Source organism: Pelecanus crispus, chromosome 2 (genome assembly GCF_030463565.1).
Source record: "Pelecanus crispus isolate bPelCri1 chromosome 2, bPelCri1.pri, whole genome shotgun sequence".
Lineage (NCBI taxonomy): Eukaryota > Metazoa > Chordata > Aves > Pelecaniformes > Pelecanidae > Pelecanus > Pelecanus crispus.
Genome location: NC_134644.1, coordinates 49,951,450 through 50,022,775, shown reverse-complemented (window position 1 = coordinate 50,022,775; position 71,326 = coordinate 49,951,450). Strand labels below are relative to the sequence as shown.

At 44.1% G+C, this 71,326-nt stretch overlaps 3 protein-coding genes across 6 annotated transcripts; 2 read left to right on the top strand and 1 right to left on the bottom strand.

Annotated features, from left to right (window-relative positions):
* Positions 1-18,637: 18,637 nt before the first annotated feature.
* On the top strand, positions 18,638-20,333 carry CCR9 (C-C motif chemokine receptor 9). Its single transcript, XM_009487679.2, has 2 exons — positions 18,638-18,655; positions 19,152-20,333. The coding sequence occupies exons 1-2, from the start codon at positions 18,638-18,640 to the stop codon at positions 20,313-20,315; spliced, it is 1,182 nt and encodes a 393-aa protein (XP_009485954.2). The 3' UTR covers positions 20,316-20,333.
* An 8,221-nt stretch (positions 20,334-28,554) lies between these two features.
* Positions 28,555-69,358, bottom strand: FYCO1 (FYVE and coiled-coil domain autophagy adaptor 1). Of its 2 annotated transcripts, none has more exons than XM_009487677.2 (17): positions 69,287-69,358; positions 67,669-67,775; positions 66,409-66,534; positions 62,645-62,751; positions 61,628-61,771; positions 60,754-60,847; positions 57,708-60,338; positions 56,569-56,661; positions 55,442-55,560; positions 53,861-54,028; positions 53,282-53,431; positions 51,588-51,793; positions 50,557-50,701; positions 32,864-32,959; positions 30,739-30,949; positions 29,351-29,460; positions 28,555-28,913 (listed from the first exon to the last, which is right to left on the bottom strand). In XM_009487677.2, exons 1-17 carry the CDS (start codon positions 69,339-69,341, stop codon positions 28,838-28,840), a joined length of 4,638 nt encoding a protein of 1,545 aa, XP_009485952.2. In that variant the 5' UTR covers positions 69,342-69,358; the 3' UTR covers positions 28,555-28,837. The 2 variants fall into 2 exon arrangements, with proteins under 2 accessions (XP_009485952.2, XP_075562652.1); XM_075706537.1 differs by having other exon boundaries at positions 59,445-60,338.
* Positions 39,119-45,100, top strand: CXCR6 (C-X-C motif chemokine receptor 6). 3 transcript variants are annotated; one of them, XM_075706542.1, is made up of 4 exons: positions 39,119-39,424; positions 40,662-40,783; positions 42,220-42,287; positions 43,558-45,100. In XM_075706542.1, exon 4 carries the CDS (start codon positions 43,581-43,583, stop codon positions 44,616-44,618), a length of 1,038 nt encoding a protein of 345 aa, XP_075562657.1. In that variant the 5' UTR covers positions 39,119-39,424; positions 40,662-40,783; positions 42,220-42,287; positions 43,558-43,580; the 3' UTR covers positions 44,619-45,100. The 3 variants fall into 3 exon arrangements, with proteins under 3 accessions (XP_075562657.1, XP_075562658.1, XP_009485953.1); XM_075706543.1 differs by lacking the exon at positions 40,662-40,783; XM_009487678.2 differs by lacking the exon at positions 39,119-39,424 and having other exon boundaries at positions 40,318-40,783.
* Positions 69,359-71,326: the final 1,968 nt, after the last annotated feature.

Genomic DNA, 71,326 nt, shown 5'->3' with positions numbered 1-71,326 from the left:
CTAGCGGATTGCTTGTCATGGGTTCTTTTAGTGCTTTGAAAGAAAAAGCAAGAAGGTCCTTTGCACCTGAATAGCCTGCTCAGTAACTTTGTCCCACGGCCATTGCCAGGGGGTTTCAGGTGTGGCCAGTGCACGGCCAGCAAGGGCAGGGACAGCCCCCTGCGCCCGCTGGGCACGGGGACTGCCTCGAGGCCAGCAGCCCAAAGGCCTTCCTCTGAAGAGCAGACCTTCCTTCAGAAGAGCGACGCAGCTGGTGAAGGCTGGAGAGCACAAGTGCTATGAGGAGCAGCTGAGGGAAGTGGGGTTGCTTAGCCTGCAGAAGAGCAGGCTCAGGGGAGACCTTATCGCTCTCTACGACTACCGGGAAGGAGGTTGTAGCGAGACGGGGGTGGGCCTCTTCTCGCAAGTAACAAGCGCTAGCGCTGGAGGAAATGGCCTCAAGTTGCGCCAGGGGAGGTTTAGATTGGATCCTCGGGAAAATCATAGACCCATAGAATCGTTTAGGTTGGAAAAGACCTTGAAGATCATCCAGTCCAACCATGGACCTCACACTACCAAGGCCACCACTAAACCAATTAAGGGTAGAGTAGTAATTTCACGTTTCCTGGCTTGGTGGCTGGCTTATTCTTTAATGCAAGTGAAAGCTAGGAATCCTGAAGGTTGGAAAGGATCTCTAAGATCATCAGTCCAAGAGCAGCATGCCCACTAAGGCATGTCCCAAGTGTACCCGCTTTTTGAACACTTCCAGGGATGGTGACTCCACCATCTCTCTGGGCAGCCTGTCCCAATGCTTGACCACTACTCTTTCCGTGAAGCAATGTCTCCTAATAGGCAATGTGAACCTGGCCTGAGGCAGCCTGAGGCCATTTCCTCTCGTCCTATCCCCAGAAGGGTTGTCAAGCATTGGAAGAGGCTGCCCAGGGAAGTGGTTGGAGTCCCCATCCCTGGAGGTATTTCAAAGCCCTGTAGGTGTGGTGCTTGGGGACATGCTTTAGCGGTGGCCTTGTCAGTGTTAGGTTCACGGTTGGACTCGCAGGTCTTCAAGGACTTTTGCAGGCTAAACGATTCTATGCTTCTGTAGAAGGCTGCTGGGCGGAGGGGGCCCTGTCAGCCGCGTGCCACAGCGCCAGCACCCGGCAACGCAGCAGTCACAATGGGCCGGGGCAGGATAAAGGGGGCATCCTCCCGTGTGCCGCGGCCAGTCTGCCCGGCAGGCAGCCCGAGCACATCGGAGAGGAAGTCCTCGAGGAGTTGTTTCAATGACTTGGAGGGAGGAAGGCGTGAGGCTGGACGAGGCTGCTGGAGGTTCTTCAGTGCAAGGCCAGCTGTTGGCGGGGCCCCGTTCAAAGCCCGTGTGAGGGACGGAAATCCTGCTTGAGCCCTCAGGGCAGAGGCGCCAGCTCGTCGGGAGATGAGAAGCCCCAGCCAGCGCAGTGGCAAGCCCGAGGCAATGGCTTGTGGAGGGGCACTTGAGGAGCAGTGCAGAGCTCTCTGTCCTCATGCCCTGCAGAGCCAGGGGCAGCAGCCGTAAGAAATGGGATGCAGGGCTATGTTGCAAGGGAGTGCAGAGGGAGTGCTTTGGAGCAGCCAGCGGTGTCGTGCCAGGCGCGGGAAGGAGCGTTGCCCGCGAGGTCGATGAGGCCGTGGGCACGTGGCCGCTCTCCGAAGGCCCTGAGATGGATGTGTGCAGGTTGAGGGAGACTAGGGCTTGGGCATCTCCTGGGAGGCGTGAGGAGGCTGTGGGCCGAGGAGGCAGGTCTTGCTGACGTGCTCAGGGAATAGCCGATCGCCAGCTCTGGGGTCAGGAAGGAATTTTCCCCCGGGGCAGATTGGCCCTGGTCCCCGGGGGTTTTTTGCCTTCCTCTGCAGCACTGAGCATGACCCCCTGTCAGGGCTCCTGCGGTCCCTTTTGGCTAGGTTACTGCCTGCTGCTGCTCGTGCTCCACGCAGATGGCCTGTCGTGCCCTGCAGCTGGGGGGAGGAAGGCTTTTTTTCCCCCACGGTGGGCTAGCAAGTGTCTCCGGGGGTTTTTTGCCTTCCTCTGCAGCACCGAGCACACGGCCCCTTGCCAGGGCTCCTTTGGGCCATTTGGGCTAGGTGCCTGGTGCTCCTGCTCCACGACGGTGGCCCTCGTGCCCTGCATCCGGGGGGAGGAAGCTTTCTCGAGTGCCGCGGGGGCCCCAAGGGTGGCCCCCGGGCCTTGCTTCTTGTCCTCTGTAGCATCGAGCGCAGCCCCTTGTCAGGGCTCCTCTGGGCCCTTTCGGCTCCGTTCTTGCCTGCTGCTCTTGCCCCTCCAAGGCACCCCTTGTGCCCTGCCTCTCTTGCCCGTCGCTGGCCAAGAAGCACAGCGCAGCAAGTTTTGGAAGGCAGAAAGGTAGGGTTGGCATCGCTAAGGGTCACACTTTGGAAAACACCTCGCACCTCCTCCTCCAGCGCCTCCTGCGCTTTTGCGTGCCATCGCTCCTGCTCCTCCTTCATCCAGGTGTCGCTCTGCAGGCAACAGGGGCTGCTCGGCCTCTATTCCTGCTGCCGTATTCTTGGAGTGCTTCATCCGAAGTGATCCGTGACACTGGTGCTCGTCCTTTCTTCTCCAAGGCTGAAACAAAACAAGAAGGAAGAATTCTAACCTCGGGGTGGGAATGTTGGGGAGGGGAAGGGGGGCGTTTTTTGGATGCCAAGATAAAAAGTCATGTGAGAAAAATTGGTCACCGAAAGAAGAGAGAAGAACCACATTCCTGAAGCTTTTGTGTTTGTTCTTGAGAGTGCCTTTGTGGTGCATCAGCCAGCTACCTGCTTTCCTGTTCCTGGCCAAGGTGGATATTTCTTAACCACCATAATCATGCATGCGGCTCCGCACAAGGCGCAGGGGCTCTGCGCCTTTGTGTGGCTTTGCTTTCCTTTGCCAGGCTTCATGTGATGTTTTCTCAAGCTAAAGCAAGGCTTGCATCCACCTGCTCCTGGCTCCACGTGCGCACGGTGTTCATGCTGGTGGGCATCTGCTCTGAAAGTGGTTGAGAAAACCCCAATAAATTCCTGTTAGCACTTGTAACCTTTGTGATCTGTGTCCTTGAAAGTGGTTTTGGAGCTGAAGCCCCCCTGGCATTTCAGGCAAATAAGAGTCTCATCATTACCTGAGTCATTGGGAAGGGGAGGGTAAGGGGAGGGGAAGGGAAGGTGAAGGGGAATGCAGTACTTCTAATAAGTATCCTACAGTGATGATCTTGTCCACCTGTGTGACCTATTGAGTACTGATTAAAAGTCAATGCTTGGTATTTATGGCATTGTTCACATGCCTCTTGAACAGTGGCATGCTTGGGCATCAACTACCTCTCCACGATGCTTGTTCCAATATGTCACCACACACTCGGTAAAGAAATGCTTCCTAATGTCCGGTATAAACCTTCCCTGACACGGCTTTGAACATTCCTATGTATGCTATTACTGCATACCAGGGCAAAGCGATCAGCACCTCTCTCTCCAGTTCCCCTCCTCAGGAATATGCAGAAAACAATGAGGTCACCCCTGATCTTCCTTCTTTCCAATGTAGACAAACCCAAAGTCCTCAGCCACTCCTCATAGGACATTCCTCCCAGCCTGTTCACCAGATTTGCAGCTTTGTTGCCCTCTGGATGCCTTTGAGTACCTTAAAATCTTTTCTAAATTGTGGGGCCCAGAACTGCATACAGTACTCTAGGTGAGGCTGCACCAATGCTGAATACAGCTGGATAATCACCTCTTTTGACTGGCTGGTTACACTGTTTGATGTGCTGCAGGATGCGGTTTGGCCTCTTTTCTGCCAGGGCACACTGCTGACTCATATTGAACCTGCTGTTGACCTGCAAGCACCCCCAGATCCCTTTCTGCAGGGCTGCCCTCCAGCCACTGCTCTCCCAATTTATATTTGTGCCCACTGTTACTCCGTCCTAGGTGCAGAATCTGGCATTTTGACTTTAAATTTCATGCTACTAATGATTGCCCAATGTTCCAATCTATCTAGATCCCTCTGCAAGGCATCTTGTCCCTCAAAAGAGCCATCAGAACCTCCCAGTTTGGTATCATCATCAAGCTTGCTAACGGTGCCTTCACTTCTGCATCCAGATGATTGATAAAAGTATTGAACAGAGCTGGCCCTAGGATTGAGCCCTGAGGAACACCGCTGGTGGTTTGTCTCCAGCCAGATGTAGCCCCATTCACTGCAACCCTCTGAGCCCTGCCCTTCAGCCAGTTCTTCACCCAGCACACTGCGTATCTGCTCATCTCACAGTTGGACAACTTGTCCACAAGAATGCTGTGAGGGACAGTATCAAAAGCTTTACTAAAATCCAGGCATGTGCAGGTCAGCCGGGGGATCAGGCCCAGCCAGCATGGGTTCATGAAAGGCAGGTCCTGCTTGACCAACCTGATCTCCTTCTATGACCTGGTGACCCACCTGGTGGATTGTCGTGGTTTAGCCCCAGCCAGCAACTAAGCACCACGCAGCTGCTCGCTCACTCCCCCTACCCCGATGGGATGGGGGAGAGAATCGGAGGAGTAAGAGTGAGAAACACTCCTGGGTTGAGATAAGAACAGTTTAATAATTGAAATAAAGTAAAATAGTAATGCTAATAGTAACAGTATAATAATGATAATAATAATAATGATACACGAAGCAAGTGATGCACAATGCAATTGCTCACCACCCGCCGACCGATACCCAGACAGTTCCCGAGCAGCGGTTGCTGCTCCCTGGCCACCCCCCCCCCCCCCAGTTTATATACTGAGCATGACGTCATATGGTATGGAATAGCCCTTTGGTCAGTTTGGATCAACTATTCTGGCTGTGCCCCCTCCCAGTTTCTTGTGCGCCTGGCAGAGCATGGGAAGCTGAAAAAGTCCTTGACTAGCATAAGCAGTACTCAGCAACAACTAAAAACATCAGCATGTTATCAACATTCTTCTCCTACTAAATCCAAAACACAGCACTATGCCTGCTGCTAGGAAGAAAATTAACTCTACCCCAGCCGAAACCAGGACAGTATCCACCCCTTATTCTATACCATCTACGTCATGCACAGGCCCTCCCCTTTCCAATGTGTTCTAATTCATCACCACCGCTTTCCCTATCTTGATATACACACAGATATCATTCCCTTCGTCTAGGGCCCATCCCTCTAAAATGTCCATTGAGTTCATTTAGCCCATGACTTTGGGTTCCATCTGTTATCACAGTCTTTCAGAGCAGGAGAGGTGGTGTGCAGTGTTGGACTGTTGCATGCTGAAGTCAGTTCTCATTCCAACATGGTTTCATCAAAGTTCATTTTCATTAAGCTGGGCAATTCTTACTGCAATACCATTGATGTGGCATATAGCAATCATAATATATAGTATTATATACTTAATATTAACCTACTATATTATTATATTAACATGCAGTTAAGAGATAACATATAGTTAAGAGATAACATACAGTATTATAAAGCAATTAATATTATACAATTCAGTTCATTGGCTATTTTCACCCAAAATCAAATTCCCTTGAGGTACACATTGGGCTTCCCCATCCTTTCGCATCACCCACCAAGTGCACCCAGGTCCTTGAGCAAAAGCAATCCCACGAATGGGTTTGCCTTTGCCAGAGGGGGAAGTAACCCATACTGTCTTCCCCAGCATATTTTTCATGTGCACTACAGGAACTTTATCTCCTTCTAGAGTACGTAAAAGTTTTGATTGGGCAGGGCCAGCTCGATTGGCAGATCCCCTGGTGTTGACTAACCAGGTGGCTTTTGCTAAATGCGTATCCCAATGTTTAAACGTCCCACCACCCATTGCTCTCAGGGTAGTCTTTAACAATCCATTGTATCACTCAATTTTCCCGGAGGCTGGTGCATGGTAAGGGATGTGATACACCCACTCAATGCCGTGCTCTTTGGCCCAGGTGTCTATGAGGTTGTTTCGGAAATGAGTCCCGTTGTCTGACTCAATTCTTTCTGGGGTGCCATGTCGCCACAGGACTTGCTTTTCAAGGCCCAGGATGGTGTTCCGGGCGGTGGCATGGGGCACGGGATATGTTTCCAACCACCCAGTGGTTGCTTCCACCATGGTGAGCACATAGCGCTTGCCTTGGCGGGTCTGTGGGAGCGTGATGTAATCAATCTGCCAGGCCTCCCCATATTTATATTTCAGCCATCGTTCACTATACCCAAGGGGCTTGAACTGCTTGGCTTGCTTGATTGCAGCGCATGTTTCACACTCATGAATAACCTGTGCAATACTGTCCATAGTTAAGTCCACCCCTCGATCACGAGCCCATTTATACGTTGCATCCCTTCCTTGATGGCCTGAGGCGTCATGGGCCCACCGAGCTATAAATAATTCACCCTTATGTTGCCAGTCCAAATCCACCTGAGCCACTTCAATCTTAGCAGCCTGATCTACTTGCTGGTTGTTTTGATGTTCTTCAGTGGCCCGACTCTTAGGTACATGAGCATCTACATGATGAACTTTTACAACCAGCTTCTCTACCCGGGCAGCAATATCTTGCCACAATGCGGCAGCCCAGATTGGTTTGCCTCTGCGCTGCCAGTTGCTCTGCTTCCATTGCTGCAGCCACCCCCACAGGGCATTTGCCACCATCCATGAGTCAGTAGAGAGATAAAGGACTGGCCACTTTTCTCTTTCAGCAATATCTAAAGCCAGCTGAATGGCTTTCACCTCTGCAAACTGACTCGACTCCCCTTCTCCTTCAGCAGTTTCTGCGACTTGTCGTATAGGACTCCATACAGCAGCTTTCCACCTCCAATGCTTTCCCACAAGACGACAGGACCCATCAGTGAACAGGGCATATTGCTTTTCATTTTCTGGCAATTTATTATACAGTGGGGCCTCTTCAGCACGTGTCACCTCCTCCTCTGGTGATATTCTAAGGTTTTTTCCTTCTGGCCAGTCCATGATCACTTCCAAGATTCCTGGGCGACTGGGGTTTCCTATTCGAGCCCGTTGTGTGATCAGTGCAACCCACTTACTCCATGTAGCATCAGTTGCATGATGTGTAGAGGGGACCCTCCCTTTGAACATCCAGCCCAACACCGGCAGTCGGGGTGCCAGCAGGAGCTGTGCTTCAGTACCAACCACTTCTGAAGCAGCTCGAACCCCTTCATATGCTGCCAGTATCTCCTTCTCAGTTGGAGTATAGCGGGCTTCAGATCCTCTGTATCCCCGACTCCAAAACCCTAGGGGTCAACCTCGAGTCTCCCCTGGTGCTTTCTGCCAGAGGCTCCAGGTAGGGCCATTCTCCCCGGCTGCAGTGTAGAGCACATTTTTAATATCCTGCCCTGCCCGGACTGGCCCAAGGGCTACTGCATGAACTATCTCACGTTTAATTTGTTCAAAGGCTTGTTGTTGCTCAGGGCCCCATTTGAATTCATTCTTCTTCCGGGTCACTTGATAGAGAGGGCTTACGATCTGGCTGTAATTTGGAATATGCATTCTCCAAAAACCCACAACGCCTAAGAAAGCTTGTGTTTCCTTTTTGCTAGTTGGTGGGGACATAGCTGTTATTTTGTTGATCACATCCATTGGGATCTGACGACGTCCATCTTGCCATTTTATTCCTAAAAACTGGATCTCCTGTGCAGGTCCCTTGACCTTACTCTGTTTTATGGCAAAACCAGCCTTCAGAAGGATTTGGACTATTTTCTTTCCCTTCTCAAAAACGTCTTCTGCTGTGTTGCCCCACACAATGATGTCATCAATGTACTGCAGATGTTCTGGAGCTTCACCCTGTTCCAGTGCTGTCTGGATCAGTCCATGGCAAATGGTGGGGCTGTGCTTCCACCCCTGGGGCAGTCGGTTCCAGGTGTACTGAACACCCCTCCAGGTAAAAGCAAACTGGGGTCTGCACTCTGCGGCCAAAGGGATGGAGAAAAATGCATTAGCAATATCAATTGTGGCATACCACTTAGCTGCCTTTGACTCCAGTTCATATTGAAGTTCTAGCATGTCTGGCACGGCAGCACTCAGCGGCGGTGTAACTTCGTTCAGGCCACGATAGTCCACTGTTAGTCTCCACTCCCCATTAGACTTTCGCACTGGCCATATGGGACTGTTAAAGGGTGAGCGAGTCTTGCTGATCACTCCCTGGCTCTCCAGTCGACGAATCAGGTTATGGATGGGAATCAGGGAGTCTCGGTTGGTGCGATATTGCCGCCTGTGCACAGTTGTGGTAGCAATCGGCACCTGTTGTTCCTCAACCTTCAGCAACCCTACAATCGAAGGGTCCTCTGAGAGACCGGGCAAGGTGGACAACTGTTTAATTTCCTCTGTCTCCAAAGCAGCTATACCAAAAGCCCACCGGTACCCTTTTGGGTCCTTGAAATACCCTCTCCTGAGGTAGTCTATGCCAAGGATGCACGGAGCATCTGGGCCAGTCACAATGGGGTGCTTTTGCCACTCATTCCCAGTTAGGCTCACTTCAGCTTCCAGTACAGTTAGCTGTTGGGATCCCCCTGTCACTCCAGAAATACAAATGGGTTCTGCCCCTCTATAGTTTGATGGCATTAGCATGCACTGTGCACCAGTGTCCACTAGAGCCTTATACTCCTGTGGGTCTGACGTTCCAGGCCATCGAATCCACACAGTCCAGTAAACCCGGTTGTCTCTTTCCTCCACCTGGCTGGAGGCAGGGCCCCTCTAACACTGGTCACAGTATTCGCTGTTCACTTCCTGTAAATGTGAATCAAAAGTCCCCTGATCAAGGTCGGAAGTAAAATTAGCCCTCTTACTCTGTCTCAGGAACTGCTCACTGGAAACTGGAGCTGCAATTTTCCTGGGAGAACCGCCTTTTCTAATAGTTTTTCCTTGCAACTCACGCACCCGTGCCTCTAAGGTTGAGGTGGGTTTTCCATCCCACTTTCTCATGTCCTCTCCATAATCACGCAGGTAAAACCACAGGGTGCCCCGTGGTGTGTATCCTCTATATCCTCTCTCTTGAGCATAGGGACGTTGACTCCTAATGGCTGAGACACTGGTCCGTGCAGGTGGGGAGTAGGACAGATCCTCTCTGAGTTGTTGGAACTCTTGGCACAGTTTTTCCACAGCTGAGACACAGGCCTGTAGGGAGGAAGAGAGCTTTTCTTCGTAGTCCCGGAGTTGTCTAGCCACTTCATCCACCGTTGGTGCCTCGTCGTCTTTCCAGGCTAGTATTGCCAACGAGTTGGAATACGATGCTGGTGCGCTCCGTACCACCTTCCGCCACATGGATTGTGTGCACCTGACTTCATCTGGGTCTTTGGTTAACCGCTCATCATTCAGGTCACTGTAAATCACCTCCAGCACGCCTAATTCCCTCAGGTACTGGATACCTTTCTCTACGGTGGTCCATTTGCTTGGGCAGTATAAAACATCCTCCTTGAAGGGATACCTTTCCTTCACGCTTGACAGAAGTCACCTCCAGAGGCTGAGCGGTTTTGCCCCTTTTCCAATTGCTTTGTCAATGCCCCCTTCCCTGGAAAGGGATCCCAGCTGCTTGGCTTCCCTACCCTCTAAATCCAGGCTACTGGCCCCATTATCCCAGCATCGGAGCAGCCAGGTGATGATGTGCTCGCCTGGATGACGACCGAAATCTTTTCGCATATCTCGCAGCTCACTCAGGGATAGGGATCGGGTGGTCACCATCTCATTTATGGGTTCTTCCTCCTCTGGTTCTCGTGATGGCCCTGGTTCATCTTCATCCCTTACTAAACGAACTGATTTCCTCGTGTATTTTTTCTTCTGTATAGGGGCAACTGATACCGGCGCAGGTTGGTTCTCTGGTTTAGCCACAGTGTCTGTCACTGGGGTTTGAGTAGCCGCAGTGCTCATGGCTGTGGCTGGAGTAGCCACAGTGCCTGGGGCAGGGGTTTGAGTAGCTGCAAGGCCTGTAGTGGGGTTTGGAGTAGCCGCAGGGCCTGTAGTGGGGGTTTGAGTAGCCACAGTGCTTGTTTTGTCATCAGATCCAGAGACCTTCTCTTTCTTTTGAGGGTACTGATTAGCGTTGACCACGGCTCGATAGGCATGGGCCAGTCCCCAGCATGTTGCAATGATTTGTGTCTCTCTGGAGCTACCAGGGTGACAACATACTTCTTCCAAATACTTTACTAATTCTTCAGGATTCTGCACTTGTTCAGGGGTGAAGTTCCAAAACACTGGAGGTCCCCACTGCCCTAGGTACTTGCGCATACGTTCCCACACACCCTGCCACTCATAACTATCCAGCCTTGGGGTGGATCTCTGGATGGTATTTTTGAACTGCTTACTGACCTTTATCAAAACGGAAACAACATTCCCAAGAATTATCAACAGAAGTATCTTAACTGCCCAGGGGTGTTCAAGATACAGGAAAGTTGTTGTAATGAAGGAGGAAACATCATAGAAGAAAGCAGCAAAGGTGCCATTCTGTATTTCCTCCACAACAAGCCTCTCAGAGTAAGAAGTATAATTGCTAACTCTCTCTATGAGGTAGTACCCGAAGTACAGTAGTGACTTCTGTATGAAACCCAAATACCAAAGAATGCTCAAGGTCAGGGTTTTGATAAGGAGCCTCCCAAGCAAAAGATCATGAATCACTGCAGAGCATAGCACACTACACAAACTGACAACAAGCTTTAACGCGTGCTGCAAAAAAAAAGAACATGGTGCAGATCAGAAGAACTAATATCGTGACCGGCAACTGTTAACAGACTCCTTAATACACTCTGGTTAATCTGTTGTTATCTCAAACCCTTCGAGCCCCACGTTGGGCGCCAAAAAGGACTGTCGTGGTTTAGCCCCAGCCAGCAACTAAGCACCACGCAGCCGCTCGCTCACTCCCCCTACCCCGATGGGATGGGGGAGAGAATCGGAGGAGTAAGAGTGAGAAACACTCCTGGGTTGAGATAAGAACAGTTTAATAATTGAAATAAAGTAAAATAGTAATGCTAATAGTAACAGTATAATAATGATAATAATAATAATGATACACGAAGCAAGTGATGCACAATGCAATTGCTCACCACCCGCCGACCGATACCCAGACAGTTCCCGAGCAGCGATCGCTGCTCCCCGGCCACCCCCCCCCCAGTTTCTATACTGAGCATGACGTCATATGGTATGGAATAGCCCTTTGGTCAGTTTGGATCAACTATTCTGGCTGTGCCCCCTCCCAGTTTCTTGTGCGCCTGGCAGAGCATGGGAAGCTGAAAAAGTCCTTGACTAGCATAAGCAGTACTCAGCAACAACTAAACACATCAGCATGTTATCAACATTCTTCTCCTACTAAATCCAAACCACAGCACTATGCCTGCTGCTAGGAAGAAAATTAACTCTATCCCAGCCGAAACCAGGACATGGATGAAGGAAAGGCTGTGGACATCATCTAACTGGACTTCAGTAAAGCCTTTGACACCATCCCCCACAGCATTCTCCTGGAGAAACTGGCTACTCATGTCTTCGACGGGCGTACTCTTTGCTGGGTAAAAAACTGGTTGGGTAGCTGAGCCCAGAGAGTAGTGGTGAATGGAGCTAAGTCCAGTTGGCAGCCAGTCACGAGCGGTGCTTGCCAGGGCTCCGTTTTGGGGCTGGCCTTGTTTAACATCTTTATCAATGATCTGGATGAGGGGATTGAGAGCACCCTCAGTAAGTTTGCAGATGACACCAAGTTGGGTGGGAGTGTCGATCTGCTGGAGGGTAGGATGGCCCTGCAGAGGGACCTGGACAGGCTGGACTGATGGGCCAAGGCCAACTGTATGAGGTTTAACAAGGCCAAGTGCCGGGTCCTGCACTTGGGTCACAACAACCCCATGCAACGCTACAGGCTTGGGGAGGAGTGGCTGGAAAGCTGCCCGGCAGAAAAGGACCTGGGGGTGCTGGTTGACAGCTGGCTGAACAAGAGCCAGCAGTGTGCCCAGGTGGCCAAAGCGGCCAACAGCATCCTGGCTTGTATCAGGAATAGTGTGGCCAGCAGGAGCAGGGAGGTGATTGTGCCCCTGTACTTGGCGCTGGTGAGGCTGCACCTGGAATACTGTGTCCAGTTTTGGGCCCCTCAATACAAGAAAGACATTGAGGTGCTGGAGCGTGTTCAGAGAAGGGCAACAAAGCTGGTGAAGGGTCTGGAGCACAGGTCTTATGAGGAGCGGCTGAGGGAAGTGGGGTTGTTTAGTCTGGAGAAGAGGAGGCTGAGGGGAGACCTTATCACTCCCTATAACTACCTGAAAGGAGGTTGTAGTGAGGTGGGTGTTGGTCTCTTCTCCCAAGTAGCTAGCAATAGGACAAGAGGAAATGGGCTCAAGCTGCCTCAGGGCAGGTTCACATTGCCTATTAGGAAATATTTCTTCATGGAAAGAGTAGTAGTCAAGCATTGGGACAGGCTGCCCAGAGAGCTGGTGGAGTCACCATCCCTGGAAGTGTTCAAAAAGCGGGTACACTTGGGACATGCCTTAGTGGGCATGCTGCTCTTGGACTGATGATCTTAGAGATCCTTTCCAACCTTCAGGATTCCTAGTTTTCACTTGCATTAAAGAATAAGCCAGCCACCAAGCCAGGAAACATGAAATTGCTGCCCTACTCTTAATTGGTTTAGTGATGGACTTGGTAATGTTAGGTTCATGGTTGGACTGGATGATCTTCAAGGTCTTTTCCAACCTAAATGATTCTATGATTCTATGAGTGTATGATCTGATGGAAATGGGAATAAGAATGCCTTTTTCTTTGCTCCATATGGAAAGCCCCAGGAAACCCTGTGTGTAGTCTGCATAAGCAAGTAACCTGGCTGAAATTGCGTTACCGGTAGAATAAGAAATGCTGAAAAGACCTACAGAACCATGCTTTTGATTTGTAAAGTGTTTGTGAGTGTCTAGGATGGGAATGATATCATGCAGGGTCATCCTTTCTTTGATTGAAGGTATAAGAGACTACTTAATGGAGAGCAACTCTTGCTCGTCAGGAACAGCCCAGGTGCTTTGTTTTGCCTCACTTTGGGGAAACAAGGAACAGCTGAGTTGACTTGTCATGTCCAGTCTTATGTTCCTAGGACTCACCTCAAGTGTTTTGATCTATAGAAAGTTCCTAGATAATATGATTTGCTTGCCTATGAGAGGCACTGGTCTCACCAAGTGCAAATATCCTCCTCATAGAGGATGGCAAATTGTGGCCACAGCCTCTCCTAAACAGACCATCTGAGGGGCTGTTGAACCTGTAAAACAGCCTGCTTGGAGAGAAGCAGCTTAATGTCCTCCTTTTGCCTGTGGAGGGGAAAATATGTATATTAAAAGACAGATTTAGTGCAAGCACAGTGCAGTTTGTGAAAAAAAGGAAACTTCTCAGTCAGCCTCAACAGAGGGTGTAACCCCAAGTTTTGTTCTATTTCTGCAAAATCTTTCCAGCACCTGACTAGCACATCAAGCTGAGTACATCTCTGCCATTAGTACATGCACTAAATGAGGAGCTGAAAAAATCATCCCAAAGTTGTGCTTAAAATTAGACACTCTGAACTTAAAAAGAAGACATATAAGAAATGCTGGTGGTTGTTTTCCCACTTACTTTAAACAAACAAAAAAAAGGTGTTACACTTGCAAGTTCTCTTGGTGAGCATGAAAGCAATATATTTGTAAGGAAAAGAGAGATGCTTAGTTTTGTAATGATATGAGGTGGAGGGAAATCACAAGTTATCTCACAATGCATGCTGCTATCGCAAGAAGTGACTGCACCATCTCCATGTTGGTTCAAAATGAATTAACTGTGGACAGCACTGAGCAAGGATGCAAATAGGGAACAGGTTTGGCAGAAATTTGGCAAGAGGATTTGTAATGTTCATACTGTTCTCTTGCTTCTGTTCCCACCATCGCAGGCAAAAATGCCGTTGTTGTCAGTGACACTCAATAAGCGGCACGTAGCAGAAAAATAACAAACAGGATGAGCAGCTACCCATTTTCTGGTCTGGAGATTTATCTGCCTGGGGACTTTGAGGACAGTGGAACTGGCTCTGTGAAGTGGGTCAGTTAAGTTATACTTATTACTTTGCTTCTAGGGGAATTAAGCTAAGTCTAACTTAAGTCACTTAAATCCAGAACGTGAGGGCTGAGATTTGTGGAGACACCAAAGGATGTGAAGACCCTTTGCATCAGAGGCTTTGCCTACAGGCATGTCTTTACCCTACTGCAGTTAATGTAGCTCTCCCAATGCTGAATCACCTTGCATTACACCAAGGGCCAAACAAGCTTGAATTAGGGGTAATTACCATGGCTCATCTGGCAGGCAGCCATTTGCCAGCCCAGAGTAACTCGTGCCTGAGCTCAGAGGCTACCCCATGCTTTCACACCTATGTTTCCTGTAGCAGGTGCCCTGGGGCTTAGCTGAGAGACCTTCTCCACAACCTCTGTTTTCCTGCCTGGGGGTCCAGGAGGCGAGAGAGGCCACGCGCCCTATAGAAGTATCGTCGTGTACAAACCTACGCCTGTTTCAGGAAGAGTTTCAGGATGACAACTAATTATTTAAGTTATGCAGACACCTTGTCAGGGATTTTGCAGTTGAGTGTGGAGCACCCTGGGCTCCTTCCCTTTGGAAGGGAATGCAACACTGCCGACGCTGGAGTGTGGTGCCAAGTGACAGCTGAGACCAATTCAAAACCTGGCCCGAATCATTGTTTTCTCCATAATTGGAACTAAGCCTGAACTGCGATTTGGAAATTTTCTTGAAGTGTGAGTCAAACAAGCATCGGTCACAGCTGAACACCATCCAGCATTTAAGCGAAACGCCATGGTGCTCGGACTTCCTGCAGAGAGGGGAATTTAAATCACTGTAATTTGCATGCCAGCTTGCCAGGAAGAAGACATAAGATGTGCGAGTTCATATATTTATTAACCACTTCTCATTGCTTTCCTCTTCAAAATCTTTCCTGCCATACTCTTCTGGATGGTTATCACATAAGATGTGCCACCAGCAAGGACTTTATGTGACTGCCTGCAGCCCTGCCCTGGGTCTCCCCAGTTCCTGTGGCAGGAATAGCCTGGCTGTTCCTCTTGAAGGTGGCTTAATTTCATTTTGCTCCATTTTGCTTTTGCTTGCAAAGAACCTGGTGTTGTGGGGCATCACACAGACCCTGCGATCCTGGCCCCTGCTTGCTTGCAGCCTTGGTGGGCAGCCGTGGGGAGCTGTGCCTGTGGGCCAGCTTGGAGCGTGCAGGACTAGACCTGGCTCCTCATTCCTGTCCCAGCCTCCCCAGGGGACACTGGTGGCTCCCCAGAGGAACCCAGTTCTTGTTCGGGGATTTTTTTTTCCCGTGAAAGTATTTTCCAGCAGGACATGGTCATGCTGGGAGCAGCCTCTGATTTGCCCTGTGCTAGATGATGCACGTGAGCGGAATGGTATGAGAGGTTTTCCCTTTGCTATCGAGAGACCTTACCAGGAAAAAAGACAAAGAAAAAAGAAAAAAAAGAGAAGATTGCCATCTGTGTTTGAGCCACCTAAACCATGCAAACCACAAACAGCCTGTGACAGGTCTAACTACGCTGGGGTCCAGGGAGCACACACCCACCTCAGCCTACAAAAAGCTCAAAGCTCAATCGTGGGTGCAAAGAGCAAACACCGCGTGCAGCAGCGCGACTGCTGGGTGCGACGGCCGGGCTCACCCCTCCCCGCAGCGACTGTCCAGGTGAGTCCCCTCCTCCACTACTGCTATTCATGTCTGTCTTTCCCACATGCAGCCTCCATGGAAAGGAAAACAAATGAGAAATTGCCTGGTTTTTTTTAAAAAAAAAAAAAAAAGAAAAGCTCATTTGCCGTTGAACTCACCCAATTACAATGATCTTTTCAACTGCAATTTAAGGTAGGTCTGATGGCTGAAAGAAAATAACACAAAAAGGCCCCCTGAGCATGCACAGCTCTGCACCCTTCAGCAGATGCTGCAATGACATTTTGGAAACAGGTACCGGGGAGAAATCAGTAGCTCGCTGAGTGCCTGCTGCTGGCCACAGTCACCTCTGTCTGTGCGTGGCAGGTCTCAGCCTGTACAGCCAAATTTTGCGCTGTTGTGATGGGACAGGGCTCTGCTGCTTCGAGATTTCAACTCCATGAGGAATTTCTGAAGCGAGGAGTCGCAGCAGGTGGAGTGCGGCAGGACTGACGTTGCCTTTTAGCTGGAAAGGATGAGTCACACGCTTAGCGCAGCGGTTCCTGAAACCGTGTTTTCCTCCCAAAAATAAGCAAAAAGGGATCAAATTAATTTCAATTAATAAGCAGGCCCTCCTCATCTCAGAGCATGATATGTTGCTTGTCAACTTTTAGTGTGCTGTGAAGTTCACCGTAGCAAAAAATCAGGTGCTGGCTAGAACATCTGAAAGCTCATTGTATCTGCTGTGGTTAACACGCTGCCTCCTCTGCATGGCGGGTGAGATCATGAGGCTTTGTTCCTTGGATGGCAGGAATCCAGCTCGGCTTTCGGCTGTCCCTGTATTTACCATGATGTGCAAGAGCCTGCTGGTGACGAGGGGGCCGGGGTGGGTGCACCCTTGCTGCCTGCACCCAACGGGGTCGGTCGACCTTCCCACACTGCTGCCTGGGCTGGAGCCAGATGGGGATGAGGATGGGGACAGGGATGGGGACAAGGAAAACCCCTTGTGGGGCTGTTGCTGCCAGAGACTTGCTGTATTGAAGGTAGTGTTAGGTTAATGGTTGGACTGGATGATCTTCAAGGTCTTTTCCAACCTAAACAATTCTATGATTCTATAAGGCTGGGAGAGAAGCATTTTCCACTTGTTTCAGCAGACCTGTCCAACATCATTTGTATATGCATGGCTATGACTGGTCTTAATTTCTACATCTTAGTATTTACATGTGGTATATCTGATTTATAGGTATTATACAGGTGTTTTCTTTCCATCTGCTTGCATTTTTTTTCTGGAGTAAATTCTGCGCCACGCTGTACCATTAGTACGCTTTGGCCCTTTCCTTGGTTGTCTGCTTTGAAAAGAAGTCAAATAAAAATATATTTTGAGTTTTGTGCATCAGAAATTCAACTACTATGCACAGGGTACAGGTGGCATCATTAAAAGCCAGGCACTAAATTTATATGTTTACTTGAAACTCCAGAGACGAGCACAATTCTGCGTGTAGTTCTGTATCTTGACAGAAAATTTAAAAACTAAGAGCACATATTTATGTCTGGTTTTATTTCTTCTATTTTTAAGCAAACACTCTGTGCCTAGACTCACATTCTTTTATTGCAAAGATCTCATGCTGCCAAACTTGCTCCTAAATAATTCATATTCATTAAAGTTGCTTCATGAAGATAAAAAAGGATTAGCCCCTAATCCATGCTTTCTGAATACAATAATTTCTAAATGGATGAAAGCAACTGCATTAATTTTTTTTGGACAGATTCCAAAGCCCTGCAAATATTTGCTGCAAGCATTCACTTCAGCACTGAGAGCAAGCGAAGGGATCAAAGGCAATTCGGGCCAGAGGGTTCCACAAACACAGAGATGTGGCTGCAAACACATTTGCCATCCCTAAAAGTAGCTGCTTACAGTAAACTGGTTTTGCTGACAAACTCGCTAACTCAGCTGACCCTAATGCAGGCTGGGGAGGTGAACTGCACACTGCATCAGTTCATGCCCCAAATAATACTGGGGAAGGTGCTTTTAGTCAGCGCGCAGCGAGCGACCAGAGGGAAACCAGCACGTGAACGTGGGCCGTTTCCCTCTGGAGAAGGTTCGGCTCCATCCAGTTGCTGCTGCGGTGAGAGGTTTGGCTCTGCAACGTGACCTCTCAGTTGCGTGACCTGCTTTTGAAGGCACCGATGTCTGGAGGAAAGGTCTGTGCTAGCTGGAGGTCCCCGGTGGCGCCAACGGGACCCACCTCACATTGTCCCTAAGCTTCACCCCCAGGCACTAGCACAGGCAGGCTGCTGCAGAACATGCAAAATACTTAGGAGTGCACGAGTCGCGTCAAGCCCACCAGGCTCGGCTACCTTTTGTGATGGTTGACTGAGTTGAAAAGCAATCTGCAGCAGGAAAAAACCAGTATTTTCTTGTTTACCAGGGAATAATGCTCTGCTTTGCAGGCCAACAGCAGTGAGCATCATGCTTAAACTCGCAGATAAGAAAGAGATGTTGCAGGCAGAGATTATCAGTCGCTGCAGAGGATGCAAATCTTTTAACACTGCAAACTACTATTAAAGGCAGGTACTTTTCCTTGCTAGTTGCTAGACAATTTAAGAGACACCTTTCATTTATTCTCACGAATCTTTTGGAAGATATGGTGCTTTCAGATTACTTTCTTTTTTAATGTGCATACTGGGGAGTCTACATCTTATTAAGAATGAGATCGCAGTGACTCTAGTATGTCAAAGGACTTAGCATAGTGCCATAGAGAAGCTGAAGACCTAATGTAAGCTAAAGGTAAATTTGTGAAATGGAAACAGCTAAATAATTCAAACCAGCAACATCAATTGCTGTGCGGTTTGTTCATCTCCCAGAAAGACTCATTTCAAGGGGCTGTGGTTTTTATTAAAAGAAGAAGAAGAAGAAAAATAAGAAAAGAAAGAGTCACAGTTCTACTTCAAAGATGTTTCAAATCAGTTGTTTTCCCCCCATCTTTCCTCTCCAGGTTACAGAACCTCCTTCAAGACTGAGTAAAGATCTGACTGAAGATGGCAGTTGCAAACATTGTGAGTATACAACTACGCTGCTGTGTAATCTCTGTTTTTCTTCACCCGCTCTTTGCCTCCATCAGTTTTCTGTCGCTCTTGAGCTGACAGTGTCGTCCCACTGTAGCAGTAACACAAAGCCTTCTTCCCCACCTCTTTCCAAGTTGGGGATTTTGCATTTTGTTATGTATTTGAAGCTGCCAAGCCAACAGCATTTTGAATGATCTGACAGAGAGAATGCTCTCACCACCTGCCCTTATAGTAATTGAAGTTGGCTGGAGGTGGTGAACTGCTCTTTTGTAAAGTTTGTTATTCAACGGGTCATTTTTATAAGTCTCTGCTGTGCCACACACTTCAAGCAGTCTGACATGCGCTGTGTTTTGCTGGCAGCCTTTGCACTTTCCCATCTAAAATGGAATATATTGGGGATCTTCAATCTTCTCTCTGGTGCAGAGGGGCAAATTTATGCTTTACTGAGCCACCTCTCAAGACAAATTTACCTGATGTCCTGTTGCAGGTCACCCACCCTGGCAAGACCAGCCTGGATTACTACAGGAATGACAGCACGGTGCTGCCTGTGTATGGAAACCCATTGAACGACACAGACTTCGTGTGCGACAAGAGGCAGATCAGACAGTTTGCTCGAGCCTTCCTGCCAGTGTTTTTCTGGCTCATCTTCTCTGTGGGCATCGTGGGAAACACCTTGGTCATGCTTGTCTATTGCAAATACCGCTTCAGGAGGAGCATGATGGATCAGTACCTGCTGCACCTGGCCATTGCGGATCTGCTCCTCCTCTTCACCCTCCCGTTCTGGGCCAAGGCTGCCTCTGATGGCTGGATCTTCAAGAACTTCATGTGCAAAGTCGTCAACAGTATGTATAAGATAAACTTCTACGGCTGCAGCTTGTTTCTAACCTGCATCAGCTTTGACAGGTACATCACTATTGTCCAGGCGATGAAAGCTAAAACTTCTAAGCGAAGGTGGCTCAAGCGCAGCAAACTCATGTGCTTGGCTGTCTGGCTGATGGCCGTGAGCCTGTGCATCCCAGAAATCATGTACAGCCAAAGCACGCAGATGGGCGACGTAACAGTTTGCAAAATTACGTACCCACCAAACGTCAGCATGATCTTCAGAGTTACTGTCCTTGCCTTGAAAGTCACGATCGGATTCTTCCTCCCACTCCTTGTCATGGTTATTTGTTATGCCCTTATCATCAACACCCTCCTGCAAGCCAAAAGATCCCAAAAGCAGAAGTCACTGAAGATCATCACCATGATCATCACCGCTTTCCTCCTCTCTCAGTTCCCATACAATATTGTTTTGCTGGTCAAAACTATCAACATGTATGCCAGGGTGGTGTACAGCTGTCAGGCTGCTGACCGGCTGGACATCGGGCTACAGGTCACCCAGAGCATCGCCTTTTTCCACAGCTGCCTCAACCCCTTCCTCTATGTCTTTGCTGGGGAACGGTTCAGGATGGCACTGTGCAGGATGATGCAGAGCGGCGGCTGCTGCCGTAGCGGGAGCCAAGAACAGTGCTCCTCTGCCTGCAACAGCCAGGAGCACAGCTCCAACTGGTCCTTTGCCATGCTGGGCAAGCGGCAGGTGAGAAGCTCCCTGACCCTCAGCACCCACTTAAACTCCTCTGCTATGTCCCCACCTTGCCAAGTCCTCTTGTAAGTTAGTCCCCCGTCTTTCCCCTCTGAAGAAGCACCCAACTCTTTGGAAACCATCCGGATACCCCAAAGACTGTTTCAGAGGAGCGGGGAGGGCTGGGGGCTCCTCGCGCTCCCTGTCCTTGCTGTGCAGGACCCAGCATGGCCTTGCTGGCTGAAAGGAAGAGAAACCTTCGGCATCAGGCAGCAAAATGGAGCCGTACTTGTTGTAAGCAGAACTGATAGTGGATAAAAGCTATCTTTGTGACAGCTGTAAATACCCAGCCCATCTGCAGCTCTGACCACAGCCTGAAATAACAAGCCTTGCAGGGAGGCGATAAGCCCAGCTACGGCAGCAACAGAGGCAGATGAAGCGGGACGAACCGCCCATCCCATCCATAGGAAGCAGCAGGAGGGAGTTCAGCATTCGCTTGCTGTCCAGCTGGGGTCTGCTACAGAGGTGGCCGGACTTGGGACCCCTGCCTGCACCTACACCAGGTCCCCTCTGCTGTAAAGGAGAACAGCCTTTAGCCCCTACACCGGTTTAATGCAGCAGGCAAACGCTGCTCTGTGCCTGTGCAGACGTAAGTCTGTTTTGCTGCATGCGTGGTTCTTCTTGCAAAGGAAAGCTGATGGTTCATGTTCATAAAGTAGTCGTTACAAAATTAGACCTATCTTTCTCCTATCTTTTAGCTGTGTGGTGTAAGTTGAAATTGGGTACAACTTATGTGCTACGACTCCCGTTTCGATACTAGCATTTTGTGCGGTTCCCTGCATTGACAAATCACACCTTACAGTAAAAATTCAAGGGCATCAGAGACGCTGAGTTGTCTGTCCTGGAGATATTTGCCACATGGTGCAAAGCCATAGCAAACCAGAATGCAAAAAACAACCCATGGTTCAACAGACCACCAGTTATGCGCTAATATCTTTGCTAACGGCGAGAAAATATATTTAGCCTGCAGCCAGTAAGACAGAGAGTAATTAAGTGTCAAACCTAACGTTAATGAAATTTGGATTGAGACTTCAGGTTGGTGGAGGCAGAGGTTCCCAAAAGCGGTGTGCCGTAATGCACCCCACAACTTCTACAGAGCTTTCGGCGTGCTGGTGTTGGTGCTGTAATGGTGCCCGATGTCACAGAGCACTGCGTGGCCGTTCCCCCTCACTCGTCCCCTCCTGGAGACCTGGCATCGCCTGTCGTGCCCAGCCACAGCCTGCACCTCCCAGTCTTCAACTGCAAGTTGTAGTGCTCAGGAGGCTTTGTTTTAAATAATCACATTTAACCTGTTTTGCCTCCTGGTAATTATTTCTTGGAGGAACAAAGTGTTTGCGTTGTGCATTAATAGTTAAAGCGTGTCGATAAACACGAGCTTTCTGCAAGGTTTGGCACTGCTTTTTTAGCTAACAGGGTATATCTGAGCAGATGGGCTTCTAGTTTCATATAAGTTTATTAGGATTTTTTAAATCTTTTTACCTTTTCCTTAGGGGAAAAAATGGTAAAAGATGTATGTATTTTTTACTATATGTGTAAGAAGGGTTTGGGGTTTTTTTGTGATTTGTGTCAAGCTCAATGCGAACGGAAGCTGAAATTCTGGTAAATAAAAGCACTGACACATACACGGAGGGGATGAACTGGTTGTTTCTTGCCCACACGTCCTTCCCAGGTTTGGATCCGTATGCATTAACCTGTTTCCAACAACAGGATTTACCCCTCCCAAAAAAGACCAGAGGAAAACCTTGCTAACAGGGTTTACTATGCCTTTCTAAGCCCAGCTGAGGACCCCGCAGGCACCTGAGCGGGTTTCGGCTCCTGAGGCGATGGGTGGGGTGCAGTTTTGGGAGGGTGAGCGGGTTTCTGACAGCATGGGAGGAGGGAGCATGCTGGGGCCAGATGCTTCCCTGCCACAGCTGAGCCCCACCGCCCCTTCCCAGGGATGGGAGCGAGGGTGCTCCTACCCAGGGGGTCCTCCCAGCCCCAAAATAGCCCTCGAGCCATGCAAACAAACAAAAGTGCAAACCTTAGCTGCTGATGACCAGCTGCATCAAGCTCCTCTTCCTTGCACGGTGTCCTGCCGGCCCCGGGAACTTGAATTTCGGGGCCTTCTCAACAAAGGTAAAAACTTCTTTGTGCTGCGAAATGTGGTGGGAAATTTTCATGCTGGGTTGGTGAGTGAAACTGTTGAGGGTGGTGAAACGGCAATGAACTTTCAGCAGTTTGGGGTGATGGGGTCATCCCCAGGTCACGCACGTCTTGCTCTGAGTCAGGCTGCTCCCCGCCGCTCTGCTGGGGAGAGCCGGGGGGACCAGCCTCCCCGGGGTGGGTTTTCCCTCGTGGGGTCTGTCCCGTCAGGGCTGCCTGTGTTCCAGCAGCTGCTGGTGGCTTCCCAGGCTGCCGGCGCTCCCCAAACTCGCTGCCTCCCTGAAGCCCCTCCAGCTGCAGCCTCATCCCCAGCGGGGTCCCTTGTTGCTGGCCACCACGCAGCAGGGACCCAGTCATGGGGGTGTTTGCTGCCATTGCCCCCTCTTCCATCTGCCGGCGGCCTCTGCCTGCCAGCAGCCCAGCTCCTTGTGGCCAATCCCTCCCAGGGCTCCTCTGCCCATCTGCCTTGAGGTTTTAGTCGGATTTATCCCACCAAAATCCCTCTTGTGCCTCCCTAGGTTGTCCCCAGCCTTCAGCTGATGCTCCCTGCTGGGAGGGGAGGTTCCCCTGAAGGCGAGGAGTATTGCCTCCCCTGCCTCATGCCTCCCGTAGGACGCTGCCTACGCCTTACCCACAGCTCCAGCAGGACGGTCACCAAGCAGTTGTTGGAAGCCCTGGGAGAGACCTGAGATCTTACATGGCTCCCATCCCCTCTCTTTAAGGCCATTTTTTTCCCAGATGTTCCCAGTTTTGGGTTGCAGTCTCCTCTGCTGTCCCTTCTCTTTGAAGGAGCAGCTCAGCTTGTCTCTGCCCTGGGCGTTGCATCGTCACCCCGAGACCCTTCAACTCCTAGTCCCCACCTGAGACTTCTGAGAGCCAGAAGTGTGCCAGCAGCCCAGATTTCACCCAGGCGAGAACTGGGACAGACCTGCCTGCTGGCCTAACACCCCCAAACTATGCAAAGGCTGGGAGCTGTGCCGTAGCGGGGACGGCCACAGCAGTAGCTTCAGTTGTCGTCGATTCGCGATGGTGAAGGTCTCGGTGGTAGCTGCGACCGCGGTGCAGGCAGTCACGTAGCGTGGCACCAGCCTGCTTGTGGTACAAGGAGAGGAAGTTGAAAGAGCCGATGAAAACTTTCACTCTCTGCATGGAAACCCACCTAACTGGTGCCTGCTCCTGCCTAAAACAGATGTGCTTTATAGAAGCATCTCTTCCAGAGAGCGGAAAAACAACAGAAAGGTGTGAGAAAATGGTGACTAACACTGCAAGCATCACTGAAGTGACGGTAGATAAAGCAGCCCAGGTGTAGTCATTCCCAAACCAGAACCATTGATCTGAGTTCGGTCTGTGCAAACCCACCATTTCCAAGTATGATCTGGATCATTTAACCAACCAGACACCACAGTCCCAGCACCCCCAAGTGCTGCCTGTTTTTTCCAAGCCTCGTGGGCCCTATGTGTTTTGAAACCTTATATTTGGACTTCAGAGTGTCCCTGTGACATTTCAAGGACTAACGGAGAGGATACCGCTGTCTCGTGGCAACTTCACGTGGTCCCCACAGCAGAACGTCCTACTGGGTGTGCCAAAGCCAATATTTGCGGCACAGGACAAGAAAGAGGTAGGTTAAGACCCTACGTAAGGCAGCACGAGGGCTGGGAGAGCCTTGCTTCTGGCACCGAAGAAGGGAGGAGGTATTGACCAGTACGGCTAAACATGGATTACTGGAGATGTACACAAAGGCTTTCAACAGCTACAGCCTCCCCTGCAGAGCTGTTGTCCTGCAAGGGACGGTCACTGTGTATGGGGTATATGTAAAACTCAGTCTTTGCACGTCCCTTGTACTCCAGTTTAGGCTTCGCTGGAGACTCTGTCCCGGCAAGAAGCCTCTGAGCGCGGTGCTGCTGCTGCTGGGGTGCGGGGACAGGAAGCGTCGCAGCCTCCACCCCAGCAGGAAACTCCTGTGAGGAAACAGAAAAAAAAAATAAAAGAAGCGATGACTGGCTGTGATGGGGCCTGTTGTCCTCATGACCCCATTCAGATGGCCCCAGCAGCTCAGACAAGCCTATGCATTTACCATGTGCCCCGGGGCTGGGAACAGAGGTGCAAAGGCAGAGGCAACACGTGAAGAGTGCCTGCGACTCACACGGCGCTTCTTTCCCCGCCACAGCCACGCAGCGAAACCCCGGGCGTACAGACAGGGCCGGGACCTGGAGAAAACCAGATGGGAGCCCCAAGCTGAAGGACAGCGCTGCTCGGTGTCGTGGACGACAGTGAGTGCAATCGCTGTCCTTGGGGCGGCTTTGGTTTTACCTCCGAGGGGAAGCAAAGGCGGATGAAGGTGTTTCTCAGCCACGGGCTTGTGCCCTTGCTGGGGGAGGTCTGGCTGCTCCGAGCCACCGGGACACAGTGATATTTCCTCTAGCTTGGCTCACTTAGTACTTATTTAAGGATCTCCGCTGTTGCTCTGTTGTACTGTGCAGATGTGGCCTTCGTTCACCAGCATGACAAACTATTTTCTATTTTCCTTCTTTTCTAGTATTTTTTGCTGCTTAGAAGTAGATCATACAATCATCTGATTTATCTTCCAGACAAAGCTGTCTCTACGAGGCAGAAAAGGGACACACATTCTCAATGATACAGAATTTTATTTTTTTAATTCCTGAGGTTAAAAAAGGGAAAAAAAAAAAGCATCAAGAAACATTCCAGTACACAACCATCTACATCTCTGTAACTGTACAGATGCTGGTATACATAAATCTCTTTTTCCCCTATCTGGAGCATGAAGTTTGATGTGAATGGGGTTTGCAATTCTTTGGCAGTTAAGACCAAAAGATGCTTCTGAGCAAGTTACAATCTCAGTGATTGAGCATAATTAAAACTATAGTGCAATTTCAATTTTAAAAAAGAAGTAAAGTCAGGCTTTTGTAGCTTTGCTGTTTTGTAACATGGTACACTCTTGCACAACACATCTCAGTGACTTTTCATATGCAACACTGAGTAACGTTGAGTAAAGGAACACTGTCATTTTCTTAAAGCAACTAAATTCTTTCCTTTGCATAACCTTCTGCATAACAAAAAATATTACCCTCCGTTTTTCCAGCACCCAGGAGAAACACCCAATTGTTTATACTGACCACAGTGTATATATATTCTCTTTGTCCCATGAGTGTGACATCCTCTTAAATTAATTTCATGATTTTAAAAATTTGTTTTCTCTTAATCACATTCCTGCGGATAATAAAAGGCCCAATTCAACAAATCACCTGAGCACCTGTAAATAAACAGATTTATCAGCATCCTTGGCACAGCTCACATGAACAAGTGCTTTATGAATGGAGGTATGAGGTGCTTGTATGAAATAATCTCTCGCACAAACCTACACTTGTGCTAAGTCCTTTATTGGGTTTCCGTGGCTCCACTAATAAACCATCTGGGACATTAAAACAGAAGGTTGGTACTAATGACAGGTTCTTTACTGTCTTCTCTGCACAGCCTCTGAGGTGTAAAAGACTCCCTCTTCTAGGTGACATGATGGGATTCCTGTTCTTGAACAGTTGATTTGAACAGTTGCACTCCTGTCCACTGTACAACTTTGAGCATTTCCTCTTTTGAAACTCTTTCTCCTTCGTAAAAATTCTCCTTGGTTAGAAGCAAACCTTTTCTACAGGTCCTGGCTCCCACTCTTAGTCCTCTTTCAGAGGGCAAAAAAGCCATAAAACTACTCTAATGGGGCAGGAAAACCTGAAGAAAAGGTACCATAAAGACTCAAATGCTAAATAAAAACAATCCAGTGGTTTTATTTCCCTCCTCCCAAACATATGCTTCAGCCAGCCTCAGGACTGTCTACATGGAAGACTGGCAGGGAACCATCTGGCTTACTATATGGAGCCAATTACTTCAGGAGTTACATAAACAGTGGCTTAAAACTGTTTGCCATGGGATGAAAAAACGTTAAGAACTGGGATGCAGAGAGGAAATACAGATGCAAGCTTGTCAAATAATTTTGAATGGAGATATTTCAAATACTTCTGAGGAGAGATGTCATATTTTGGCCTAAGATACTTGACAGTGTCTCTTTACCTTACATTTGGCATTTTCAGAAAGATACCCTAGTAAGGTTAGTATTCTAACTAAAACAACAGCAAAATGCTTTTAAAAACCACACCTAAAAGTGTAAAGGAAAAATGCAGCAGACTTCAGTAACAGCTCAGTGAAATTGCATAGCATATGGTACACAGTGCTCCATTTTTAAGCAATAAATAATCTCTGCTTGCCTAATTAAATATAAAACTTCAACACTGAAATATGCCATAATTCATGAACCGATCCGTGTGCCGTTTATTGCCTGTTTATTGCCAACTGCAGTCTCTTGTCCATCTCATTTTCATGCACACAGCCAGGCCAGGGTTTAACTGTATTGCAGCCTGTTCCCTCAGGAGGAGGAGTAAATCAGCTTGCACCTTCCACTGTGCCCTCTGCCTGGCAGAGGCTGGGGAGCACACCACCAATACAGGGAAGAGGCATCTGAAGGGAAGGGAAAGCTATCGATGAGCCAGATGCCCAAAATCTAGGTGCTCCATGAAAGGCAGTCATTCTCTCACGATCTTTTTCAAGATCACTGTATTTATACAGTGTTAACAACTGGAATGAAAGATTAGCAGCCTTCAGCTTTATCTGCAGTAGTCTTTTCTTTCCTATAATCAGAAATTTCCCTCCACCTCAGCTGCTACTATGTAAATGTCCAACACTTGTCTCGTGATCTCCATCTTTTAAACAACCAGCCGTTTGCAGTAGAAGGAGATCCCCTACGAGTAATGGATTGGACCAGCAACACATAAATGCCAGCTGGACTCTCCCAGCTTCCTTCCCTAGTCGAGCTGATCACCCCAATTCCCTGCCCTTGTTTTTACACTTACAAGTTTGCCCCTGTGCCTTCTTTTCCCTCCCCTAAATCATTGCTTCAGCTGTGCTTGCCCTTTTTCCTTCTTCCCCTCATGTTTTATTTTCTGTCTCCCACCATGACCCCTGTATACCAGCAACAGCTGCCACCAAGAGTCTACAGGGTTCCTGGCAGGCTGAGCTGGCCATCAACCAACTGCTGCACTAAAACCTTCCAGGTCTGAGGTTTCCTTGGGAGAACAATAACATGAGAAATCAGACACATCTAAAATGATGAGGAGGGCTGGTTGGGAGAAAGAGCTTTTCTCCTTTCTTCTGCTAAATGTTTTGTCTTTCCATCAGAAGACAGGATTTTTAAACAGAAAAATGTTTTCGGGTATTTCGACAATAAGTTGAAATTCTATATAGAAAGCAGACAGTTTGCATGGAAATTTTGTATAAATGAGAACCCAGCCTTCCCTTAAAAGGCAGTGTTTACAGCCAGCTCTGTCCCCAAATCCGAGATGGAAAGTTAGCAGTTGGCTAGGGCAACTGCAAGGGTTCGGAAAGGGGTGGAATACAGTAACACTAGGTGGAGAGCTCATCAGGGCTGGATATGCATTTGGTTTTGGATGGACTTTTTGAGACCGATTCAAACATTATTGCTACCTTTCACGTGGTCTAGAGAGAGAGAGACTGCTGACCTCCTCAGAAACTGCTTTCCTGTGAATGTGGAGGACTAAGGTGCTAATGCAGGAAAAAGGAATGCTCCCCTTCCTAATATCACACAGTGAGCAGTAGTTTATTCCACAAATGATACTCCTGATTCTGCCACTGGTACTCACCATAAGAGCTGATTTCAGTGGACCAACTTACGGAGTACATTGAGCAAAAGTGAAAGGAGTTGCTGCTTTGTGTTGTATTGTTTTGTAACTGGTATTCAGTACCAAAGCATTTGTAAAAGCAAGGCTTACCAAATGTTAGCCCAAAATGTAAAAAAAACCCTATGTTTGCTGTTTATAAAACTTGGAAAAGATAAAAAATTCTAGATGCATTACAGTATATGCCTGTGAAGTACTGCATAGTTGTTGTTCTGACTGTAAGAGCAATAGAGCAAAACAGAAATGGTTATGTTTACTCCACAGTGAAGAGGTCAACAAAAATACACATTTTTCTTTACATTTCCTTTTGAAGGATATTTTTGGAAGAAAAGTAATTCCATTTTCAGTAGAGAATTTCAGTTTGCATTTAGATAACCCCCCAATTATTTTTCTCCCCACTGGAAAAAATTTGGTTATTATTGACCTGTTAAATCAAACAACATGGCTTTTCAACAACCTGTACACAGTACAGAACCATTAGTGTTACTAAAAAGGCTTCTGTTTTTTAGTGTATACATGTTCTCTAAGTGCATTATAACTATTGCATAGTTTCAAAGTCTTCAAACAGTGGTAATCATAATGCTTACATGTACATAAATAATAGCATTTCTTAAAAATTTAATTAAAAATAACACAGTATATTCAAGGCTATGGAAAATCACTTCCGTCATAGATGACAGGTCGCTCGACAGCCAAGTGATAAAACACTCTTTTTGAGATAAACCTGTCAAGGAAAGAAAGAGAGAAAGATGATCACATTAGCTAAAGTCAACTAGACAGGAAGCCTTAAAAGTGTATTCAGTCTTTCAGTTTATACTCGGCAAAAAACTGAGTGTTGTTAAAAAGAAGTATGCGTGCGCAAGGGCTCTCAGGTCTGTTGTTAATAAGATGACAATCCTGACTAAACTGTCTTGGAAAGAGTCACAAATGACTTGCTTACTTCTGTTTACCTTCCCAAAGGTTGAGACAGAAGAGTGGAATTCTGCTACGGGGGGAGAAAAAAACCCAAACAAGAACCAAAACTTGGGCTGAAGATCTTTTGGCAAGCTGGGACCAATTCCTCATACTTACTTCTGAAAGGCAGAATAATGGCACATCTGATCAGTTCCACAGTCTGTAAAACCAAGCTTATTTCTCCTTTTACACCCAGCTAGGACCTACCTAGAGAATGTGTTGTCAAATATCAGCGTGTAGATTCCAGAGTTTCTGACTTTCACCTGTCCTCTGATGGTTTCCTTATGAGAGTTGCAGCGGGTCATAGGAATAAGAACCTGGAATTCAATACAAATCAAAATGAAACTTGCTATTTGCCCTATAAATTGACATTTGCCTTCAGAAAAATATTTAGACTTGAGCCATCTTGAAACTCCCAAAATGCATATGTGCCTGCAAAACTATTTATTTTCACTGATTATCATTAAAAATACACCCAAACTAAAATCTCACATTGAGACATCTGTTTTCCTTAGATAACCTCTCTACAGCATTAAGCTATGGCTATAAATCTCTGCTTTAGAGATAGAATCAAATCCTGATCTTTTTAATGTTAATCTGAGCAAGTTTACTAACATCAGCAGTGCTATATTAAATCTATACAAATATATCCAAGAGCAGGATTTAGCTAAATACGTCTTTTAATATATGCTTCTATACTTCCTGTATTATAAAATAAGCTTTCTCAGCAAATCTTAATTGTTTATCTAAACTTACAGCAAAAGTGTGTGTAACCATCTATCTTGCTGTAAAGCCCTAGCAGAGACAGTTGTCAGAACAGCAGCGGATGTAGATCAAGGACGACCCTATAAACCCCAAAGTTATATCAAATAGATATATCAAGGCAGAAGCAACATTCACTCTTCATTCGGCTTTCAGATTAAGAAAAGAAGAGATTTTACATGGAGTTAGTAACCATGGAGTGAATTAATGAATGCCATATAAATGTCTTATTCCCCCAGTGAAATCGCAGCCTTAGAGATGGTGGGTTAAACCAACAGCTGCCTTGTCTTCATTAAAACTTTGTAATTAGCTGAGTAACACATATTCACTGAATCCATAATCCTCATGAAATATGGACAGCACATATAAAAACTGGTACCTTGGGCACTGGCAAAGCAATTTTGCACACTATCAACACTTAAATATATGCTTCACTGTAAGAAATGCAGGTAACCCAATCAATTTATCTGTCTCCTTGTGTCCTCTGCTTAAGAGCCTGGCAAGATCAGCCCTAAGCAGGTTACAAATTAAGTAATATCGAGGAGGGCAAAAAGAATTTTGCAGGCTTGGACTTTTATTTTTGCTTAATAATAGTGGGTGAATTTCAGATGCCACCAATAGAAGCTACAGCGCTCTTCAACTCAGCTTTCACAGTCAACATTAAATAATTAAAGATGTAGCTCTGCCTTCAGCAGAACTGTAGCTTAATTGGAGAAACATGTCCTTAATGCAATAACAACTGGCACTCTTGTGGAGACCTCCTAGCTATACTTGCTGATTCCTCCAGGCAGCTGATTACAATCTCTAAGGTAGCAAGGAAACGAAGGCCTTACTTTGCACTGGTCCAGTGGTGTGTCTTCTGATTCTTGGTAGACAACACTGAAGGATATGCTTTTAGGGTCTGATGAAAAGATCCAGCTAATTGTCAGCCCCATCTCTGTAACGGTGATGGGAATGATACTGTAGGTGCTGGATTTAATGAACAGCTCTCTGTTGCTTTCCCCAAAATTTAAGATCTCTTCCACTGTAAGGGGTAATGTGATCCTGTGAGGGAGAAAAATACAATTACTTGAAGAGATCCAATCTAATTACTCAGACAGAAACAATAATCATTACTTTTTATTTTCCATCTATTTGAGGCAGACTCCACAGCAACTTTAAACAGGTCCACGAGATGCAGGAAAACTCAGCCTTGGATCAAGGCAAGAACTACAGAAAACATGACTGATATCAAGCACTTTCACTGCTCTGGCAAATGTGGATATTATTCACTTATTTCATTTCGACTAGAAAAATTTAGAGCTTGAATAAAGTTTTTAGGGTTACTATGATAAAAAAAAGAATCTGCTGCCCTCTACTGTTCTTTTTAAACAAAAATTTAAACAAAAAATAGTCACCTAATTTATTCAACGTTTCTAGATATCATTTGTACAGGAAATAGGGGCCAGGAGCACAGAGGGACAGATGGATGGAATGTGAACAGCAGCTCTGTCTAGATCCTCTGAAGCACCTAATGCTACAGCTTGGTCTGTTTTACCCAAGCAAGCTGCATAAAAGCTGACTCGAAGTACTTCCAGTTAAAAAGGAAGTTCTTAGCACCCATATGATCCTGAGTCCTGAAGCATTATATCAGCCTACCTCATTCTGATATCTATGTCAGACTGCAAACAGTGAGGCCCTGAGGAGAATGCTGCTTGCTTTCTTCAGGGGAAATCTGTGATTTCTAAGAGCTGTGGATCCCACCTACATTACCCTAACTAAAACTAATCTAACGTATCACTCTTTAGGCCAAATAAATTGTTTCCAAATCAATGAGCTCACAGTAAATGTGATTTGTTTGTCAGCAGCTATCAAAAATCAACACATTTACCAGAAGATATCACACAGTCACCAAGATGATTTGCTGTTCTAGAGTAAGGAGGAATTCAGTTCCAGCCATGACTATAGAGTGGTTAGGGATCACAGCTGATTTATTATGATAACTATTGTACTCTGGCCAGAGAGGAAGCCTTATATTAAGTTTTGCTTACCTTGTTACTTTTTCCTCTTAGCTGAAGTAACTGCTGGGGTGTCTCAGGTGATCTCTGATTTCAATAAACTAACGATCACTCTTGCTTTTGCCCTACAGCCCAGGTATGTTTTAGTTACTGCTTCATTTACCTAGTTCTCTGAATAGCAGCAACAAGGTTGAAACATGGCCTATCTCCCTGCAGTCAAAAGTTTAAAACCTTCCCCATAACTAAGCCAAAATTTCAAAGCTAGGCTTAAGGGGAGTGAGCAAAGGGGAATTTTTCCAAGTCATGGGCATTTTCATATGTTAGATTCCCTTCTTGGCTGTGCAAGTGACATGCTGGATCACTACTGCACATCACTATTCATTTCAGAGCAGGATACATGCAGAGAATTGTGCGCACACAGTTCAGAGAGGTTGAGCAGAGGCTCAGCTGAACATTTTATGCTATGGCATAGAACAACCAGAGCAGGCAAGACAGTTTCTGTGAGGCCACCAATAAATAACAGATACATGCTCCAAAAGGCCATGAATGCCTTCCCTGTGACAAAGGTCTGACTAGCACAGCACTCCCTGACTTTCCCCTGCCATTTCTTCCAGAGACTACTAGAACTACACAGCCTTGTATCTAAGTCTCCTCCCCGTTCACAGGACCTCCTGCAATAAGAATAGGAAGGAAGGTTTTCTGATGTGATGTGGAGCCAAATCTTTCCTTCTTATTCCCCACCTGCATTAAAGTTTTGCAGGGCTGAAGAGAGAAGACCTGGCTCATTGCTGCTGCTCTGTGTAGTTGAGCTATACTCTCTGCTCTTCCTCAGACCAAATTCTGCTGTGGGACACAAGTGATCAGCTCTTTCAGGAGTCTGCAATACTTGTGTTCACATAGCTGACATCTGAGCTCAGCCTTTATTCTTTCAGCCTGGTAGTAATAAAACTGTTCTGCTTACATGAGTTCTCCTGACTTCAACAAGCATATCTCAGCATCTTGAGCAACTTGCCACTCTTCCGATTCATCAAAGGTTGAAGAATTACACGTGCTGTTTCTAGGACAAGGAAAAAAAGGAAAGCCATGATTCTCTGAGTAGTATGTGGTCAAATACCATCTGCATGCTGATGCCTTCCTAAAATAGAAATAGTCATGATGATAGTCATGATGCCAATTTCTAGAATGCTTATTTTGCGCATTCTAGTGACAAAACTGGGCAAAACTGCAGCCCCATTCTGCTAACCACTGTGCGCAAATGTAAAACTGTTCCTATCCTGGTTTCATGAGCTAAGAGGAATACATACATCCAGAACATCTCTTCAACAGTCTTAAGATAAACTCCCTATTGAGATGTTGCCCAGTTTTAAAGACTCCCTGGCAGGTGGCAATCTTGATGGAGGGCAGACACAAGCAAAAGAGTCTGAACTTGTCCCTTAAACAAAGCTTGCACAGGGATATGACATTTGCCCTGGATTTAATCTGTGAGGTGTTTTACAAACATATCCAGTTCCTTGTGTACAATGGTACACAAAACATACTTTATCACTGTACAATCACTACCATGTATCTTCTTTTCATAGAAGAAATACTGGATGATTCAAACACAAATACACCGAAGAAGCTGTTACAGGATGACAAAAGAGGATGGCTCCTCCCCACCACGATATGTCCTGGAGACCAGAGGAAGTAGAAGGAAGAAGCCACCATCCACTCCTACGTCAAAAAGGGTGCATGCTCTGGGTGAACACTAGAATAACACCAGCTATGAATTACAGGGCTGGGACACAGAGAGAAGAATGAGTCTGAGAGTCAGTAAACAAGTGCTGACAGTTTCCAAGTAAGTTAGAGCTTCTCTGTCACCCACTTTGCTTCTCTGCATCTCAGCAGGTTGATAACTGAGACAGTTAGGGTGTCATTCCAGAAAAATGCCAAGGATTCTTATATACAGGGAACCAACTGGTTGGTTCCTCCCAAAAACCTGGGGAATCTAATAAAATGTAATATCTCTTATATGTGCTTCTGAACCATCAAGTGTAATCATGTAGCAAGGGCGTAATTGCCACACATTCTGTAGACCAATTCTCAAAACCAAGGCACAGTTTAGCGTTTTCTTTTAAATCCTATGGGACCTTGCTCTACAAGCAGCACTGCTAAGTAGAAGAGCAGGAGAAAACATCTCCAGAAAACAGCACCTTCAGCTGGTCATTAGCAGCATCTGAATATACTGTGCCAGCGGGGTGACGTTATTGGTTGGAAACAGGAAGAATTTATTGTTATACTGCAAATGAAACTGCACTCACTGTCTACATGTTTCCTGAACTCATAAAGCACTGTTAGCTGCGGAATTCATGTTCTCTTATTCCTGTAGCCTCTTGGGTAGCTTTTGACTTCTTCAGTCATACCACTACTGTTAATACCCTAAGGAGACAGCTGTGACCTGCAGTGAAGACTCAAACCTGTGACTAAGTAACAAAAGCTGAGCTATACCCAAACACTACCTGCCGACTGGTAGGAATGGCATAGCGTGTGTTGGTCCATAAAGGTTGATACAGCATCTATGCAAATACTTAGCAAGTGACAAAAATAATTTCATTGTTAACTATCTTTATACAACTGGATAAGAAAACTGATTCTGAAAACAACCCTAGAAAACTAAACTATAGCTTGTAAACCTAAACATATATTTAGCTTGCACAGTGGGAACAGCAACAGACTTCATGCTGTGATCCACAGAACTCTCCCTTCGCACCGTTGTAAGTACACAGCTTTAATTTCACAGCCTTGAATGCATACAGACCAAGAGAACTACAGGGCTACAGGCTTCCCAGAAGTGTCAAATTCCATGATTTATTATACAATGCCATTAGAGTTCCTTATTTAATCCATTAATTTCACCTTTCTTTTAGGACCCTGAAATGTAAATTAAATTCCAGGACCAATACATTTTCCATGTTCTCCTCTAACATGTGATTTTCCTCATTCCTGCTGCTGCAACCTAGCACATGGTTAGGTGGTTAGCTTGCCACTTGGCTGCTCTAACCAATAAATTCACTGCCCCTACTCACTATAGGCTAAGGGAACGCTAAGTCTCCTACTTTGTCTCTTAAACCCAAGTGCATTACAATCACAAAGCAAATCCTCCTTCTCTTTATGATATCCCACTGAGTCCAATGGTCTACACTGACGTCTGGTAGCCTATGTGGAAAATACAAGAAACACAGTCTCACGATTTAGCTGGAGCTCTTGTCCCCCTGAAAGGAGAATTTCTTCTTGCATGACCTATTCACACTAGGTGGCAGCATTAGGGATGTTTCTGCAGCTTGCCAGGTCCCCAGCTTATGAATATGCACCCTCTGATGTATCTATTAAAATCCAGACTGTTTCTCTTCTTTTTCTTTTAAAAGTGAAAAGAAGAGGGGCTGAAAAGCAGGAAGAACTGAAGCACGGCAAAGACGTTACAGCTCTGGTTCAGCAAATCCTTGAGACACAGGTTGTCGGAGGCTGGTGGAGCATTTTGAAGTATTACTTCACGCTTGTCCTGTTCTTATGCTCTTCCTCAGGCATCTGCTGTTGGTCACTGTCCCTCAGCTGGATGGTCTGGTCCAGTGTGCCCGTTCTTATATATCGAAAGCATTTCTTATAAAAAATACTAAAAATACTGTGACCAACATCATGAATGGCTTGGGAGTTAGAAATAAGAAGTCCCTTTCAGAATTACAACCTGAAGAAAGCTGGTTCAACTTGGCCCTCAGCAATTTTCTGTTTTAATAAACACCTGAGCTCTGGAAGCTGCAGTTATGCGTCTGAGGTGTCAGCTTCACATGGCTGAGGAGTGAAAGCCCATAAGCCATCTGCCTGTCAGCAGTGCTTCACTCATCCAGGGCCAGAACCTTACCGAACTGTGTGAAAGCCAGAAACCTGAAATGGAGGATGGAGGCTGTACAGAGCCCCTAACAGCTGCTTACCCCAGCAAGCACCTCTGCGAATGTCTCTAATGCCAAGAAACAATTGAAGGTGTGATGCTGAAGACCACCAATGATTCCCTGGGCCTGCTGTTACCTAGCAGGTCAGATCCATCCCAAGCACCCTAACTAAGTTAGCAGCTTTCCCCTCCAGCCCAACAAAGAGAAAGAAAAAAAGAAAGAGGATGGTGAAGGATCAGAAGAAAGGATGCACAGACAGCCCTTGGCATGGGCAGGAAGAGAGGTATGATTTGGGATGGAGCATGGGGGATACAGAGCTCACTGAGTTTTTGACAGGGTGCAAGACGGTATCTTGCATGAAGGAGTGTGTATGGGTGGGAAGGGGATAGAAGGGTCATGGGAAAACCCTGACATATGTAGGGATGGGAAAGCATCACACAGACAGCTGATGAAAAAAAATGGATGGACATGAAGATCCACCACTATGTGCTGTGGGTGACCTGCATATTGGTAGATAGGAAATCCCAGCCATTTCTCAAAAAAAAATGTACGATTTAACTATGCTACATCCTGTATGAAAAAAACCCAACAAAACCCAAAAGGACTCCCCTGCCTTAAAATTGGTTACACTCTTATCTGTAAGACCAGAGGCAACTGGTGCATAAAGAGAAAGCAAGCTGGGGAAACAATCATGACAAAGGGATATTTCTGTGCTCCAAGGGACAACATGGAAAATCTTTTGAGATTTTTTTAGTTTTGTGATACGGAAGAGGTTTGGCAAAGGCTCTAAGATGAAGACAGCTTTCAGGTGTGAGTCAAATGCTGCATTTGCAAGAGGTGCAGATAACAGGTTTCAAAATAAGTAATTTGGGATTCCCAGGGTGCTTTCAAGTCCCCTCCCCAGCAGAAGGCAGCAAACAGATGGCTACCAGAATCAGCAGTAGAAATACCAGCAAGCTGCTGCCCCAAATATCCTAAATACTGCGCAGTCTGTAGGTCACCAAGGTTACAGCCAGCTCTGTGGGTAACCCTAGCTTTTTTCAGTTGTGAGGTATTTGCTCCCAAAACGAACTCTTTTTTTCTTAGATACCTTTGAATTTTCTCCTTGCACAGTTCTTTACAGGCTATTACAGGGAAACTGAGGCAGAATTATAGGAGAGGTAGAGCAGAGGCAGTTTCTGGCTTGGTTTGCACCACTATCCACCAGGAACCGCAGGCCCTTTCAGCAGAGCTGCTGCCCAGCCCTCCACACCCAGCCTGTGCCTCTGCTGAGGCTGCTCCATCCCAGACCCTGCAGGTTCCCTGCAGCTGGTGCAGTTTCTGCACACAGGGGCCGCACAACTATACAATGAAACATCCTTCAGACTGACTCGTCCAGGAGTAACAGCTAGTCTCTCAGCCCTCTCCCCGACATAAACTCACACAGCCCACCTCTATTTTTACCATAATTCTTAGGTTACAGTGATAATTCAGTCATGCTACAGTGTGTCTCCTGCAGGCAAACGGAGGAAGGCCATCCAGTCTTATAGAGCTACATATATGCAGACACACACAGCAGAAGCCCTCACCATTCCTATGCCAGAGAGGGCTTCTTTGAGCAGGCCATCCAAAAATATTTTATGGAAATACAGTATATAAAACAATGGAGGAAACAGGTCAAATTACAGTTAGGCTAGCAAGCTGAAATAAAGTATCTCTGAGTTTCTTTTGATCCCGACTGCATGATAAAGGGTTGAATACTGCTGATACTGCAGTCTTCTTTGATAAAGAGTTTATTAGAAGTTACACAGAAGTGATCCCAGGGTTCCTCAGGTATGATAAGGGCAAATGGATGTTGGGAGGGTACTAGTCTCCATGGGAAAGTGACTCTGAACACTTTCTGGTTTTAAGGAATTTAAATGGGCCTCACTGGCAGAAAGGGCCAATTAGTGGCCCTCTGCAACATGGGGGGAACTTTATCTTTTCTCAAGGCAGACATTCACACCGGTTTAGGGCACACATGCTACCACATAGCTTAGCCACTGCTTTACCATCCTCATACCCTATTCTGCACCTGATAACAACTGCTAAAAGCAGGTGGCTGTTGCATCCTATTGTTCGCCCATTTGACAGGAACAGTTTGTGAATATTTAGCACCTTGCTGCAGGTTTGTTTCTCAGAGACATAGGAATTGCTACCACATGTGATGAAGGACAAGGGAGAACTCAATTTTAAAGAGCATTACAGGGTCTTGCATTTCTTGTGCAAGTAGTCTTCTTTCAGTAAATGATGCTGTAGGATTAAGTCAAATTTGGTGGGTTTTTTGATACACATTTGCAGGTACCCAATTCAAGAACTCAGAGGTACAAGCATACTGCTCTACAGGACAGAGTCCCAGAGAAGCACTCCAGCTACTGTACCACAGGCTGCTGCAAAGATCTAACTGCATGGGCTAGTTTCTCCGAATATTGCCTTCCTCTCTCAGAGAATCCATCCATGAGTAAGGCTACTACTTTTCTACACTAATCACCACTCTTGAAGATGACTCTCCAGAGGCTATCAAGAGCAGCGAGTCTCACTAGGGAAATAAGCACAGCTAGGAAACACACCTAGGAATCCACCTGAAATGTTATGTACACTGCACGTAGCACATTGCTTTATAGGATGTGCAGGTACTGGGCTCCTCCTATGAAGGTATACCACAGGAAAGGTTAAATGAAAGCTACGGCTCACACTGAGTTGCAGTGATGGCCAGGCATGTAGTTTAGTTATAAGGAGTGCACAAAAGGTGTCCCTAATTACAGTACCAACAAACAACAGCAGAGTATCACTTCATTGAGCAGTGTCACCCAGGCATCTCTGCTTCCCTGCACCCTCTCAAGAGCCTCCTCACAACTATTTCTCTCCCAGATCTTGTACCCATAGGTTGTAAGTCAATTCCCACCCCTGCCTTTGCTGCAAGTGAAAAGTCACCCCTACATAGGGTAGGCCCCCTCTGGCTCCCTTGTAAATGTATGGAGGCCCTCCCAGACTCTTTTATTGACTCTGAAAGAAAATCTAGCACACACACTAACTTTAATTAGGGTTGAGATTGCCTTAAAGGTAAAAAACTCACTTGGGGATGGTCACCAACACAGTATCTTTCTAGCCATCTCTAGCTCATCTCAGATGGGCAAAGAACGTCAGAGAAAATCGTCACTAGAATATTTTTGCCCCAGAAAAACTAGAAGAAATTGGAAAATCCAGTATTGTCACAAAATATGCATGAGTGATTAAAAAAAGGTAAGTGGTAAATACAGATTAAGTTTTAATTCTGCAAATAATTTCTGAAAAATCAATTTGATTCTGAACATTTCAGACAAATGGTCACATGTAAGTGAATTTGAACTGGATCTTGAGAGCACAGCTTGTTCATACTATCATATCTGCAGTAGTAACACTCAAGAATCAAAACAAAGGAGTAACTTCAAATCACATTGCTTTGGTCAACAACAACTACGAAAGCTGTGAGGCAGTGGCGCAGGCTTCAGCACTGATAAATAAAGCAAACTGCTGCTTTCACATTTCATTTGAAAGATAAGACGACTGCGTTCCCCGAAGATGTGACACCATCTAGTATAGTAAGTGACATTTTCTGGGCTTCACATAAATAGGTAAAACCGTGTTTTTTTTTTTAAAAAAGAAGTTTTAACATTTAGAAATATTCAAACTTGAAAGATTTTGTTAGTATCATACATATCCTCCATCCTGATATGCAAAATTTAAGAGAAAGGGTGGGCTTTTATTCAGACTGTTGAAGAAACTGATTTTGCATTCTAGCTTTGTTATTAAATCTTTTCTGATACCTTGTTATTGCGGTAGCTCTTTGGTTCACACTTGCTAGTTTTTGAAAAAGGTCTACAGACAAATTTTTTTGATATCTGGAACTCAAGAGGGTGTATGTTAATTATCCCCTTTCCATTTATGCTCTAGAATCTGTTTTTCCAACTGGTAGTTCTTGAAAACCTCTCACCTCTTCCAACAAGTACATATATGAGATAATTTCACCTTTTCTGATTACAATCTCAAAACCCTTTTGTAATTAAATTGGTTGATTTCTAAGCAAGGCACATCACATGATGATGAGCATTATTTACCTCCTTCTCTTTACAGCCTGTATTTATTGTCATGGCAAATTATGCTGTATATTAGTATATGCTAAAATTACTTTTTATTTAGATTTATTTTAAAAAAGAGTGATCTGTATTGGATTTTCTGTTTGGAACCCTGAGCTGACAGAAATAAACAACTGGCAAGATCATTATTACTGCTTTTTACACCCTGCTTTTCAGATGCAGCTACTAAAGCAGGATAGCTAATCAGCACAACAGAAATTAGACCTTGGAGACCAAATGGGGGAAAACCCCTGTAATACTGAGACTACCAGCTCCTGTGATGCTCAGTTCCCAGAGTGGTGGAAATGATAAGCAGCCTTCTTCTGCTGACAGGAGGAGAACTATCTACGCTGGGACAAACCAGAATAGCTCATTCTGACTCTCAATTAATTGCTTGCATTTCCATTTCATTAATTCAAGAGTTAATTTTAACAAAACCAGACCTTAAAGCAAATCCTGTATTAACACCGTGCACACTGCATGGCTCTCTCTAGCTCACTTTTCTACCCCTGCTGTTGTTCCTATCCAATTTAAGCTTCTATTAAACTTCTAAATCTTTTTAGAACCTAGACTCAGTCCATACAGACTGTAACATTTCCCTGCAAATAAACTCATCCTGCTTGCTATTCTCCTGACCAGGGAATTTTCTTCCTCCTCCCTCCCTACGTACCTAACACAATGCTTTCTCACTATCTCACTTCAGGTAGAAAGATTGCTACTGTTCTTTCCTTTGAGGAAAGCTGGAATAACTCCATGAACAACTAGTCTGATAAGGCATAACAACTCTGAAGTTTGAGACAGCATACAATGTGGATTCTAATTTAGGTATGTGAGTAGGATACTTTAAGAGCTTCTGGCTAGAAAAATATCAGGTCACATAGTAACAATGCATCACAAATAAATGAAAACCTTTTTAAAGGAAATTGCTGGACTTTCTTCCCCTTAAAAATTACCATCCACTGGGGGGAAGCGGGGGAGAAGAAAGCTTATTGGTCTGTGCTTTAGTGGAGTGGAAAGGCTGGTCTGCAGAAGGTAAGGATCTCCCCTATGTTTTTAAGTTCCATACCACTTTATACACATTTGCAGCACATTTTGAGTAGCAAAGATTGAAAACATTTGGCAGAGGTGGTCAGCTGATCCAAAAACTCTTCAGCCTCATAATCCAAGATCAGCCTTTAAGAGAGCCTTCTTGAACAACTCTGAGCTGTAACTTCAGCTTGTCTGGAACACAACAGTTGAGATAAAAAAGTTTTCAGCTTCAGCAGCTCTTTCTCAGCTCCTTATTGCTCTCTAGCATTAAAAAAAAAAAAAGAAAAAAAAAAAAGAAAAAAAAGATTTGGGCTAGAAATTTCCACACCTGACTTTGCCTCGAAAATCAGCGTACAGTTCTGCAAGGTTAACCTATGCATGCAGGACTTTTTGGGTTGGGTTTTTTTTTTGCAGAGGGGTTGGTAATCAGTCAGGCATTTGAGACTCTTCTCCTGCTGTCAAACCAAGAAGGAACTTAAATGGCTATATTCAGACAGGAGAAAGAAGGAAAAGAAAGAAAACTTAAGACGTTTAAGATTACAAGAACATAACATCAAAATATATTTCTAGAGCATCAGTTGAAAGGTCACATTCGAGGACTCCCATTAATCCTTTGCTATCTATTTAGTGGTGTCAGTCACCTCACCTCTTTCCTAAAACATGATCCATAAATTCTGAGTTTAGGAGCCCAGCTAACTGAGAAATGTAAAGCACGTGACACATTAAAAAACATTTTTAACTTAGAAAGATCTCTTCTGCAGATCTGCTCATGTCAGCAAGTGGGGGAGACAATATCAGAAGCCAGTGCCTGGTATTTGCATATAAGAAAATTCTTCACAGCTGGAGTTCAAAAATTATCCCAGCCTGGCTCCCATATGAAATCCATACTAAACCTTCCATCTGCTTTCACCAAAAACAAATTAGGATATTACTGCCTGAATTTGAAAACTCCTGTGAAGAACATTAATGAAATAGGAAAAAAGTTAGTTAAAATTTTAAATATTTTGGTCTGTCCAGAAAGCAAATGATATATCCTACTATGTAAAAAAAAAAGTTGGATTAAAAGCAGGTATTAAAAATTCTTCTTTTGAAAGAGTCAATAAGACTCTCCTAAATGCTAATTTCCAGTAAGCCTGGGCACCAGAAAGATCTGTACCAGTTTACTAAGGCTACTAATGGAATTTTATGTTGTCAAACTACAAAACTGAGTGCCTGGTTATTCTTTGTTTCAGCTTAGAGGCAAAAACCTTTCCTTTACAATAAAGAGGCAAGAAACACCAGCTGACTGCTGTTGCAAAGAGTAAGTAAAATTAAACATGGTGCTTCCATTTGTTTAAAAGTATACACTGCCTTGATGTTGTTGAGCCTAACTTACTTTTGCAGGATATCTTCATCCCATGCTTGGCCTCCATCTGAACTGAATAGTAAAGTATTTTATAAAAAGCCAGTAACTTTTCAAAGGGGCATGCAGTTTTATTGTACTTCTCTGGTGACTAACAGACTGCGCTGGCTCTGCTTCGTGGCCCCACAGAAACTACTTTTATGGGTAACGTTCAATCTGCTGCACGTTATAACTCACACAGGCGAGGCTTCTCTGCTAATCTAAATGATTCAGAGGTGAATTCTGCTAATCTTATGCTGAGTAATATCTTGTAGTGGGATTAGTGCCATAGAAACATGCTCTTTGTAGCTCAAGAGAGAGGACATTTAACCTTAGGCTAAATCTTTGAAAACCCCATTAACCTGTCTCACAAAAGACTTTATTGACAAGGTAAATCTGGTTGTTGCTGTTACTCTTATGTGCTGGCAACAACCCTGACAGAAAACAGCCCCTCGCCTTGGAGAGCTGACACTGTGATACTGCATCAGCTCTGGAGAGGGGATGTGATGGAGGGGGCTTGACAGAGAAGCAGTCACTCCTCTGACAGTAATACAAACATTTGAAACAGATCAACTAAAATGAAGTGGGGAAGAGATATTAATGAAAATCCTCCACGTTTCCAGTAAGTCACTTGAGAAGGGGAAAGGAAGTGCCACCATCTGATGACGTGAATAACATCTAAACAACAAGCTAAGGCTGAACCACAAGCTCTAAAGCGCTCGCTTGGAGACTCAAACCCTACTTTTCGAGACAGGTCCAACCCAAGCCCAATGACTCTGATGCTCAGAGCCTTCAACCTGAGCCTAAAGGCTGAATTTGGCAAAAGGAATTCTGTTTCTCTCATGGGTTCCTCCAGAATCCCTTGATCCAAACACTAAACCACTGATGTACTGGAAAGCTTAATCTTTATTCTGTTTTTGGAAGCCTCTGTAATTGTCTTGTTTATCTTTTGAGTCACTGTCAGTATAAATCTGTTAACAGATGTTGTGTTTAAGTCCACCAGCTGTTGTGTTTGCATCTTTACTGTCAAGACAACCCTCTTCAGTAAATATATATATTCGCTTTTATCTGTCATGGATGTTTTACTACAGCTTTTATCTGTTAGCACTTAGGATTTTGTCTGTCTCCTGGATGCATTAGGATTTAATTATTTGCTGAGTAAAAAAAATCTCAATATGTCTCCTTACAGGCTGCCTTTAAAAAGAAGGCAACATGGCAACTACAGATACTGTTAACTTTTATTATAACTTTTCCATCATCGATCCCAATGAAAATGGAAGTGAGAATTTTCACATCTTTACAAGAGTCTTCCTGCCCTGTATGTACTCAGTTGTTTTCATCTTCGGGCTAGCAGGAAACATGCTAGTCTTTGTCATACTAGTTTTCTACGAGAAACTGAAGATGCTGACAGATGTATTTTTGCTGAATTTGGCTATAGCTGACTGGGTCTTCCTATGGACGCTGCCATTCTGGGCATATTCTGCTGCTCAGGAGTGGACTTTTGGCACCGTGGCTTGTCGTATTATACGGGGCTTGTATACTCTGAACTTGTACACTTCAATGCTAACTCTAACGTCTATCACCTTTGACCGGCTTATTGCTATTACTTTTGCCACCAAAGCACATATGCGTCAAACCAAACGAATGACATGGGGCAAATTAATCTGTGTCTTGATCTGGGTGATCTCACTAGCATTTGCCACACCACAGTTTATTTTTAGTGAGGTGTTTCATATGGATAAGGTAATATGTCAGGAAGAATACTCAAACCAACGCACAGAACTGGTTCTTGAAGTGATCCAAGTGACCCTTGGCTATTTTACTCCCATGCTAGCCATGATCATCTGCTACTCCCTAATTATTAGAACCTTACTGCACGCCAAGAGTTTTCAAAAGAACAAATCTCTAAAAAGAATATTTTCTGTAGTTGCCATATTTATTCTTACTCAGTCACCCTATACTTTCTTGCGACTGATAAAGATCATAGACTGGAGCTTTAACTTGAATAGCAGCTTTGAATACGCAATCATCATAACAGAAGCTCTTGCTTATTTCCATAGCTGTCTTAACCCTGTTCTGTATTTCTTCATGGGGGTGAAATTCAGGAGGAACTTACAGAAAATTATTAAAAACTCAAGATGCGCCAAATGGCAAGTTACGGCTAAACAGTGGCAAACCACTGAAGAGGAAGGCTCTAAAACTTTTATTGCCTCAAATAACGCAGATGCAACAAGCATGTATGTGCTCTAAAACTGCCTAGAAAATCTGGCAACTATTTACAGCTGCTTTTTTTGTTGTTGTAAATACTGAGATAGGTGGCCTGCATGAAAGAGGAAATACAAACCCATTGTGATGGGCTTTACATTGTGTGTACATTCCATACAAGACATTGTGATGGGCTTTAGGCCAACCTGTCTTAATCACGATACTTTGGCGTTTCCTGCTTCTCCTGGTCAGAGCTGGTCCCAAGACAAAGCTGGTAACTGAGTTCACTGTGCAGAAGATCTTCAGAAGGTATAATAAACAATGAGATAAAACTCCATTCTTCATGACATAAAGCTAACTTGAACTTCATGACTCCAGAGGGACTGCAGACATTCACCAAACCTCTGGCCTGCTGTTTTTTCATGAAAGGTGTTTGTTAACAAAAGCATTTATGAGATTTGTTTCAAAGATATTACAGATTTTAGTTCATTAGATTCATTTAGTTAATTAGATTAATTTAATGACAATTCCTGGATTAAAAACATACATATTTCAATCTTCATGCTGGGTTTCATGTGTGGTTGGTTTTCTTTGTGGGTTTTTTTGTATTTTTCCATTTGGGAGAAGGTCTCCACACATACTCCTTTAGCATTCATCTAAAATTTCTGGAATAAAGCAGCATTTTCATCTGCCTTCCATCTAATACCAGGTTCATGGTCTGAATCTCCCATAGACATCTTTGTATCTTACTTCTGATAACAGCTCATGTGGCCAGATGACTAGACACCCTGTCAACACAAGGGATATCATACCACATATGAGCTCTAACACTGAGCAGTGTTTCCTTAGATGCAAACTCTCACACCCTCATTTCCACACATTCTTTGCACCATGGCACAATGACATCTTCCAGTCTGTTTTTGCTGGCATCCCCTTGGCACCCTGGTTCCCTTGCCATGAAACTGTGGGTTCTTTAGTTGTTCTCCTTCCTTGTTCCTGCAGTCCCTCCTTTCCACCTCTGGCCTTTTCATCCCCCAGTGGGAGGCAAAAAGGTGCACAGGGGACAGTCCAGACTGGGGCAGAAAGTATGCAAAAGCTCTTGCAGAGAGTAGCAGAACAGGGGTGGAGACTGGAATAGGGAAAAGAAAGAAGGCATGTTGGAAAGGAGCAGAGGGAGGGCTTTATGCGGCTGTGGGCTGCCTGTGATGAAGGCAGGGTTGGGTCCAGCACAAAGGCTAAAAGTCTTTTGCATTACAGCTTTGAAATATCAATTTTAACCTGTTTCAAACCATTCTTGCAATAACCATGCTCACTCTGGATGTTCCTTTTCTCCCCATTAACACTCAGTCCCTCCTACCAGATCACTGCAGCTCAGTGGTACCTGACCCTTATCAGCACCATTGTGTCCATGCCACCTTTTTTCCCTTAGAATACATCTGCTTAGGCAATCCTTTCCTTACTACACAATCTCTTGGTTCTCCCATAGTGAAATGGTGCACTATTCTTAAAAACAAAACTAGGAAGGAACGTGCTCTGCTTTCACATCTGTGTGGCAAGTAAAGCTGCTACCCCAACACACAGCTGCAAGGCAGGCTTGGCCAGCAGAGGGTGGCGAGAGGTGCTCCTGCCCCCACTCCTCTCCCTGGCTGTTTCTGTGCAGGGCAGCGAATACTTCAGACCACATGCAGTTCCCCCTTTTGGCTAAGCTGGCACCCTGCCTGGCCATGTGAGTTGTAATTAGGTCAGGAAAGAGTGTTATGAGTCATTAAGAAAAAAAGAATCCAAACCAAAGCAACCACAGTGCAGACAGGCTGAGATGTCCTTTCTACCAAAAGCAGTACAAAGGTGTGAATAAACTTTGTTTCTGTATCAGGGCAGTGGTTTTTGGGTTTTTGTTTTTGGGTGGTTTTTTTTTTTTTTTACACTTCTGCCATCTATGATCTTGGTTCTGCTGCTGCAACATTTATTGCAGGCATGTAATTTCTACAATATGTTAAAATAGAAACACAGTGCACTGGTTTACCCTGGGGACTTTGACCCAGTGCTATACAATATCCTGAGATTTGTTTTAGAACACAATCTGCAAATGTGAATGCTTTAGAAATAAAAGAGTTTAAAAATACAACACTTCAAAAGAGAACCCATGAGCCTTGAAGTAGCAGGATGTACTGCAATTGCACAACTTATCGCAGCTTCTCACATTAAGATTTCAATCGGGTTGCTCCAAACTCAGGTAATAGACCTGAAAGCATGAAGCAACTCCTGCTTAATCCTAACCTTTAGGAAAGAGCTGCTTCAAGGTCAGCTAGCGTTATGCTGGTACAGCATCTACCTTACCTTGCCACACAGCTGTGCAGCTCATGACTGTCCTGGTTTTGGCTGGAATAGAGTTAATTTTCTTCCTAGTAGCAGGCATAGTGCTGCGTTTTGGATTTAGTAGGAGAAGAATGTTGATAATACACTGGTGTTTTAGTTGTTGCTGAGTACTGCTTATGCTAGTCAAGGACTTTTCAGCTTCCCATGCTCTGCCAGGTACACAAGAAACTGGGAGGGGGCACAGCCAGAATAGTTGATCCAAACTGACCAAAGGGCTATTCCATACCATATGATGTCATGCTCAGTATATAAACTGGGGGGGGTTGGCCGGGAAGCAGTGATCGCTGCTCGGGAACTGTCTGGATATCAGACGGCGGGTGGTAAGCAGTTGCATTGTGCATCACTTGCTCTGTATATTGTTATTATTATTATCATTATTAGATTGTTATTATTATTATTACTACTATTTTACTTTATTTCAATTATTAAGCTGTTCTTATCTCAACCCAGGAGTGTTTCTCACTCTTACTCCTCCGATTCTCTCCCCCATCCCAGCGGGGTAGGGGGAGTGAGCGAGTGGCTGCGTGGTGCTTAGTTGCTGGCTGGGGCTAAACCATGACAATGACCAAGATGAGCTTTATTTTTTTCTCAACTGACCTGTACCAATAAAGGCAATCTCTCAAAATTTGCTGTTATGAAGTAGTGCTTTTGTAATCATTTCATGTCACTGCAAGACAAGAACTACGGGGGCAGGGTTAAGTGAAGAGAACAATTGAAAAATAAGAGTAACAGTACAGTAGACACCAAAAGGGGGACAAACAGAAAAGAAAATGTCCTTAAGATAATTCACTGCTTTGAGCACCAACTCACATTTCCAGTCCAGCAAGGACTCACACCCAGAATATGGTAAGGTTGGTGTGAAAATTTCAGCCAGACACTCAGCCAGAGTAAAGCTGTAAGAAATTATGTCAACACAGTATGTCTATCACAGATCTTCTCTCTATTTGGACCACCCAGCTTCCCTTCGATTCCCTCTCTCGGCTGCTCATCTCCCTCCCTTTTAGAGCTGCAACAATTAGTTCAAATCTCTGGCAAAAAACAAATAGCTCGGACTATTTTCAGCAGAATCCCAATAAAGAAGTCTGGCCTGAAAACTTACTTATTTGTATGCATTCCTCAGACATGCATCTAACAAGCACAGTCTTGGATCCTTTATGTCTTTCCCAGGCACAATATCAAAGCAAATTCTATTCCATATATTCAATTTCATGCAAAGAGAATATTATGGGGATGCCAATAGATTATTATTTATACTTCAAGACTATCTGAAGTCTCCACATAGAAATGAGGCCACATTTAGCTGGACACTTACAAAAAAAAAGATCAAAGGTCTATATGAAGTCAAGGTGGTCCGCCAGTCCAGTATGGCCAAGAAATCTGCAGCAGCAAAACCAGTAGCTCAGAAAGTCCCTGAACTGCAGATCCTTCGAAAGTGGGAGAAAACACACTGCGAAATTATCAGTACATCTGCTATGGACTGCTGTCAAAGACAGGACAGAGGGTTAGCAGAACCTTTGCTCATGTTAATATAGTGGTTCTAGCATGCTTACCCGCAAACACCCATGGTATCAAGTGCTGCATCATCTGCTTGTGTGCTAAACTACACTCAGGCTTTACGTACACATATAGTCCTCACCACAAGAACAAGTGAGAAAACTTCTGTGCTGTCATAATCAACACTGTGCTCTGCTTTTTTTTCTTCAACACATATCACAGGTGCCACACCATCATCTGTCTCATGTATCAGTTTCTGCACCTCTCCCATAACACAAGCCCACACTATCAACACGAGATGCTCAAGGCATCCACAGATTAAGAAGGCCATTCTCCTGCGCGCTCCTCGGGTGTTCAGGCTAGTGAGACTTTTCAAACGTTGTAAGTGTCATGGGGAAGGGCAAGTGTGGTCTGTATTATCCGCAAAGTATGTCTCAAGCTCCAAGTATGACCACAGTAGGACTCTGCCCCCAGGTCCTAACACTAATGAGCCAAGAGCAACAGAGGATAAAACACTATTCCCTGGCTTTCCTGCCTATAATCTGTGAACAAGGGAAGATGGACAGCCTTTAAAAGTTTACATGGTGCAAGCAGGATGTTGCATGGGCACCCTTCAAGAATAGTATTCCGGTGTTAGTGACAATCCTTCCTTCCAGCCTGAACACTTTGTGGGACAAGAGGAATCTAGCCCAAACCCAAATTGAAAAAAAAATGGAGACACACACTTATTTCTTTTCTCCTGATTGTATTCTCCAGAGCTAACTCCCCTTAGATATCCCCTCTGCAGACTGCATGAATTCAAAGTAGTAGTACATTACACTTCTTCTTAAAACAAACAAACAAAAAATGCCCCACTGCAAATTGTCCCTTTGCAAAACAAAGGCAATACTAACTTCACAAGAGCCTTCTGAAGCTCAGTTCATTTATGTCTGTCCAATGCATGATAAACATGAATAAACTGTTAGGGTCAACAGTATACAAAATAGGCAGAATACATAGAACTTATTTACCAAGAAACAAAAATGTAGAATTTTGAAAAGTTTTTTTTCCAAATAAACAAGTCTGTACAGTCTGCCTTCTACCCAGATTGCAAGACACTGTGGTTTATGCCGGAAACAGGTCTGCTGAGGGCAATAGAGTCAAGGTCTGCTTTCTCAGCAGCAGGCTAGTTACTCTGTCGCTATATCCAGTTTAGCATTTATATTTATCATGCTTATTTTTCTTCTCAGAAGCAAAACAAGTAAGGAATTTAGGTGAAATTGCTCTTTTTTTTTTCTCTTCTCAAATATATAAAACCTTTTGAAAGTTAATATATTTTACAGAACAGAATTTTTGGAAAACATGTGAAAATATTTGAATGATAGTAAACCAGTATTTTCCATAAACATGGATATACATTAAACTATAATACTACCACATAGTTTGCAAACCAACTATTCAGATATTCAGATGGCCTTAGATACTCTTCATTGCTAATTTATGTAGAAATAGATGTAAAAAAATGACCAAAACCTGCATTCACTCTCATTTTCTTAAGAAAAAAAGAACAAACTTGTGCCAGATTTAGCTACGCAATTCCTGTTCTTTTTTTTTTTTTCTGTAAGCTGTTATCTTTAAAGTAGTAAGGAATCCTACAGACACAGACCAGTTATTTCTCATTGTTCAATGAAGCCTGTCATAAAAAGAACAAATCTTTCCTTATGTTTTCCCCACCCCCTTGTTCTCTTGATATTAAGTAATGGTTAGTCTGACAAAGAGAATCGCTTAGCTTCTATTATAAGTTAAGTACGAATGACCAGTGATCCAGTATGGCCTGCAAGCTGATTTTAATGGTGACAGCTGGCCTGGTGACAACACAGAACTGGGACTACTCCTTTGTGCTGTGGTGCAGCAGGTGGAGGGAGAGGATGGAGCTGTTTGGATTTACTAGGTTTGATGCTGACTGTGCAAACAGGCCAAAATTATTTTGTGCTGGTCTACTGAACATGTGGCTGGGAACAGAAGTGTCTCCTCCTTATGCAGAGGTTGGCTATCCCCTGTGAATGGAAAAAAACCCCAACTCTCCAAATAAAACCCAAAAGAGTCCCCTCTCTGTGAAGCAGTGTTTACTCACAGATCTGTCACACTTTGATCCAGGGACTCTCCCTCCATCTGACCTTCATTGTGGAGAGAGTCTGATTCCTGGACTTGGCACAGCTCCTCATCAGTGATTATATCAAATGTTGCATCATCTGGTGGCTGAGAGGCCTCACTTGCAACTGCACCATATGAAAAGAAACATAAACAGTATTAGCTGGTTGTCTGGAAAACAAACAAGCAAAACCCTTAAAGGGGGAAGACTGGGCCATTCCTCTACCTTTATAGAAGCATTAGGTAACTACTAGAACCAACTGAAAATCTCAGGCTGAGTGACACTCCTTTAATATACGTGCAAATTTCTGTCAATACCAATCAAATTCAAAGATGGGACCAGTCCCACCCTGAAAATACTCCATGAACATGCAGGTCCTTGGAGCAGGAGGTGATGTCCTGGTTTTGGCTGGGATAAAGTTAACTTTCGTCATAGTAGCTGGCATAGTGCTGTGTTTTGGATTTAGCATGAGACTAATGCTGATAACACACTGAAGTTTTAGTTGTTGCTAAGTACTGCTTACTCTAGTCAAGGACTTTTCAGCTTCCCATACTCTGCCAGGTGCACAAGAAACTGGGAAAGGGCACAGCCAGGATGGCTGACCCAAACTGACCAAAGCGGTATTCCATACCATATGACATCATGCCCAGTATATAAACTGGGGCGAGTGGGCTGGGGGGCAGTGATCACTGCTCGGGGACTGGCTGGGCATCAGTCAGCCAGTGGTGAGCAATTGCACTGTGCAGCACTTGTTTTGTATATTCTTTTAGCATTATTATTATTTTCTCTTCCTCTGCTGTCCTATTGAACTGCCTTTATCTCAACCCACGGGTTTTGGGGTTTTTTTTTCCGATTCTCTCCCCCATCCCACCACGGGGGGGGAGGCTGAGCAAGCGCCTGTGTGGTGCTTAGTTGCCGACTGGGCTTAAAGCATGACTGGTGACCATGTGGTTTCTTGGAGAATGTCTAAGAACACTTCTTATTTCTGCACGGCATGCAAACAATACACTAACCAAAAGCCCTCTCGGATGGTGACACAGGTGATTCCAATGAAGCTGGTGATCCTTCCTGGTTGGCACTGGATCCAGAGTCATCTGTACTGTCCACAATGACTCTAGGCTTATTAAAGCAAGCTCTGCAGCAACGCTCCTTTTTTCCACCAGGCTTCGTCACCATGTAGTTGTTGCAGCAGTAGTAGCAGAAAATGCGACCGCACATTCTAGAAATGATTCAAAACCAAAGGTCTTAGAATAGTACCACATACAGATGGAACATATCTATGTGACAGTCTGGGGCTTTGTCATAATGGTCTTGTTCTCTGCAAGAGCCTGAATACTACATCCGTGGCAGAACTCATAATACAGACTGTGCTGCTTTCTGAGGTGAAGCAAGTTTTCTTGACAGCCACAGGACAGAAACTCACATTCATACTTTACTGTGTTAATATATAGGGAAAACAGAAAAAAACATAAAAGTATTTTAAAAAATTAAATATATGTTTAAATATAAAGACATAAACCAACAAAATACCCACAAATATGCAATACAAATAAATAATATATATATTAAGTACATACAAAGGAAGTGCACTTAATAATATTACACAGGCCAAATCCATACTCAGTTAGAGCAAAACTCTATTTGATTATAAGGACTGTAAGAACATGTCTATATGTCTCTACTTAGTAATCACCCCTCTCCCCTTCAGACAGGGAAGAAGAAACAATATTGGACACATACATGTATATTCATCTCTCCTGCCCTCTCCGCTCTGCAGTCTCTCAGTATTAAACCTGTCAACTGCTTTTTAATGAACATGTTAAGATTTTCATGAAGAAAAGCACCCAACAGGGATGACTGTTATTCGTGAAGTCTTAGTGGTTTTGTTTGTCATAATCATTTAAATCATTAGTAGGTAAAAACATGAGCAGGTTTCACAAATTTTAGTAGAAATGAGTAATTTGGAAGTTGTTACCGGAAATGACTTCACTATTCACTAATCCCCATCGAATGTTCCCTACATTCATGTGCAATTGAAACAGTCCCAGTACTACATACCTTACATGATGAATCAGGTCATGAGGATAAAGAACAGTAAAGAGGCAAACCAAACACAGCACTAAGACCCTGAAATGTATCCACTTAAATACATTTGAATAAATCTAGACCAAGTAACTAGTAACTCCAAGCAGGCTAACCTGTATAGGGAATAATTTAATATTAACTTTTTTTTTAAACGATCACTCTGGAATCGGTAATTATCTCCGAACATACCTAGTGTAAACAACCAAATTTATAATTGCACAGGACGTTGGATTTGTTCTGGAATACTTCTATCATGATAGCAAAACCATCTTAGTAAATATTGTTTACAGCATGCACAGAGCAGTGCATAATAAATATATTAAAACCACAATCCTTCAAAGAAACACACTATGCAGGGTGTGCTTATCTTTGTTTCCAGAAATGAGAAACAGACTCCCCAAGTCAGAGTTGCATCCAGATCTTTGCCTTAATACATGTCAAGGGACCTTTCCATTAATGTCCCTTAACCTCTTGTGAGCTCATGTATTCTTTCAGCCCCTACAATGTCCTGTATCAATGATTTTGACCAATGAACTGTGAACATTAAGAAGTATCTCATCCATGTAAACGATCATACTGAATTTTGCTTTTGAACAGTGTTAATAGGGTTCAGCAAACTGACCTGCAGTGGTGTCGGCGCACCATCCATGAGAACTCTCTCTGGCAGTCCAGACAATGATTAACCTCTGTGTCCCCCTGCCACCTTTGCTCTGCACTAAGCTTCTGCTGGAATTCCAGAGCATCTGATTTTTGCCACAAAGCATCCTTATCTCTGCAGAGGCACAGTTAAAAGAAAGAAAAACACAGAAATTACCAGTGCTGGTTTACTGTTAACCAACCCCAATTTGAATGCTGGTGAAAGCTTCACAGTAAAAATTGCTTTGCTCTAACTTCTGAGGAGCTTTCAGAATTAAAAACAGATCAAGAAACCTAATGAAGCTCTTGGGAAGGGGTAAAGAAAAATGCATGCTATGCAGAGAACTACACATTTTTGCAAAACAGACAGCAAATTAAGGAGGAGATAATATTGGGTGTTACATTTTTGACTGCACTATGGAAATGCAAAATTTCAGCTGCTGATGAACTTGGCCATTACCTGTGTCTTCAATTCAGGAATACAAGACTGAACCACCTAGGCAGTATCCCTTAACATCCTAAGCCAGGATTTTAATTTCTGCTTGCTGTTTATTTTGATGCCAACCTGATAAGTTCTATCAAACGTTCTTCAAGGAACTGTTTTGTTCTCGTGAGGTCATCCAGTTCAGCAAACAACTTCTGGTCGCTGCTGTCTTTGTCTGCTGCCACCTTGCTGAGCTTCTCAGTGTAATCCACGACCTTCTCTTTTGCTTCATCAGCTTCTTTTTGGATCCTGATCAAATACAAAGGCAATTAGGAATTGTTTTTAGCTCATGTGCATTCAAGTCTTCCCCATGGAAGAAAGGGGTCCTCCACCCTGATAAACAGGTAGTTTTAGTGACATTGTTCTCAGTGTGCATATTTTTTACAGCTAGCCAGAATCCCTCCAGTTTTCTGCATCACTGAAAGTGCACATGGATCCGTTATCTGGTGAACACAGTCAGCAATCAACAATTTCTTGGATGCCCTGCCTATAGTGAAGCTTATGATGGCTACCACACTGGGAATAAAATTAGTGTCCTTGGAAGCTAAGATCATCATCAGCTGCAAACTGAGCTAAATGGGGAAAGTCCTATAGCCTCAGGTTGCCCAGCATTTGCAGGCTGCACACAAAAGGGCCATTTAACATATACTCCTCCATAGCCTTCATGTTCACAAAAGGGAAGCAAACCAGTTTCTCACTATATTCTACTAACACAGATGCAATTCAAAAACTAAAGGTTAAGACAACTCAGTTCACTGCACAGTCAGTGGAGAGAAGTGTCCCCAGGAAGCTTCCAAGAATGTAAGTCTTGGCTTGACAATATGGTAGTTTCAGTGCTGTGAGTCCTAGCAATGGATCAAAATGCTACAGCAACACAACACAAAGGGCTGAGCTGGTCTGAACTCACTCAGCCAATTCAGCTGAACTCAAATATTTTGATGAGTTAGATTTTGTACTGACAACTTTCAGCATAGATCAAGAATCATCAGTCTTCCCACAAAGACAGATGATACCAACATAAAAATGTAAAAAACCGTAGCCTTTTGTTAACCCATTAGACTCCGTGTGAGCCCATGCCTCATGAAGATCTACTTCAGGCTGCCAGATAATCCGCACCACACAGGCCCACATTACAGGCCTTGGAAACATAGCTCGTGTTAGATACTTAAAACTGATAAGAAACCTGACAAACACATGCAGGATGCAGTCCCATTCAAATAATTCTTACTGATTCCCTAAAACTTTATGGAGAGGAGATAAAAATCAAACTGTCAAAAAGCACAAATTTTCCATTCCTTATAAAAAAAAAAAAACAGAGCCAATATTGGTGTTTTGATTTTATGACTAACCTATAAGGTAAAAGGATGTTATAAAATGTCTTGCAGTTTCATAAAGGAAGACACGCAATGAATTTATGTCATCAGCTAAATTAACAATACAATAAAACTTAAACCTTGCATTCATGTGTGCTGTGTAATTCACATATTTCTCATCTGAAGTGTTAATCTGATATTCCCCATCAGTGCCCATGCACGATTTGCCCTATATAAACCTCGTGGCATATGCTACTTCATAAACCACAGCAATTTTCAATATGCTTTGGTTATTGGCCCCTTCCTTGGCTTACAGTTAACAGCTTGTGTAAAGAACCCAAACTCCCACCTTTCCAAGAGTTTTCTCAGAGACGTCACTTCCTCTTCCTTCTGCAGCCGAGCAGATTCTGATTCAGACAGCTGCTCTCTTGCTTCATCCAGCTTTCTAGACAAACTTGTGTTTGCAGCCTAGTGAAATAAATTACTGTATTTCCTTATATATAAAAACAACACTTTGCCAAGCATTGGACAATTACCAAGACACCTAAACAACGCTTTAATCAGTTAAAGCCAAGCCACCAATTAAGATATTATTGTATGAGCAGACACTAATTAGTTGTGTACTAGTGGTTGATTACTTCTGTCACACTGAATAAGGGATAGACTCTAAAGTAAGACAGTATTAAGCCTGTAATTCTTATTAGTCCATGTCAGTTGAGCTTTTGCCTCCTTATCAAGGAAGATCTCCCGAAGAAAATGGCAAAAGAATACGCCCTAAAAGCTTTTTCACCACCTAAGTTTCAAAAGAAAAAAAAAATTAAAAATGAGGAAAATTATGTTTATTAAAGCTATACAGAATATGAAGGACAATGGAAACAAAAACTTCTTTCACAGCTAGCCTCTCCAGTCTGCCAAACTTGGAGTCCTTGGGGAACATACCTCACTGCATCTAAAGGTGTACGTATTTCTGCTAGCAGGCAGGGCCAGGTTTAATAACATTAACTTTCTTCTTTCTTGATTCCTTACACCTCAGTACGACCCTCCTAACTCATATGTTTGATAAAGGCATTGCAAAAATCCTATTTTTTTCCAGCTGGGTTATTTCTCAACCAGATTAATTCTCCGATTCAGTGCCCCTTGCAGCCTGCAAACAGTTGGATCCACACTTGTGGCTGTGTGCAGCGGGCATGCAGGGCCTTTTAAACCTGCACCCCCATTTAGGAAGTGTACACACAACCATAAAACCTGACTAGCTTTCAAAGCAGGACAAATCCTAAGTGCCGTTATGTTTTTCATAATCTCTGTTTCAGTGGCTAACTTTCGGCTGCCAAGTATTTTGTCTGCAGCACCTGTATTTATTCAAGGGCATTCTCAGACTCACAGCCAGTCATCAGAAATGCTGCCTGCCTTCTCAATTATAACGCTAATGCCTGCTGACACAAACACCTCTGCCTTTCAATAAGATCAAGCACCTACTTGTAACTCCACAATCTCTTCCTCTGCAGCATGCTGTTGTCGCTTCTGCTCCTCAAGTTGCTCTCTTACTTTCCCACACTCTTCACTGACAGCCTACCAGAGAGATTGAGCCAGGAGTTAGCATTCCTCTAGTGGCCACCCCTTCATCTACGAAATTCCCAGTTGTGACTCACAAGAGCTTTTACTGCCATGTATAGGATAAATGTAGCACCACTGTCAGGGTCATGACAGACAGCTAAAGAGACCCCCAACTCATGGATTCAAGGAAACTCCCCTCTGTGGCGGTAGCTACGCCTGCTATGGGCTATTACAGTTCTCAACAAAAAGAAGGCCCACGTTGTGAATTGCTTTGGCTCAAAAGAGTGAGATAGCCCAAATCATACTGAGGTTTAAGAAGCCTTTATGAAAACGAAACATAAATGAATGTACGCTATTTTCTCAAACTCGTGGGATTTCTGGATACCACCAGTGGCGTAAGCCTCTGATCATCTGCCAGTCCTAGACATTACCTCAAAATGGCAGAACACACACAATAAAATCTTCAGCCTTCAGGTGTGCTGTTTCACATACACAGGGCTGACTCACATTTTTCTGGAAGCAAAACTTTGATCTTCTCGGCTGCTACCTTGAGCAGTTGAAAGTAAAAATACATGAGGGAATTAACTGCAAAAGTATCTGGTCTCAGTTTAAGTTTGCTTTCATCAAAATCAGTTTTAAGGAGAAGTAGGTCTACAGGTGTGGGGAACAGGTCTTGCAATGTTCCTACCAAAAAAGAAAAAAATCACAGCTGTGACCAGAGGGAATAGTTACAGAAGATGCCACCTTCAGTGCCAACATAAGAAATCATCACCCTCTCCATTACTGGCTGGCTTTTCCATACCACGTGTCCTCTCCACTGCGCTCATATGGCCATACTACAGCATGATGTATACATCTCCAAAAAACTCTGAAGAGTTATTTTACCCCAAATAGGCCTAGGTCATGGACATTTTCAGATCCCCAGACTAAGGCTAGCTGTGTGCTAGTCTGAGCCTGACCAACACAAACCTTAGGATTTCATGCAGTAATTGCTGCAGCAGATGGTAAAGCAGGGGATATCCTGCACAGCTCCCTCAGCAATAATAATCACATTAATTTACCTTGAATTTTGTCTGGCAATTTAGAATCTCTGTGCTCATTTGAAATTTTATTGCAGACAGCTCTTCTTGGCTGGTCTCTTGGAAACTCTGTGCCTGTTTCTTTACTGTCTCCAGCTGCAATTGCAGACTTGGGACAGCTGCGGCACATATTTGAGCCTTCTCTAATTTCTCTTGCAGGCTCTTGTTCTCCTGTCTGAGATTAGAGATGTCAAGCTTCAGCTTCTCCTGTTGCTCTGCTGCCTGTTCTTCCAGTTCTTTGAGCCTTTCTGTGGCTTGGGCTAACTGCTCTTCTGCATCCACTTTTTCAGAGGTCAAGGCACAAATCTGAATACCAAGTTCAGCCATATCCATGTTGGTCCTGTGGAGGAGATCTTTGTTTTCTTCATTTTCCATTCTAGCAACTTCCAAGTACTGCTTAACCTTGGATAGCTCTTCCTTCAGGTTCAGCATATTATTTTCCAGCTCAGCTTTTTGATGGGCTGCTGTCTCCTGCTCTTTTATCAGCACTTCTTCTCTTTCTTTACATTGCACCAGTTCTTGCACATGGTTTCTGTTGAGTGACTCACTTTGCTCTTTCAGCTGCTGGACAAGTGCCTTCTGCTCACCCAAGGCAGTCTCTGTGATTGCCAGCTCACCTCTCACCTGCTCTCTCTCATCAGTGGTCTCCTGGAGCTTGACTCGCAGGTCGAGGACTTCTGTTTGCAGCCTAGACACTTCACCTCGGTTGACCTCCAACTGCTCTTCACTCATGGTCAGTCTGGAGGCCAGCTCTTTTGCCTCCTTCTCCAGAGAAGCTGCCTGCTGTAGTTGGTGTTTTTCCACTGATTCCTTTTCTGATGTGAGGGATTCAATAAGCTTTGTCTGATGAAGGCATGTCTTCTCAACACTGAGCTTCTCTACCTCAAGAGTCTCTGCTTTCTTCCTATGTCTCTCAGCTTCTGCTCTTAGCTGCTCACACTGGCTCTCCATGCCTTGCAGTTCTACTTCCTTCTCTGTGAGCTGTGACTGGAGACACTCTTTGCTTTCCTTCAAGGTGTCTAAGGTTTTTTCCATTTGTAAACTATGCTGTTTGGCACTCTTCAGCTGTCCTTCAAGTGAGGCATAAGACTCCTTGGTGGTCTCCTCTCTTTGCTTTAGTTCTTCATAGTCTGAGTGCAGAGCCTCTAATCTCTCCTCCAGAATTTGGCTGTGCCTCCTGGCATTCTGCAAGTCTTCATCCAGCTGTTTGTTCTGGCCCCAGAGCTTCTTTTCTTTTTCATCAACTGACACCAGGGCATCATCTATCTCACTCTGAAGCTGTTTCTCAGAGGCTCTCAGTCTGGCTACCTCAGATTCTAAGGAAGCTTTAGAAGCTTCCAGATTTTTCAGCTTCCCTTCCAATTTCTTCTTGAACTGCTGCAAATTCACATTCTCCATTTTCAGCTTCCTGCTCTCCTCACCCATCTCGCTCACTGCAGAGTTTTGCTGCTCCATCTGCTCCTCCAGCTCCTTGACTTTCTGGCTGAGATGCTCTTTCTCAGACAAGAGTTTCTGGTTTTGCTCCTCAAGGCTATGCACAGTCTGACTCACCTTTGTTAAGCGACCCTCCTGTAGTTCAAGTTGCTCTGCTTGCGACTGGGCTTCCTGCTTCAGTGCTCCTTCCCTCCTACCATACTCCTCCTCAAGTTTCTCTTTTTCTTTCCTTGCTTCCTCAAGATTTTTTTCCAGTGACCCCACCTGAGCCACTGACCCCATTACCTGGGTCTGGAGCTCAGCCATCTCCTGTCCTTTCAGTGTCAGGGCCTTCTGAAGTGCATCCATTTCCCTTGCCATGGTTTCCAGGCTCCCAAGCAGCTTTTCACTCTCTTCTTTGGAGTCAGCAGTGAGGCGATTGTATCTGGATTCCAGTTCCTTCTGTGCTGCTTCTTTCAGCTGCAGCTCCTCCCTTGCTGCTTTCAGCTGAGACACATGTTCATCATTGAGTCTTTGCATATCTGCCATTTCCTTTTCTGTCTCCTGAAGCTTCTCTAACAGTGCCCGTATCTGTAGAGCAGAGTCACAGTGGGCTGTGGCTTGCTGTCCCTTTTCCTCCAAGGCAGCATCAACTTTTGCAAGGAGGTTGAGATTCTTCTGTTCTGTGGAACTCAGCTTGGCTTTGAGCTCATTGATGCAAAGATCCTTCATAGCAACCAAAGCCCTAGAGGCCTCCAGCTCCTGATTCAAAACCTGCAGTTTTGAGGCACTGTCTTCCTTGCTGGTCACCAGCTGCTCCAGCTTAGTTGAATATTCCTTTTGCTGCTCCACTGCATTCAGTTCCAGTGACTGCAGGCACTTCTGCAGGTCATGAACAGTGCTCTGGGTGGAGTGCGAGACCTCACACTGATTCTGTAACTCTGTGATCATCTTTGTCAGCCGGGAGTTCTCCTCACTGTAGTTACTGCTCTTCTCCTTTTCTACCTGTACTTGTTCTTTCTGAAGGCTGACAGCTGCCTGGAGCTCCTGGTTTTCCATTTCTAGCTGGTGAATACGATCTTGAAGTTCCCTCTGCCTCAGCTCAGCCTGGTCAAGTTCTACACGCATCTCTTCAAAGCCCTCAAGGTGTTCAGCATTTAGTGAGCTATTTGCATCAGGGCTGGAGGGAAACTCTTGAGCCTAAATGAACAGAAGAGAAAAACAGAAAGTTTAAGAAGTACTAAACATACCTATTAAACATAAATGGTGTGGTCAAATGAGAGCAAGTTCAGGTTCTTAACACACAGTGACATTGTACATTGCATTCACAGCACTACAAGATATCAACTTACAAGAATCGGGGCTTGTTTTCACAAAAGATAAATTATAACATACCTATATGCAGACAGTCTTCTGAATATATTTTTTTTTTTCCTCTACAAGCTTTGCATGTTCAGTTGAATCAGCTACTGGACAACTCCCTTTACTTTTAATTAAGAACTCTTTTTGTAGTTTACCATTGTAAGAGTGATAATCACCATAAAACTACCAAGCTCTCTGGAACTACGCCATTAATCTACCATGCCACATAAACATCTATTTGTAATTTGCTTACCTGCAAATAATTGCTTACTAAACTGCTCATGCTGGAACTGCGACTTGGGGGTTTCCATAAATATGCTGAAGATCCAAGCGAGGACAGTGTCCTCCTGTTGATCACACAGAGAAACAATATATAAGAGAAGTCTAAGCACATACATACATGTCTTTCTACTCTTACACGTAAGATTTATCTAGTTGTAACTACTACATACAAAAAGATATAACTGCACCTGGTGTCTGGGCCAACAACCACTGAAGTTGATGGAAAACAAAACGGGAATATCAAAGGCACCTATAAAAGATTATGGGGTTGGTAGCTCTGACTTCCCACATTCACAAGAACCAATGCAGCTTTGCTCTAATAAATTGTATTGCTCTGTGGTAGCAGCTCAACCAGATTGTGGCAGCATGCAGCCCTAGAAAACTCCCACTGATACAAACAGATCAGGATGAGACCTAGTAGTTTTTGTTATTCCCCGCTTTGAGGTGGGATCAGGCTGTGGTGACCGGATATTGTCATCTCTACCATTACTGCAACTGAGGCACACTGCTTGGCTGTTCAGTCACTACATATCTCAGCTCTTAAAACAGAAGGAGCTAAGAACATTTCTTCTTGTGCCTGTGAAGATGAGAATAGCTTGGGATTCGGACCTAAACTGCAGTTACTGGAAGTACTCCATTAGAGATCGTCAACTCTGATCTCTGGTACACAGTTTATTGAAGGAGAAAAAGGCCAATTTGGTCATAGATTAATTACATGGAGAAAGTGTATGCCTGCTCTAACACAAGTATTCCTACTTTCAGAAGCAGAAGCTTTTACAGATTCTGTAGCAGGCAGGTATTTTGTGGCCCTGTTAATACAAAATGACAAAGTGTTTCTATCTTACCTGGCAAATGCTGGCCAAGCAGCATCTAAATCATAGCCTCTTGATGCCAAGTCAAACTGAACATCAGTGAGCTCATAGAGTTGACCCACAATGTCAGAACTCATTTTGGAATTCAGAAATGGACTCCTTGCATAGTACCAGTCACTTGGGGGGAAAAAAAAAAAAGTAATACTCATTCATAAGTAAAAAAGAAGTAGCAGTTTCACTTGCAAAAAAACCCCACAACATCATTATTCACTCCACCCCAGAAAAACTATGATATGCTATTCTAAATGCAAAATGAAAACAACCAGACCCACCAACCAACATCCTCTCCCTTTGATGTGAATGAAAATAAACAGCTTCAATGAATTCCACAGAAATATCTTTAAAGGAGCCCCTGCACAAAATATTTTTTGCTCTAGTGCTTGGGCCAAACACTGGCAAGTCAAAATATTTGCTATACACTGGATAATCACACAATAAATACCTAAAGCACACACTTAATACATCAAAAATGAGGGACAGAAAGCAGCAACCAGAGTTAAATACATTGTGCAAACAGCTGGCTTTTTCTAAAAGCCCTACCAGTGCCCCTCCAACCAACTACAAACTATCTTCGGTGTTCCTTGGCCAGGGCAAGCTGTTCCTCTGTGTGACAATCCAGAAATACACGCAAATGCTTTCTGAAGCTTTGCACAACACATCCAAATTAATCCTCCCTTATGATGTACAGCACAGAAGATCAAACCCAGGATCTTCAATGCTTATAAAAATGTCACCTTGGAAACAGACATATAGAAGCATCAGCACCACCCACTCCACACATTTAGCTGTAACAACTTTCAACCTTTACCTGCCTAAGATAGGTATGAACCAGTGACCCAGGCCTGAAGGTCTACTATCCTTCCTATCCTATTACCAGCTCTCTAAGCCAACCATTTGGAAGGGTTTCAATTTCTTTCAATAGCTAGCTGTGATGTTGCTTGAGCACACTGAGCAAACACCCATTAGTTAACAAGGTACTTTGCTATTCACCTGGTCACCTTGGTGTTCATAAAACATTGCTGCAAGGTGTCTGCTAGCCTTTGGTGAACCAGGGAGTAACGAAGAAATGCTCTTCCTTTTCCAAGAGACGTTCGTAGCTGGAAGGGAGGAACCACAAGAAAATAAAATTCTAAATACCATTTGTAATCATGTAGAGACATGGCCAGAACAGTCTACATACCGACAGAAAAAAAAGCACAATAAACCACTAGTTGTAAAGGAAGCAGTTAAGAGCTGCCACTGAGAGACACCTTCTCCCAACAGTGTCATGGGGTGGAAACTTTTCTGAATGATGAATTTGTATCTACAGCTGGCTGTTGTCCACTTTATAATAATATAAAAGGCATCCCAGGACCAATGAATCATCTACTATACTGACTACATGAGCACAGACTATGCTAAGAGCAATTCCCAATATAAGGCAAAATCTCAATGTGCCCAGCAAAGCCAGAAGTGAGTGCTTAGGTTACTTAAGATGTGTCTGGCCACAGCTGGAAGAGCTTTTGGGCAGATCTAGTCACAAAACAAAGATGTATGCATATACAAATATACATCCCCATGGACACAGTAGCCCCAGACAATGGAAAAAGCCTTTCTTAATACTCAGCTGTTACATTGATAAAAATCTAATTCTTACTTCAGACCAAGAGCAGCTGCGTGACTGAAATTAATGGATCTTTTTATGAAGACAGCTGTTAAATCAACATAAGGGGGATCACAAAACTCAGGACTAAATTCTTTTATAGCTACTGACTTGGGGAATTGATGTTTTGCTTTATCTTTTACATCTGAGCTATCTGTTGTCCTGCAAAATAATGAAACACTATACAGTAGTGTTTCATTTCTCCTTTCCATCAAAATCAGTAATCAATTTAGGAATGGAAAATGGAAAATGAAAGTGATGAAAAGAATTTCTTGCCAGTCAGCCACGCTCCTAACCAAACTGCTCATCCAACTAACAAACCAATGATACTAATGATTTAAAAATGGAGGCCAAGGTCATATTAGAGGGGCTGAGGCTCAGGTTAGTAGGTTACTGTAAATTTTGCTTGGAAAGTTAGTGTGAAAGAAGGCTCAAAGGCCACACAAGCTTTCTCTCCTTCTTATCAGTATTCCACTGTGGTGAAGAGAGAGCAATATCTTAACTCTCCTTGGTTTTGCTGTTACTGGGCTTCTGCACTCAAGAAAGACACAGGCTTCTCATTTATCTCAGCAACCCACTATATACAAAAGTGCTCCTTATAAATGGAATGATGAAATGTGGAGCAAAGGAAGCAACACCTTTTACTGCTTTTTGTTTTGAATTCCATAGGACACAAAGTGTGAAGTAACATGGTCCCCAAAGGCTAAGTACCCCAGAAACAGCAAATTTAATTTGCCAACTGATTTTTGCCCTCATTCACCCTGTAGATGTCTGAATATTTCTTCAGGGAGATGCCATCCCTGCCCTGTGCAAAGAAGCTTCCAAGTGTTTTTCCTAACTAGGCATATTTAGTGAATTTCTTAAGAATAGTCAAAAAAACCCACTGGAAGCCACTGAACTAGTCCTATCCTTACTCCCATTGGTTTATCAATTTAAACCGCAATGCCTTTTTTAAGCATAGAGATACTAGAACAGATGTACCTGACAAGAAGTAGAGGAAAATATTTACATACATGCAGCTACAAGTAGCCAAAGACTATTTGACTAGGAAGCAAAACCATGCCACCTCCTGCTAGGGCCCTGACAGAATTCAGGGAGGCAGGTAGTGTCTGGTACTGTCAGTGTTTCCATGCTGACTGCAAACACTGTAGCTAAGGCACAATGTATGGCTGTGGCACTGTAGTGTGTGCAATGTGTGGCTGTAAAGACTTGGTAAGATGTGTATTCAGTGTAATCACCTTTTGAAAGGGAAACGACCAGAACTCACTGCTCACCTAATGCCATCAAAGACAAGGCTCTCTGTTTTGCTTCCTTGCTCCACCTCTCTAGCATATCATGCACCCTAATATTAGAAGCACTACAGGCAAAGCAGAAAAGGAGGCATTATCCTGTTAAATGTTTGACCATTCTTAAAAAGTAACTGTCAATACCCTTTCCTCCTTGTTCACTTCCATCTTTGAAAGTCAACAAGTACTGTTCAGTGAGCAAATAAATGACATTTGGAAACCTTTATGTTCTATCCAGCCAGATGCAAAAATTGGCTGCTGATTTCCACCTGTAATGAAGAGGAATAACCAACACGTTTTTCTGTCACCTGTCATGTCATTTTTGGACCTGAGTCTGCCAGCTCAGTTATCTGAAATGGTTGGCTGATTTTGAAAGAGTTCATATTCCTAAACCACAAGCTAATAAAGTTAAAAGAAGTCTTCCACAAGCTAATTCCTATGGCTGCACAGAAACTGAAATAGAAAATGTCCGTCTTCCAAACAATTATTTCTGATATCATGCTAACCATTGAACAGCCAGAGGTACTGAAGGTGGAGGAAAAAGCAGAGCAGCCTTTACATGTGGTAATATGCAGGCGATATCACAGGCAACAGACTGTTGAAGGCTACAGCACAGTCACCTTTGCAGAGAAATCAGATTAGCTACTGCTGCTGAGAATTTAGGGGCCAGTAGTTACAGTCAGAGGATCTTTCCTGCAGCAGCAGTCACTGTCCTTCTCCGCTCCTCCTGGAAGTAGTGGGAAAGTCAAACCCAATTTCCATGGCTTTCCCGTGTTTCCCTTCCCAGTGGTAAAACAAACTGGAGCCCTTCCTTGGCTTGTTCGCCTTTGAACAGCAAAATTCAGTATTGCCTAAGTTGCTGAGAAAAGAAAGTGAGGTATGGAACACAGAGTCTGCCTCTGCTAGAGTATCATGGCTCTCTTTCAGGTGGCTCAAGACAACATTATCTAGAGCTGCTGTGGAGGAATTGCTAAAAGAATAGGGAAATCTGCTGTAAATATTAACTTGCTAACATGAGTTAGCATTGCTGACAGATAACAGAACTGAGCACCACAGCAATGCTGGCCGGCACCACCACACCACCAGTCCTCCTTTACCCACAAGGGAAGTTCTTCTTCAAATGATTCTAAAGACTCAGACAGGATCAGCATAGAAAGCTTCTCACTGCACTTACTTCACCCACTCATTGAGCTGAAGACATAACATGGCTGTTACAAGATTAAGCTTGTGTTACTATATCTAATAAAACCAAAGCTTTTTGTCCTGTTCATGACAGCTCATCCGAGGGAATAATGGCAACCATCCCGAGCCATTACATCATGCTATTTGACATGGAGGAACAGAGTTGAGACAGAAGATGAAACACTGCTCTCAGTCAGTCCTCCTCAACTCTACTGACCAGTTGAAAAAGTCTTCAGGAATGTCAAACATGGTGAATCTTTTCTCTTACTCTTAGAGGAAGACCTGCCTTAAGCTATGCTAAAGATGGCATGCCCTACCCTTGACTTAATTTTTCATTCCTTCTTAGAGGAAGCGGCACTAAGTTTATGAAAAGGCGGGGCACAATCAGAGACAAAAAGGACCATTCACTTGTGTAAGTGGTATTCAAAATATGTGTCAGGCTATCTCATCCTATATAATTTAATGCCCTAGTAAAAACAGTAACCTTGCATTTTTATACTTTACATAAGAATTAAAAATAAAAATTTCCAACTTTTTTTTGCTGTATGTTAAAAGCAGTGTATTTTCTTTTGGTTTTTACTGCTTTCTGAAAAGACATACCAAAACATAAACCACATATTATGATGCTTAACTGATATACTTACTTCCGTAATAGACTTGACAAAGCGGATTCCATCATTAGCTCCTTTGAGTTTTGCCAGACAGTCACAGAAATAATCCCAGTAGTCTTTTCTGTTCCCCAGCAATGTGTTTTTTTCTTTCTGGTCAAACTTAAACAAGGAAAACAAAAAGGAATGAGCAAAACTTAAATATAAATACACTTATATAGAGCTACTTGGAATTCTGTTCCTCTCCTAGCAGCATGTGCTTTCATGATTCTTCTTAGTTTTAGCCAACATATTCACAAAGGAAAGAGACATTGTACTGCACTGATGCAATCCAGCAGTTACAAAAGCTACTTTACAGACAGTAACAGATAATAATGCTCTCAGTCTAGTTAAAATACAGACATCTATTCAAAACTGCTGAAAGAGAGACTTACAGCAGATTCAGCAGCTGTTCAAGAGCAAGAAACTAACCAGTTGCCGAGAGACCTGCAATCAAGTGTGGCAACAGCACACGTACATACCAGAAAAACCTGCTCTAGCTAAATCACGTTGAGAGCAGCAATACAGCGAGCGTATGGACTGCAGCTTGGACCATTCAAATCCCAAAGGATTCTTTGGCTTCTGCTGAAGCCTCTGCAACCCAATTAAAACTCCCTTGCTTAGATTAAGGCTAGATTAGCATGTCTTTGTTGCAATCAGTGACATGATTACAGTTACGTGTAGACACAAGACTATGCAAACTGAATTTCAGTCTACCCAGCAGTGTCCCCTTTTACTTAAATTTTGAGGATGGCCAAAAAGCAGAATTCCAGATTAAAAATCAGCCTTTTGTGTTAAGCTTTCCATACAATAAAAATGAATATCCAAAGTGAAATTGCTACAAATTCTGTAAATTACTCACACCACTATATTTGTACCATGAACAGCTTACTAGTATTTACTTTGCATTAAAATGTTGCCAAGATTTAACTACCACAGTTTTTCCAAGGTAATTTATCAGGATACATCTTTAAATTCAAGCTCAGATCTTTCAGATCAATAGAAAAATGTCTTACATTCTTCAGTCAAACCGCCAGCACTGCCTTTTGATTACATTTATTTACTTTCACTTGAAATAAGTACAATAAGCAGCACACATTTCAGTCCACTTACTGCGGAAAAAAAAAAAAAAGAAAAAAGAGACTCCACTGGATATTTATGACTATTTGAGTTAAACCCCACATACTGAAGAGGCAATAACAGAAAACAAGGCCTAGCTTTGATGGTGGATTATAAATGACACACATCACTTTTTACCTGTAGAAGGTACTCAAGCTTGTAGGAGAATTTTTGCAAGTTGACACTGTCATCTGTGATCGGTTCCCCTCCTTCTTTAAATTCTTTACTTAATTCAGTCACAGCATCTTTAAAACAAGACACCAAAATGGTTAACTAGTGCAAGAGATATATAAATCCATAAACAACTAAATAAATGGGTTTTCTGCCTGGACATTATGCATGTGTATTCAGTTTCTTTCAGTCCAACTGTCTTACCAACAACGCAGAAAGCTTACTGATATGCTTGCAATTTAACACAACCTATAAAAAAACTAGAGCTCAAGTTATGTATACTGACTACTACTTCTTCTTCTTCAAAAGAGCAAAACCTCCTTCTGACACTTAGCAAAAACTAGTAACAGGCAATTGCTAACTGGTTCTTCAGCAGAGGAAAGAGAAATAACTTTTTGCTGTCTCATGTGCACATTAAGGTATTGCCACAGGACAAACAGAATTCTGATTAGAAAGGACAAAGCATGTAATCTGCTAAAGGGGATCAGTAACACAAGAACAGTTGTTCAGTCAGCACATTTATCTTCTCCATGCTTTATTCAGGAAGGTTCAGCTTGTGCTGGTTACAAAACACAAATGTGAAAAATAATTTACATGAAAATAAGCATACAGCAACTCTTCTTCCCTAAAAGCTACACCTGTAGTGGGTGAGGAAATCTCAAGTCAACGCAAACTCTGCTGTCTCCCTGGGCACTCTGGCCCCAGAAGGGTGTATTCTCAGCATCAGAATTTACTGATTTTGAGCTTCCTTTCCACCTGGTTTTATACTTCTTTCAGGTGCCTGAGTGAGCCTTAGCTCCCAGTCCCACTCGATCACCTTTGCAAATTAAAATCTCTTCTTGTTAGCAGGGCATGTAGATCTCCTTTTTATGTTACAAGATGATCTAGATTCCCAGCTTTGGTGAGTATCATTTAAAAGGAAAAATATCTGGATCTTGGTATAGGCAGCTGATCAGGACAGAGACAAAGCATGAAAACGGTAATGAATCTGCTGCCAACTTTGCCTGCAACAGAGCTGTGGAAAATGAGGTTGGCTACTGCTAGCGGAGGACAAGTCAGATGCACAGAAAGCATGTCCCACTGCAGCAAGAACAGCAGATCCAGTTCTCCAGCACTCTTCCTCTGGGTCTTCATTCCCAGTCTGGTTTGGCCTTCTGTTTTTTTCCCTTCCTACATTAGCAGCAACTCCACACCAGCTTCCCATCAAGGGAGTGTCTAAAAATAAGGCGTCTCCTTAATCTCACATCAAGTCTTCTAACAGCACAGCTCTAGTCATGCCAAAAACGTCCTAGCTCACACTGCATACCCTACAGACACTTTTTTTTATTTGTAAAACTTGTTTCTCATCTTGTATGTTTAAATTTGCAGGATTTAAGAATTTAGGATCCTGCAGAAGGTACAGCACATCTCTCACAAAAAAAATCAGTCACATCTCTATTGAGCACATCACACACCTTGAACTATGTTGCGACAATTGCTGTACAGAAGTTTACACAACTGAAAACACAACTCCTACTCTCTGTTATCTAAAACATGGAGGATGCAGTCCAGCCTACAGAATGAATCTGTCAGCATGGCACTGTACCTTGCAAGTCTCTGATAATCCGCTGCAGCTGGCTTTCACCACTAGTTGCTGCCATCTTGAAAACTGGCTGTTAACCTTTTCATCCATCTAGATAAAAATAGCAGAGTTCATATCCTTGATGACCATTGGGCTGACGAAGATTATTCTTCTCTGCGATTCCTGCAATTCTGTAAAAGTCAAACATAAAATTAAAGTCTTTATCATCTCAAATGAGCAGAAGAGAGGTGCTTTAGCATTTTAGATCCTGTTTAGTAATGAAATCCCATGAAGCCAACTCTCTTCCAGGAACCTCCTATTTCCTTCTAGATTTCACTTTCCATTTCAGTTATTTCTTCAATTATATCTTTCAAAACTACTGAGCAAACCTCAGAGAGCAATTTTCTCTTGCTGGAGTCACAACACAGTTAGTCTTACAGCCCAGCTCAGGCTGGCATTTCATGCAATTCATCTTGTGACCCTGAGGGAGGTTCTGATGACATGGGACTTTCCCTCCCAAAACTCTCTGCCAGATCTTCCCTACAGGCTGCAGAGTAAAAAGATACAATGACTTTTCCATTTCAGGGAGACTTTCAAGACACAGACTAGGCACGGGGCAAGGAATGATGCATGTTTGATTCTCTGGCATTGGAAAATGTTTTAACTCAAAAGAGCTACGAAAAGATTTAGTACTGGAGACTGGTTTTAGCACAAGAAACATCTCTCAGCCCCTCCTCAGAACCCACTGTTCCCAACACATGTAAGAGGACACCAGTTTATTTTAAGCTCTGTTACAGCATCCCTGGCTGGATAAATATACCTTGCACTATGTCCCTTGCTTAGAACAATAACAAGCAAGTTATACCTAGCACTCATAGAAAATCTTTCCTTAATTAAAATTAATGAATTAAAATGAATTAAAAGCCTCAAACACTTTACTAAAACAACCGTGCCTGGGGACCCAAACTTTCAAACACTAACCTGGAAACAAGTATTCAAAGAAAGCCACATAGAAACTGCAGAGGGAACATACAAAGCATCCTGTTCAAAGGTTGTTCAGAATTTTGCCTGCAATGGTACAGCCAAATTTTCAAGCAAGCACAACACCCAGAGTACTGAATCTTTAGAAAGTTTTCCGTTACACTTCTGTGCTTTTGTTATCATTCAAGCTCAACTACAATGAAATTAAGTTGTAATTAAAATCTTACAAACTTTTGAAATGCAAATGTGATTAGGCCAAATGATTATATCTCATTTCTCTTTGCTTTCTTTCACTCCTAAACTAACTAAATTGGCATGGCTGAAGCAGGTGTCTGAATGAATTGAATGGACCATCCTTCTACCCTATGTATCGAGGTATTGTTTGGAAACTGTCCTGATGCAATCCCATATTCTTTTCTTTTTGAAACAAAGCAAAACTTAACAAAGCCAGAGAGACAGAAACGTGGTAAAGAAAAGGCTGAAACTAGGCTTACTAGTGTGTTTCTCTTAATACCTGTGTTTTGTTAACTGCTAGTTTCCATTTCCGTATTTTGATAGCAGTCATTACATTAAGACACAACTGTCGCATGGACCATGTACTGCCTAGGGATGGGCCTTGGCCTGCAAAATCTCCACCACAACTGTGTTGCTTCAGGGAGAGAAGGCCAGCATAGCATAGACTGGCTGACCTTTTGTGGTGCCAAACACAATTTTTTACCCTAGAGCAACAATATTACATACCCAAGATTCTTATCTTGATTCTACTAAGTGATTTTGTAAAGAACCACACTTCCTGACATCTTGCTGAGGTTGGGTACCAATGAAAAAAAGCAAGAAAAACAAACCCAGTGAGTCAATGTTTCCTTTTCTAAGCACGCAGAGTAATACTAGCCATATCTGTTCAGTTTGGCAACTGTTACAGAAAGCAGCATAAGTGAGAAGACTGTGCAATGTGGGCAATGGCAAGCCAAAACCTGTGGCCAGACCAAATGCTCTTCCTCACATAAGGGGGGAAAAGAGCAAGGACCAACAAGAGGATCCTGCCCGTCCTTCCCAAAGGCCCAAACAAGCTCCGATTCAAGG

Bases quoted from the DNA above. Each gene is read 5' to 3' on its own strand.
- CXCR6 (XM_075706543.1), top strand. From the start codon at position 43,581: ATGGCAACTACAGATACTGTTAACTTTTATTATAACTTTTCCATCATC.
- FYCO1 (XM_009487677.2), bottom strand. From the start codon at position 69,341: ATGGCAGCAACTAGTGGTGAAAGCCAGCTGCAGCGGATTATCAGAGAC. The intron at 61,772-62,644 runs GTGAATAGCAAA...TTTCCCCCCAAG, and splicing joins ATGAACACCAAGGTGACCAG to TGACTGGTACTATGCAAGGA. The intron at 28,914-29,350 runs GTAGGTCCTAGC...TTTCCTTGACAG, and splicing joins TTTGACAACACATTCTCTAG to GTTTATCTCAAAAAGAGTGT.